Raw genomic sequence first — 70,520 nt, 5'->3', positions numbered from 1 at the left:
AACTGAAATGTGTAGCCAGTCGCTCACTTCCCACATGAATTGCATGCCAGCAAAAATCAAGAGAGCTCAGGAAACGTGAGCTCCACCTAGCACTCAAAGTATGATGGCAGCAAGCCATCAGGAAAGAATAGGTTGGGGAGAACTCTCAGAACCTCAAGCAGCTCTTTTAAGGAAATTCAATGACGTTGAAGAAACACAAAAATTTCAGGAGTCTATCAGAGAAACTTGACTAACACATAGAAACAATTTTAAAAATAAAAGAGAAATCGTTTTGCTGAAAAATACACTGGGCAACATTAAAAACACAATAGAAGGTGTCAATAGCAAAATAAACCAAACAAAAGGGAAAATTTGTGAGCTTGAAGACAGGCTATTTAAAAATACACAATTTGAGAAGGAGAATGAAGAGAGCTCACAGGAATTCTGGTTCAGGTCATTGAGGTTCACAAGGAACTTGAGCATGCCAACAGGGTACAAAGCTTATGCCAAGAAATAATTACAGGAAACTTCCCTGATCTAGAGCAGGATGTAAGTATCCCAGAAAGTTAATGGTCACCAGTGAGACACAACTTATGCAAGGCTACCCGAAAACCGTTACAATCAGGTTCTCAAGGGCAAGAGATAAATAGATTCTAGAAGCTACAAGGGAAGAGAAGTAATACGCAGGGGCATCTCAGTTTGCCTGATGGCAGACTTCTCCACAAGGTCATACACTGAGAAAGAAGAAAGGCCTCCAGGATCTGAGATGATATCAAAAGAAAGTAGGATCAAGGAAATAACAGAGATCTAAACTTAATGACATAAATATATAAGCATATAATAAAGAGAATAAACAAAACCAGAGGTTGGTTCCTTGAAAATTTACAAACTTCTAGCAAGATTGAGCAAGATATAAAAACAAAGATACAGATAAGCAATATAAAAATGAAAAAGGGGACATAAATATAATATCCTGCAAAAATAAGACGATATATGTATTAAACGTAGTAAGTTTGGAAAATTGGGGTCATATAGTTCAATTTCTGGTAAATACAACTTACTCATGAAAAAACAAGAAGTTAGACGTGGTAACACACGCCTGTAATCCCAACACTTGGGAGGCTGAGGCAGGAGGACTATCATGTGTTGGAGGCCACCCTGGGCTACATAGTGAGTTCAAACCCCGCCTGAACTGCATAGTGAAACCTTGTCTCAAAAACTTTAAAAGGAGGAAGAGGATTGAAAACCACAATACTTACCATATTTGTGGACTTCAGTTGGTATTCAAAAAGCTTACCATATGGCTACACTAAATATTCTACCAAATTTTCAATAGAGAACATGAATCTCACAAATATTCTTCCCCAGTATGAAAAAATTTGTACATTATTAAATGCCCAAAATGATAGCGTGACCTCAACAATAAAACCCAATAAAGACAAATTAGAAAGGGGAATAATGGGCCTATTTTACTCCTCTTTGGTGGTACCTGGGTTCGAGCTCAGGACCTTGGACTTTCCAGGCAGGCAGCTCACGGCACTGAGCCACCTCCCTGGCCCAGGCCTATTTGATTCATGAATATTGTGTTACTTAGCTTATGATCACTGTAACAAAATACCCAAGTGAATCAACTTGTGAGAAAAGGAGCAAAATGTATTAGTGTGGTTTGGAATATTCTCCCAAGGCCCCTGTGTTAAAGACCTGGGAGGTGCTGCTGGGAGGTGGTAGAAAATGTTAAGAAATTGAAGAACTGTTGCCCTGGCAGGCAGGACTGAGACCTGCCCCTTCCTCTCCTTTCTCTCCTGGTTCTCATGAAATGAAGAGCCTCCCTCCACCACAGGCCCAAAAGCAGCAAGACCAACTAACCCTGGACCAAAACCAGCCAAAGAAACTGGCAAAACGCCAAAATAAACCTTTTCTCGTTAATTTGATGATCTCAGGTATTTATTACAGCAACAGAAAACTAAGGAAAACAGGTCCCAAACGAAGTATTAGCGATACTGACTTCAGTTGGATCCAGCCTGGGAATTCAAGGTTGGCTTACACATTGGAAATTTCATGTAACTCATCACATTAACAGAATACAAGATTATATAGCAAATAAATGCTGAGAAAGCATTTCATAAAACTCAACATGAGAGACTGGGCGTGATGGTGCGCGCCTGTAATCCCAGCACTTGGGAGGCTGTAAACAGGAGGATCACTAGGAGTCCAATGTACACAGTGAGACCCTGTACACCCTGTCCTATTAAAAAAAATTCAACATGTGTTCTTAATGAAAAAAATTAGCAAATTTGATTGTAGTTGTTATGTACTACAAACATGCACTAGTAAAAGTAAAAAATTTACAAACCATCAAACTAAGGCTAGAAGAAAAATTACTTAATCTGATAAAGCAAGTAGCAAATTTATAGAAATATGAATTCTATTTTATGGTGAAACACAGAAGGATTTTCTCTGAGACTGCGCTTACCTCCACAGTGTGAAGCTGACAAGGTACCTTAAATGTCAAACTCTATTGCCTCTTTCTTCCCCTCCTACCGCCCTCCCACCAACGTTTGGGAGAGCAGCTCCGTCACATCGCGACCACCAATGGCTATGGGTAGAGTCCTCACTATGTATTCTTCTGCAATGGCAAATCCATTCACTGGGCATCAGCTGGTGGTGCCCGAGTACCTCCACCTCCAAATGACATAACGTAGGTGCTAGGTGTGCCCCTGGCCAGAATGTTCAACTGCACTGAGACTTGGAAAGTGAGAGTATTTCAGACATATGGCCTAGCTAGAGCAAAGGCCTCCACAGCAGCTGTGCTCCTCATGGTAGATGTCACATCCAGGTGCCCTGGCCACCTAACTACCCGCCAGTGCTTGGGCTCAGCTCAGTGGAAGCAACTAGAAGTAATGGAGGTGCCTGTGCTTCGAGGTGGGTACTCTGACAAGTGCCAAGGAGAGAAAGCACTGTGTTGGGAGAGCTTCTAGAAGTGAGTGACGGACAGAGTAGAAGGACAAACTTGAGTCTGGTGGGGCAGTATAAAAACTAAGTTTGGGCCAGGGAGATGGCTCAGTAGAGTAAGCACTTCCCTGGCAAGTGCAAGGGCCTGAGTTCAATCCCTGGTTCCACCTCCCACCAAAAAAAATAAATAAATAAAACTAAGTTTGCTCCTGTCAGACACTAAGAAATGCTGTCTTTCCTGTTTCAGGTTTTTCAGGGAAATCAAGACTCCTTCACGCCTGTGGTGAACTCTCTAGACACACCAGTAGTGACTCGCTACCTTAGAATTCACCCCCAGAGCTGGGCACGCCAGATCGCCCTAAGGCTGGAAGTTCTGGGCTGTGAGGCCCAGCAGCTCTACTGAGGGGCTGCCACACTTTCCTGTTCAACTTCGGACGTTCCTTGACCTGAGGCCCTCCCTCCGAGGCCTTCCCTCTGAGGCCTTCCCTCCGAGGCCATCCCTCTGAGGCCTTCCCTCTGAGGCCTTCCCTCTGAGGCCTTCCCTCTGAGGCCATCCCTCTGAGGCCTTCCCTCTGAGGCCATCCCGCTGAGGCCTTCCCTCTGAGGCCTTCCCTCTGAGGCCTTCCCTCTGAGGCCTTCCCTCTGAGGCCATCCCTCTGAGGCCTTCCCTCTGAGGCCTTCCCTCTGAGGCCTCTGGGTTGCATACTGCCCCACACTACCTAGAGCACTGTCCTTTTTTATGAATTTAAGCTGTATACTGCCTTGAAACCTCGCAAATCATTAATCATGCATTTCCTGAAAAGTTAGGACTCACACAGCCACCACTTCCTCTACTGTGAAAAAATGGTCTGTCGAAAGCTGCCAGAAGATATTCATGATGTAAGCACTTCTGATTAAGCGTCATATGCCTGAAGTAAGATTCTGACTTGGTTGCTCTCCTGGTCAAGCACGGAACCAAACGGGTTTGTGATCCCAGCCACACACCCTTAAAATCAAAAGACAAGTTATTTTCACAGTCTGCAAAATGGGGATAAGAGTTACTACATTAAAGTCTATTTGATTAAATTTAGTATCAGAACAATGTATAAATAAAGCCATTCTGTCTTAATTCTTCTTTTAATTTTTAAAAACAATTTGTGTTCGATATCACTTTGGGTTCTTGTCTGAATTCTAATCAACAAAAACAGGGTAAGAATATAGAACTATTGGGAACCCTGGAGTAAATGAATATCTCTTTTAAGTTTGTGATGACCAAGAAAATTAAAGGAAATAATGGGGTTCTAAAAACATATTTTAAGATTTCTGTGGAAAAAATGAGGGAAAACCATTGTTCAAATAACACAATAACAAAATGGAAAATTGTTGCTAAAATAATGGAACAACAGTATAATAGAAAATTTTATTTCATGACTGAAAACTACTTATAGAATTAAAATTTAAACCACTCTTCTATAGAACTTCGTGATCTCATTTTGACATTTTTCCCATTGACTATACATCTCTATTTTGCAAATGCCCTCAAAATCAGTTCTTTTTGTTTCTTGCTAGTTTCTTTAGTAACAAGTTAAATAAAACACTGACATGTACATGTAATGTACTGACATGTAATGCTTTTGAGAATTGTATTTTTACTTGAGAAGTAAAAATATGAATGATGAATTTTTTCGAGACAGGATGTTGCTGTGCAGTTCAGACTGAACTTGAACCCACTTTGTAGCCCAGGATAGCCTCCGACTTGCAGAAATCCTCCTGCCTCAGCCTCCCCAGTGCTGGGATTATAGGTGTACACCACCATGTCTAGAGTACAATGATAACTTTAAAACAAATAGAGGCACTATATAGCAAGATGGATACTTTAGAAAAGCAAATTAATGATTGCAATGAACTGAGCATAAAATGTGCTATAATTTGTGAGTGGTGAAATAAAATAAGAAATAGAGCTTCCATGTGAGAGCAGAGCTCATAGTAAGACTAAGAGAAATGGCAGTTGCTATGCAGTGGACATAAAGTTTCAGTATAATGCCGCATTTTAGCAAGACCAAGACAAGCCATACCCTGGGGGCTGGTGTGAAATTTCAGGGTTAACAGAGATATAAAGCTCTACAGGTCTGACATGCAGCACTGGGGCTTATGATTTCATCCATATTGCTAACCAAGATGAGACTTTCAGTCTTATGAATTTTTATTTCCCCAAGTAAAGAACAAATCTTCAAATATCTTATCAGAAGCAAACATTACATATGAGAAAGAGAGCTAAGGTGATGTGGTCAATTGGGTGAAAGTATTAACTTGTCATTCTTCTGAAACTATCAATTGAGAAAATCCAGAAGCAATTCCACTTCTCCTACAGCACCCTAAAATAAAGACCAGGAGTTGGTGAGTTTGAATAATTGTGGAAGTTGAGGTGAAAGGTAAACCAAGGAGAACTATTTAAGAAAATATCTAACTAGGCAGTCTGAGATGTGGCTTAATCTAACAGACCTATCAGCTCTGCCAGAACATAGGGCTTGATTTTCCTGAGTGGGGCGGATGAGGGACTTGTGACCTGGGAAACACCAGGCACGACTCAGGCATCTCTGAGGGTTACCTGGGCCTGCCCATCCCCACCAATCCCTAGTGGGCAAGAGTAGAAATCCTAAATCCTTTGTCTCAAGGAAAGTCAGGCCCTGAGATACACATTTTCCGCACCCTATAAGATCAAGCTAAAGCAGCATTTATAGAAACTGCAATTTTGTGCAGTCCCTTCCCTTCCCCTTCCCTCCCTTGCTATTTTTTTCTGAGTGCATTCCTTAAATAAATTACATGTACTTGAATTCCCATCTCAGAATCAGCTTCTAAGTGACCCAACACCCATGTTGGTATCTATGTTGGAATGTTATTAAATTAACTAATTATTAAATGGAGTGTTGAAATGTCAATGATATGGAGTCGTTCTATTAAAGACAGACAGCTTCCAAGGTAGTCTCAACTATCCAGTGACTTCTGGAGTTTATGTTCTGCCATTGCCTCCAGGGCAACTGGACCTCTAACCAATAGAATGTGGCAAAACTGGTGGAACCTTCTTCCTGAGCTAAAGTAACATAAGAGCCTCTTTGCTCTTTCTCATGCAGCTTCAGCTCTTGAACAAGCCAGTGTTATGTTCTGACCTAGCCTGAGGAGTTATTTCCAGCCAACAGCTGCTTAGAACATGACTGTAGCCTCTTGGGCCTGCTTGGAAAGATGTCCTCCACAGTAGCGGTCATGTGAACAGCCGTCAGCATAAATTGTATAGTTTCCATGGTTCTGCATATGAGTTAGCTGCTCTTACATTTGCATTTAAAACTAGTATTGCACAATATAAAAATGAGCAGTAAAATTTGTGCTGGTTAATTCAAATTATTAATTTTTTCCTAAAAAAAAAGAATAACCAATTGAGCAAAAAAAAAAAAAAATTCCTAGTACCTTTGGCTTAGTGATGAATAAGGGAGAACTACAAAGAATAAGTGGTAACCTTTTTCTTTTCTTCAATGTCACCAATTTGAGGGTAAGTTCTCAGTTCACATAGAAAGTAACTTAGGATCACAGATGCTAATATCATATTTTACACCCCTTTGAACTTCACAAAACTCCTATGTTCACTGGCATTGTAAACGCTATGCAAAATAAAGTGTCAAAAAATGGAAAGGAACCTGAACACAGCATTTATTTACTGTGCTCATGTGCATGCAACATTGTCCCATTGAACCACTGAGAAACAACATCAAAGATAAAATGATTAACCAGGCATGGTGGCACACGCCATAATCCTAGTACTGGGGATTTTTAATAAAATTAATGGAAAAAAAAGCATGAGTCAAGTTAAACCTACCCTCCTTTAGGTTGTGGGTGTCAGGTATTGTGTCTAGCAATAAGAAAGTTGAGTAATACAGAAAATTGTTCCAGAAAGGTGGTGTTCTTGCTGTGATTGTGCGTGACTGCAACAGCAAGCAGAAATCCTGAAGAGCAACACTCAGGATTTGGTGACAGATTTATTTTATGTTTGAGGTCAACTGAGTAGGATTCAGTTGTTCCTGAACACATCAGGCCCTAACCTCGGGTGGTCTCAGGCTTGCTTGGGATCTAAGCAGGAAATACAGGCGCAGAGTACTTGGCTGTCTTTGATTGGTTCGTACAATATGCATCACAATGACCAACTGTTGCTAGGAGACAGGAGCAGCTGGAACTGGAACAGGAACTAACTGGGCAACTAAAAAGCTTCTGGGTGCACTTTCTGCTACATGATCACGTAAAAGAAGTCAAATGGGTAGTCAGTCATCCCATGATCATATTAAATAATTTTCCTCCACCAATTTGAAATGTTATCTTTATCGTCTGTTAAATTCCATGTATACACTATTGCAAAGATTAGCAAATAAAATCCCATGGAATTCTTCAAGCCTAAGAGGTTACAACTAATGAGAGAATAAGTGTCGGTATCAACACCGATGTGGATGTCTGTGTCAGCTGTCAGGGAGAGGGAGGCTGGGGGAGGACCAAGTGCACTTGACAGTGTCACCTCCTGCCTTGGCCTCCCGAGTGACCAGATCACAGGTGTGCACCAGCACACTGGGCTCGCTCTGGCCTCACTGCTAGGAAGACAGAAAAAGAGGGCAAATAATCACAAATTAGTAGACCAAGGCTGTGGTAGGAGACAGTGTTCCTGTGGGGGAAACTATGAAAGTGATCAATAAAGAAAGGTATTAGAAGAGATAAGGTCAAATTATAAAAAGAAAAAAGAAGAGATAAGGTCAAAAAATAATTGGCCAGTTTGCAAGAAGAAATGGAAGGAAATAGAGTGTAGAAGTGTGGGGTTTTTCAGATTCTCTGATTGTAAGTCAATCAATATTTTTAGGTAAGTTTACTGACATAGAGACCTATTGGCTGTAAGCAGTACTCAGATCTTGCCCCTTCTGTGAGGATACCAGTATCAAAGGCCAGAGAGACAGCTCAGTAGAAGGGCACTCTGGCCAGTGCTCACTGCAGGAGCAAGTAGAGAACAGTGGGCTGGGACAGCCTTGTGGGCCGCTGCCAGTGGTTGGAAACTCCTCCTGGTAGCAGGATCAGGGCTTCAGCCAGGTGTGCATGGCAAGCTTCTAGGGGACTCTGGGGTCACTGCAGAGCAGTGACTTCTGAAGGCTTCCCATTCCACCTCTGCACATGGGAATGTCTGCAGTGGTTCTCCTCTTCCTGTGCCATCAGCAGTGATCAGGAGCAGACAACTTGCAGTTCATGAGTCACTTAGGTGGAGCCATACCCAGACTTGAGGGAACTGAGTGTCACCCAGATACTCTGGACTTTGAAGTGGAGATGGTGATGACTGAAGGAAAGGGTGTGTCGCGGGTCAGCAATGGGACTTTGATGCCAGGGTCTCATTCAGGTTCAATGGTAGGGGAAAAAAGGGGAAGGTTGGACTGCCTGGCAAGTGCCACAAGGCCTCAGCGGACCCATCAGAGCTGTCCCACGTTTGCCTGAAGTGATTTCCACCCCATAAACCTACTTTGGTCAGCTATGGGATTAAGCAGCTCTCTTCAGCAAGTACCACTGAAGGCTCTGCCAACTGGCCAGAGAGACAGGTCCAGGGGATGCTGGTGCTCAGAAAGATAAGTCTGTGACAGAGGCTGGTTGTACGATTCCTGGTCCTATTCCTTCATCACAAGAAAAGTGGAAACAACAAAAAAGCCATCACAGAAATGAAGAGCCACAGAAGAGGAGAGACATTAATTAAAATGTAAAGAAGAGATGAAAAACAGTATATAAAATGCACACAGTATTAAACAGAGATAGACTTCAGTGAAAGTAGTATCAGAGGGGCCAGGGACATGGCTCAGTAGAACAAGTGCTTGCCTGGCAAGCCCAAGGACCTGAGTTCAATCCCCGGTTCTGAAGAAAAAAAAGAAAGTAGTATCAGAGAAAAAAATGATAGATGCAGAACACACACAATTGCTTTCTTTGATGAAGAGATCCAAAATGATCACATAGAAAATCACACCTAAAATTAAAAGTTTTGAATGTTACAGCAAGAAAGGAGCACTTAGGTCTATAGTCATAAAAGGCATTTGACACAGGGCACATAGTAGACCCTCAATCTTGGATTTGTAGTTCATGCATTTTGCAGCAAGGGTCGCAAACCACTTCTGCACCTGTTCCTCCCTCCCGCACACTCAGCTGTGCTTCACAGCCAGCAGCTCCCTACCTGAGGCAATGTCCCTACACTTGGAAGGAGGTGAGCATCAGGCTTTACTGGTGCTGACGAATCTAAGAGATGCAAGTACAAGGAGTTTTTTGCTTTTATTTATTTTTTTTTCTGTATTTTAGAGAAAGGTCTACAGGGTGTTCAAGGTCTCACTATGTAGATCAGACTTGTAGTGATCCTCCTGTTTTCAGCCTCCCGGGCGCTGCGATTACAGGCGCGCGTCACCACACCCAGTCTCAATTGCCCTCTCAGCACTCCGCATGGGCAGGGCCGGCACAGCACACTGGAGATCGAACCCTGGTCCCTTCACTTGCCTAAGTAGGCGTTTTAGTCTGCTGAGCTATCAGGCCAGCCCTTGCTTTTATTATTTTTTTTAATTTTTTGCAGTAGTGAAGATTAAACCCAGGGATAGCAACCACTGAGCCACACTCCAAGTCTTTTCTGTTTTCTTTTTTTGAGAGAGGTTCTTGCTAAATTGTGCAAACAAGTCTCCAACTTGCAGTCCTGCCACAGCCTTTAGAGTAGCTGGAATTACAGGTCTATACCACTGTACAAGGGATTTTTAGTACAGTTTATAATATTGAAAAACTAGAGCCAACTTAAATGCACATCAGTTGACACAGGCTGCAGCACTATGCCTTCATCCTATGAGTATTACAGTGTCACAAAATGTTCATGTACTAGCATTAGCCTGTGGAGATATTTATGAAATCTTGTTGTATGGAAAAAACAGATTAAAATAGAAGATATGCAGCTTCATAAACTGGTTACTTAAAACAGAAGCAAAGCATATCAGGTTTTAAACCAAGTATTACACATTGACTATCTCCTTGTAATAGCGAATAGGTTGTTTTATTACTGTTATTGCTCTGTCTGCACTTCCCAATATTTTTTTCACCAAACTGTACTGTTTGGTTAGCGCACTGTAAATAGATCCTTTGAAAATGAATGAAGAAAAATGACCTGAGCACAGCTCTACCACTACTTCCAATCCCAAGTGTACTAGAAAATGCCCTTCCTGTATTCCCAAGTCATCAAGCATTTTTTCAATATGGAATATTTTAATTCATATCAAGAGAAGAAACTCTAAAGAGCCAGTGTGCCCTGGACTTCAGTAGCTTCCTGCAGGGAGACTATAGAAATGTAGCAGTTCAGATTTGCAATTTTTCTGTCTTCCTTTCCCAGAATTCCATGGGTGAACTGGTCCACTGAAGATGTAGTAGGACAAGTGTAGTATCTGGGTTATTGGATTTCAAGACAGAGGAAAAGAATATGCTGTTACTTAAAGCAAGATTAAAATTAACTTGTCTTCTACCTTAAATTATCTTTGTCTTCATTTGTTCCTTCAAAAATGCAATTTCAAAATGTAAATAGCCTTATTACTGATTTTATTATAGAATCAATACTTACTGCAAATTCTTTTCAGAAAATACTAAAGAAAGAAAAATCTTCACACCCAGAAACAAATGCTGTTATTATCTTGTTGTATTTCCTTTCAAACTTTTTATCTATCCAGAAGATTATTCTCTTAAACAACGTTTCTGCTTTAATAAATGTTAGGAAACAATAGGGCTGTGCTCCAGGATTCTAATATGAATCTTCAGGAGAGGATAAAATGGGCAGCATTTAGCAAACTAATGTTAAGATAAGATTTTTTTTAAATGTAGCACACATGTCATTTAATTACTTCCCATATAAAAAGTAAAGGGGCTTCTATGTATTCATTATTGCAAATGTAATGAAAATAATGATTTTTGTTTTGTTTTGTTTTTTGAGGAAAGGCCTCACTCTAGATTTTGTAGGCTGGCCTCAAAATCGCTGTGTAGTTCAGGTTGGGTTCAGATCTGTAATCCACCTGCCTCAGCCTCCCAGATAACAAAAGAGACAACAGACACAAACACACAAGGAAGATAGAGTTGCTCAACAGATTAGCATGATGAAAAAGAAGCCAAGTACTTTGTAGGAGAGCCTAGGAAAGATGGATTTAGGGTGTCTCAGGATTTGGCCAGAACCCCTTTGTGGCTCAAGAGTGTAAGCTATAAATTCATTTGAAAGATTTCACTTTGCTTTGAGAAGCAAGTGCTGCGACCACCTGCTCACACAACACTACCTAGGAAACATTTCCCCAGGATTCATTTCACAACGCTCGATCATCTAGGCAATCAGAGGCTGCTACAGCCGTGATCCAAGCCGGTTAGACTACCGCACTAGCCATGGGCAGGTCTAGGCAGCATCCACATGGTGCTGGTTTTCCAGGCAGGCAAATGCAAGAACTAAGGTGTCTTCCACCTGTATCTCAAAGGAAGGCCTGAGAGGCCAGGCAAAACTGTCTGTCGAGGCCGAAGCTCCTCCCCGGAGCCACCAAGAGAGCAGTGCACGCAGCTGTGGAAATGCGCAGTGGAGATCCCAGGAAGTTAGAGATACCAGGAATATGCAACATCTGCTGAGGAAAAGTACTGGCTGTGAGTGAAGCGAGCTCAAGATGGAGGCCCTCTGTGCTCCATCCAAAAAGTCATGGGGCCCAAGCCCTCTGGAACTCGCATTGCACCACCATGTACTCTGGATGTGAGATATGGAGCTACCAGATTTAATGTCTGCTCTGCTGGGTTTCAGTCTTGTTTTGATCCGTCTCTTTCTACTCTTCCTTTTGAAATAGGAATGCTCTCCGTGTCATATGTCTTGGAAGTATGCAGCTTTCTTTTTGATTTGTACAGGGGCTCATAGTTAAAAGTTGCTCTGAGTCTCAAAGGAGACAGAACTTGGATGTTTGGACAGTGCTGGAAATTTGAGACTTTGACGACTCCTGAAGATGGACTTCTGGGTGTGGTAGCCCACGCCTGTGATCCCAACTCTCGGGAGGCTGAGGAAGGAGGATCCCTGTGAGTTTGAGGCCAGCCTGGGCTACAAACTTAGTTCAAGGCCAGTACTTGGGAGGCTGATGGGGAAGGATTGTGAGGTTGAGGCCAGAATGAGCTACACAGGAAGTTCAAGGCTAGCCTGGACCACATAGCAAGGGGCTCCCAAAAAACAACAAAACAAAAACAACCTAACAAAACTAAGCCATACCTATGCATTCTTCTTTGTTTACTTGCATTATGTTTTAAGATTTGCTTATATTAATGCCTGGGGTTATAGTTAGCCCATGTCCCACTCGTTCTATACAATGTCTATCATAAGAAAGAAACTACTCTTTTGCCTATCAACTGCAGAAGGACACTTCTATTGCTTCTGGTGCTTTATCTTCTCTAAATAAAGCATCTGTGGATATCACTGCACATAACTCATAGTGCACGTATACAAATTTATCTAAGGAACATATCTTATTACAGGGCTGGTCAAAGAGTAAGTGAGCATTCCACTTTACGATACAGCACCAGCATCCCCAAGGCATTGCGCTGATGTATGCTCCTCCCAGCAGTGTACTACTATTCCCACTCTCCTACGTGCTTCAGCACGTGCACTACATCAGCCTTTTTAATATTTGGCCGAACCAAATTACATGCTATTGTTTTCTTCAACTGTATTTCTCTAATAATAAATAAGAGTAAAGATCTTTTTCTACGTTTATACGTCATTTTTCCTTTTCTCTGATGGAATTCCTATTAGTGAATTTTGCCTATTTTTCGAATTAGCAGTTTTGTTTATTCCTTATTGATCAGTAGGAATTCTTTATATTTTCTGTACACTATTTTTTATGAGCTATAAATGTGAAAATGCTTTCAATTTGAGGATTGTATTTTCACTCTTGATGTGATTTATTTTGACGAGTGGAAGAACTTATTTTAATGCAGTGAAATTTGACAATTATCTTTCTCCATGTTAGTGTTTTGTTATCTAAGAACTCCTTTACTACCCCAAAGCCATAAAAGAATTCAACTATACCGTCTCCCAAAAGATTCATAGTTTCTTACCTTTCACATTTAAATCCTTGGGGTTGATTCTTGTGTGCTGTAAAGGAAAGTCCATTTGATGTTTTCACATTGTGAAGAGCTACAATTTTCCACTCATGAACTTTGAACTGAACTTCTGTACCTAAAGGCAGTTCTAGGAATTGAAGTGAGTGCGTGGTAGCCATAAATTCCAAGAAGCAATAAATCCAAGGAGCAAGACAAGCTTCTAGACAATGACCACGTGAGATAGCCAGTGATAAAAGGGAAAAGAAGACATGGGCTGTGCAGAAGAGCGCTCCATCTGAGTCAGCTGCCTTGCCCTCGGGTTCTTTCCACTCTGACTTCAGCCTCGATAAACACTAAGTCTCACTCAGGAGCCTCTCTCTACACTTCTGACTGTAGGAGCTTCAAGAAGGCCTCCCTTCACCTCTCACTAGCCTATCTCTGTTACAAATACCACAGCTTAGTGACAGTCTGTCCTTTCCCTGCTGCTTTGCAATGCCACCTCAGTCACCTCATCCAGTACCTACGTGTACGTAAGTCTCCCCCTCACCTCCTCTGCCCACCCATTTTCTATCCCCCTCAATCACCACAGCTGTTACAGGTCTTGTGATCTGAAGAGCAGATAACTCCATTTTGTCCTTCTAGAACACTTTGGCTTTGTTTTGCTTGTTATAAGTCCACACATATTTTAAAATTAAATGGGTAAGTTTCACAAATCAAAGATACCTGCTTGGGTTTTGGTCAAAATTGCAGTAAATCTCTAGGACTACACATTACTGAATGGCCAATGGGCTGTGGAAGAGCTGGCACCTTGAAGAAACAGTCTTAAAAATTACAAACATGATTAAGCTCTGTATTTTTAGTTCTTCTTTAGTAGATACCAATAGTTTCATAATTCTCTCTTTATAGTACACGTGTACAGCTCATCATTCGTGGATATTTTCTAGTTTTGGATGTCATAAAGAAATGAAATCTTTAACATTTTTTTCTATTGTGGAAGTATATGCAATTGATTTTAGCAATCAGCCTTGATAATAATGTTTACTAATTTTAATAATTTATCTGTAGATTTTTGTGTGCGTGAGAAATTTGACTTCACATTTTTAATGAAAAGAAAAAAATAGTATAAAATATCAAAACAAGATTGTAGGAGAATAATGATGGTTAGTACATTGGGTATCATTATCTTCAAAGTAGTTGCTCATATTACAAGATTTAGGCATGAAAAATTGCTCAAACAATATAGGTATAAACCTTTTCTTTCAATGAGCTAATAACAATTTAGTATAACTACCTTAACTATCTTATGTGTGTGTATGTATATATTCATTTACCTATTTTTCCTTTCCCCTTTTTTCTTTTCTCCCTTCCCCCATTCCAATTTCTCTTTCTTTTTTACCATTTTCTTCCCATTTTACAATATCTATTATATATTTTGGGTCTTATTTACTCTTTCAGTTTCTTGTACTATGGAGACAATATTATGTTTATACAAGTGAGACTGATTTATTTCACTTATGAGTGTAGTCTCAACTTGTATCCATCTGGCTCTAAATTTCTTGAGTTTATTCTTCCTTATAGCTGGGTAGTACTCTATTGTATAAAAATACCACATCTTTTTAATCCATTCCTCAGTTGATGAGCATTTGGGTTGTTTCCAAGATCTTGCTATGACAAATCGTGCTGCTATAAACATGGATGAATGTATATCGTTGTGGTATGATGTTTATAAATTCTTCTGGAAAAAAATATGCAAAAGGGGAACAGCTGGGTTAAATGAGAACTATAATCCTAGTTTCTTGAGAAACCTTCAGATGGATTTCCATGAGTCTACACTCCCACCAACAGTGGAGAAGGTTCCTTTTTCCCACAGCTTCTCTAGCATTTGTTGTTGATTCATTTTTTTGATGATAGTCATTCTTACTGGGTGAGATGGAAACTCAGTGTTGTTTTAATTTGCATCTCTCAAATGACCAATGATGTTGAATATCTTTTCAAGTATTTATTTTCCATTTGCATTTCTTCATCTGAGAAGCGTGCATTCATGTCAGATGCTCTTTATTTTTTTAATTTATGTATTTGGTACAGGATCTCACTACACAGCTCAGACTCATAGTGATCCTCCTGCTTTCAGCCTCCCCAGCGCTGGGATAAAGGCATGTGCCACCATGCCCAGACTCGGTGGTCAGCTCAGCGTGCCCAGGGAGGCCAAGGCTGACACAGCATGTGGTGCCAGGGATTGAGCCCCAGTCCCTGCACTTGCCTGAGCAGGTGCTTAGTCCATTGAGCTATCTTGCCGGCCCTGGATGCCCGTTTTTATATCGGGTCTTTGAATTTGAGGGGAATCTGATTTTTTTTAACTTTTTATATGTTCTCCATAGTAATTCTTTGTCTGAGGGACAGTTAGTTACAATTTTTCCCCACTCTGTGAGTTGTCTATTCACTCTATTGGTGATTTCTTTTGATGTACAAAAGCTTTTTAATGGGATGAAGTCCCAGTTTTGATTCTTGAAGTACTGCCCATGCAGTCTGCCTTTCATTTGTTGCCCAGCATTGCCTTTGCTATTCTAGTTTGTCCCGACCCGCGGGTTAGTCAACGAGGACCCTAGAGGGGGAGTGGGGATAAGAAGGGACAGGAGACACAAAGAATGGAGACAAGACAGGATTCTGATCAAGTCTCGTTTATTCAGGGGAGGTGCTGGGTATATATAGTGGAGGCATAGGGAAGTGACGTAGGCATGAGTAACTAGGCAACCAGGCTATGACAGGAAGTCCCACCTCCGGGGCATAGCAGGAGACTTATGGGAAATAGGCGGGGTAAGAAGAATTAGGAGCTTAGCTCAGCAGAGGTAGGGGAAGAGGAAGTTAGCGTCACTAATGACGCCGATGCACCAAGAGAATTTTATAGGTCAGAGGCACTCAAGTGACCATTAAGGGATACGTGGCACAGAGTCATGATGTGGCAGATTCACAGGATTTAGGAAAAGACTCACTTGCAATAGTATTGGAGGCCTGGAGTTATTGTGCCTCCCACACTAGTTGCCTTCTAGTTCCAAATGAATTTTAGGAATGTTTTCTCTAGTTCTGTGAGGTATGTTAATGATACTTTGACTGGGATTGCATTAAATCTGTGTAACAGTTTTGGGAGTATGGTCATTTTCACTATTTTGGTTCTCCCTAAGCATGAGCAAGGGGTATTTTTCCATTTTCTGATATCCTCTTTGATCTCCATATTCAGAGCACTGTAATTTTCAATATATAGATCTTTTACTTACTTTGTCAGATTGATATCTAAGTATTTTGTCTTTTGAGGTGTTATTGTGCAGGATGTGGTTTCCCTCATTCCTCTCATTGAGTTTGCTGTTTTTGTACAGGAACACCATTGATTTTGGAGTATCAACTTTGTCTCTGTCCATGCAACTGAATTTCATTATTAACTCTAGGAGTCTTTTGGTGGGGTTTTGGGGTCTTCTATGTAGAATATCATGTCATATGTGAATAATGATCATTAAACTTCTTCCTTTCCTATAGTTATTCCTTCTATTTCTTTCCCTTGTCCAACTGCTCTGGCTAATGTTTCCAGAACTATGTTGAAAAGTACTAGTGATAGTGAACATCCTTGTTCTGATTTTAGAGTAAAAGCTCTCCATTATGCTCCATGTAGTATGACATTGGCTGTTGGTTTGTCATAGATGACTTTTATCAGGTTGCGATATAGTCCATCTATTCCAATTTAATGTGGCGTTTTTATCATAAATGAGTGTTGGACTTTGTCAAAAGCTTTTCTGTACCTATTGAGATGATATGTTTTTTGGCACTGTCGATGTGGTGTATTACATTTGTTGATTTGTGTACCTTGAATTATCCCCGCATCCCTGAAGTGACTCTGACTTGGTCATGGTGTATAATCTTCTTGACGATTTGCTGCATTCTGTTTGGCAGTATCTCATTGAGGATTTTTGCATCTGTGTTCGTTAGGGAGATTGGCCTGTAGTTCACTTTTTTGGTTGGGTCTTTCTCTGGGTTTTGTATCAGGGTAATGGTTGTTTCTCAGAATAAATTCGGGAGTATTGCTTCCCTTCCAATTTCATTAAAGAGTTTGAAGAATACTGGTACTAAATCTTCTCTCAATTTCTTATAAAATTCAGCAGTAAATCCATCAGGAACTGGGCTTTTCTTAGTTGGTAATTTTTAAATTACATTCACAATCTCACTAATTAATATTGTATTAAGAATTTTTATATCTTTTTGATTCAGCTTTGGTAATTCATATGTATCTAGACATCTGTCCATTTCTCCTGCATTTTCCATCATGTGAGAGTAAAGATTTTTGAAGTAGGTATTTATGGTCTTCTGAATTTTCACCATTATCATTCTTTAAGGCATGAATTTGAGTCTTTCCCTTTTCTTTGATGAAATCAGCTAAAGATTTATCAATTTAATTTATTCTTTCAAAGAATCAATTCCTCAATTCATTATTTCTTTGTATTTTTTCTTGGTCTCCACTCTGTCAATTTCTGCTCTCTCTTTATAATTTGCTCCTTGTATGAGCTTTAGATTTGTCTTTCTCTTCTTTTCCTAGCAGTATGAGGTGTAACATTAGATTATTTAGTTGTGCTTGTTCTGTTTTCCTGATGTGAAAATTCATTGCTATAAATTTTCCTCTTAGGACTGCTTTCATTATCTCCCATAAGTTTTGGTATGTTGTATCTGTATTCTTATTTATTTATTGTATTTTAGAGAAAAGTCTACAGGGTGTTCAGGGTCTCACTACTAGATCGGACTCATAGTGATCCACCTGTTTACAGCATCCCAAGAGCTGGGATTACAGGTGTGTGCCACCATGCCCAGTTTCAGTTGCCATCTCAGCACACCCCAGGGGTGGGGCAGGCATGGCAGGCCTGGGAATCGAACCCCCAGCCCCTGCACCTGCTTGCAGGTGCTTTAATCCACTGAGCTATTTGGCCAGCCCTTTTATTTGTTGATATTGTTTAATTCCTTCCTTTGTTTCATCTGTAACCCATTGGTTATTTAAGAGGGTATTATTTCATTTCCATGTGTTTATGGAGTTTTGTGGTTTCTCTTGTGAACAATTTCTAATTTCATTGTACTATGGTCAGATAATATGCATGGGATAATTTCAATTCCTTTGCATTAGTTAAGCATGTTCTTTGGGCTCATATACGGTCTATTTTAGAGAACATTCTGTGTGCAGTTGAGAAGAATGTGTATTCTGATCATGTGGGTTTGGACATTCTGAAAACATCTACTAAGTCTATTTGTTCAGAGGTTTGGTTCAGTTCTGTAATTTCTTTGCTGATTTTTTGTCTAGTTGAGCTATCTCTTTGAAACAATGGGGTACTGAGCTCCCACTGCAATTGTGTGGCTGCTTATTTGATTTTTCACATCCATTAATAATTGTCTTATATAGTTGTATGATCCTATATGCAGTGCATATATATTTATGATTGCTATCTCTTCCTCTTGAAGTTTTCCCTTAAGCATGTAGTAACCTTCTTTATCCCTTTTGATCATCCTTGGTTTGAAGACCCATTGGTTCTTTAGGAGAGTATTATTTAACTTCCATGTATTTATGGAGTTCTTGTGGTTTCTTTTGCCATTAATTTCTAATTTCATTACACTATGGCCAGAGAATATGCATGGTATAATTTTAATTTCTTCAGCATGTTCTGAGGGCTATTGTATCATCTATTTTAGAGAATGTTCCATGTGCAGCTGAGAAGAATGTGCATTCTGATGATGTGTGGAACTGTAAACATCTACTAAGTCTGTTTGCTCGCAGATTTGTTTCAGTTCTGTTTACAGTGTGGTATTGAGATCTTCTGTTATAATTATGTTGTTGCTTATTTGATTTTTTTCATGTCTATTAACCATTGTCTTAGAAAGCTGGGTGCTCCTGTATTTGGTGCATATATATTTAGGTTTTGTATTTCTTTATCTTCAAGTTTTCCACTAATAAGTATGTAGTGACTTTCATCTCTTCTGATCATTCTTGGTTTGAAGTCGACATTGTAAACAGAATAGCTACCCCTGCTTTTTTCTGAGTTCCTGTCTCATGGAAGATTGTTCTCCATCCTTTGATTTTTAGTCTATGTATTTTTTGTGTTGAATGTGTTTCTGGTATACAACATATTGTTGCATCTTGTTTCTTGATCCACTTTGCCAGTCTGTTTCTTTTGATTGGTCAATTAGGCCACTTACATCGAGGGCTATAACTAATATGTGTTGGCTTATCTTGCTCATGGTATTTTCTGCTGTTGGGTCCCTGCTTTGCCCCTCTGTTTAATTGCTTGTTCTGCCTGGTGGTTTCTTTCTGGTTTTTTGGAATTGTGGTCATTTGTATTTCTGGAATATCCTTCAGTACTCTTTGTAGCGTTGGTTTTGTGTTCATAAATCTGTTCAGTTGTTCTTTGTTATGGAAGTATTTTATTTTTATATTAATTTTGAAAGATAATTTTGCAGGGCATATCAATCTTAGTTGGAAGTTATTTTCTTTCAAGACTTGAAATACTTCACTCCAAGCTCTTCTTGACTTGAGAGTTTGTGTGGAAGAGTCTGGGATGATTCTGATGGGCTTTCCTTTATAGGTGATCTGTTTCTGCTCTCTAACAGATTTTAATATTCTGTTCTTGTGCTGAATTTCTGGGATCTTTTTTATTTATATACCTTGGTGTAGTTTTATTTTGGTCATGATTGTTTGGTGTTTTATATGCTTCATTTATTTATATGTGAAATTCATTACCCATGTTTGGGAAGTTTCCTGACATTTTTTTTAATTCTTTTTTTTTTTCTTTTTACCGGGGATCAAACTCAGGACCTTGTGTTTGTTAGGCAGATGTGTATGCTGCTGAGCTACCTCCCTGGTCTTCCTGCCACTACTTCTGTGAAGAGTTTTTCTTTTTTATGGCCTTTTTGCTGTCTCTATCTTACTCATTGATCCCAATCAATCTTTTACTTTTTATCAATCTTTTAAATTTTTGTTATTTATTTAGTTAGTTAGTACAGGGTCTACAGGGTCTCACTAACCAGATCAGACTCGTAGTGATCTTCCTGTTTTTAGCCTCCCAAGTGCTGGAATCACAGGTACATGCCACCGTGCCTAGTTTCAATCAGCCTCTCAGCAAGCCCCGGGGTGGGGACCACATGGGCACCCTGGGGATTGATCCCTGATCCTTGCATCTGCCTGAGTAGGCACTTTAGTCCACTGAGCTGTCTGACTGACCCTGACCCCAATCAATCTTATGTTATTTTTCTTTGCTTCATCTTGTAGTTGTTGAATTGATGTTTTTCATGGTTTCTTGCTATTGTTAAGATACCTTTCTTTTCATGATCACTAGCTACAAGGCTGTTTTCAAGATCTGAAGTCCTATCTTCTCCTTCATTCAACCTGTTGCATATACATTCAGTGGAGGTTTTATTTTTTTATTTTATTTTTTAATTTATTTTTTGTGGAACCGGGGGTTGAACTCAGGCCCTCGCACTTGCCAGGGAAGCATTTATTCTACTGAGCCATCTCCCCGGCCCCTACAATGGAGGTTTTAAATCTCTTGAATTTCAGTTTGGACTTTCTCACGGATTCCTTTTTTTTCCTATGCTGGGTAATTTTTGTTTCCATCATTTTTCTAAGCTCACTCATTCTTTTATCTGTGTCTTCTCTAAAGGCTTTGATTTTAAGCATCATTTGCTTCTTTACCCAAGAGATTTTCTCCATAGCCTTTTACACTTGTTTTTCACTTCTGTTGCTATCATTTCACTAAGTTCCAGTGTTTGACTTCCAATTTCATATCTGTCCTTGAGTTCCAGGCTTGGTCTGGGTAGGCTGAGGGCCTGGGGTTTCATTTTGCTTCTATGTCTTACCATTTTCTATTTCATTTTTAAATTTTGTTTTCTATATTGATATTTGTTGGTTTCCTATGATATATAGCTTTATCACTAGTATTGAGGTTTCCCTAGAGCATGTCTGTTCTTCAGGATTATCTTCTAGATTTTGGTGGTTTCCTATAGCTATCCCAAGATCCTACCTTCCCAATCTGTAAAGGATTTAAGATTACTGGGCCAGGGAGATAGCTCGGTGGTCTAAGCACCTGCCTGGCAAGTGCAAGGACCTGGGTTTGATCCCTGGTACCTCATGCCATGCTGGCCTCATGCTGAGCTGGCCACCGAAACTGGGCATGGTAGTGCACTCCTGTAATTCCAGTACTGGGGAGGCTGAAGCAAGAGGATCACTATGAGTCTGAGCCATGTAGCAAGACCCTGTACCCAAAAAAAGATTATTACTATTTGCCATAGCTCCTAATTCTCTGGCTGTGGTGACAATTATGACCTCATACAGTCACAGTGTTGTCATACAGAGGAGAAAAACTTTATAATATCTATGACTTCCTGGGTAAAGTAGCACAGCTATTAATGAGAATAATTTCAAGTGCAGTTTAACTATTGATAAACTATGATAACCATTAACCTGTTACTTCTGACCACAGGACTAAACTCTAAAATTATATAACAAAACCAAACATATACTGTGCACTTGTATGCAGTGATTTTCCCCTCAGTGGATAAATCCGCTTAGTGATTTTACCCTTCTGGGGGGGCAGGGGTTTAAGATGGGTAGAGCCACGAGAGCTTGTTTGGAGGTTCTAGCAGGGGAACACAGCTACTCAAACACCCTTGGCCTCCTCTATCAAGGGTGGTCATCCTCTTTGACTGAGTGTGCAGCTTCAGGCAGGACACACATGGAGCACTGAGGGAGGGAGGGGACACCTGCCTAGCCAGCCAGATCAGTCAAATCAACCCTGGATATGAATGGGGTGACAGATGTCGCAGCCAGATCGCCCTCACATCCTAAGATGGGTAGGGGATAGGATAACCTGATGAGTGACATCAAATATAGTAAAGTCAAGGCTGCAGGTTAAACGATGATCACCCCAATTTTGGGAAACTGGAGGACACAGAAGGGAAAGAACAAAGCAGAATATGAAGGAGTAGTCGGAAAGGCAGAGGCAATGTTTATTCACATTGGGCCTCATGTTCAGGCTGTTGTCCTGGGTCTCAGGTCTTAGGGTTCCGGTCTGTCGGCCTAGTTGGTGGAGACGTGTCCTTACCCTCCTCTCACAGGCCTTGTTATCCCAGTAAGAGTGGAGGAAGTGCAGAGCTCAGACACTCATACTCTTTTCTCAGTCCTTGCTGTCCCAGAGATAATCTGTCTAGAGATTTTAAAATACAGACAATACTATATCTGATAATGATCATTTTGTGTCTTTCTTCCCAGTCTTTATATCTTTTTTTCTTCTTTTTTTTCCAGTCTTTATATCTTTATGCATCAATTTTTGCATATTTATATCTTTGTACATCTTTTTTGCCCTACAGTGTTTGAAAGAGCATATAATAGGATGTGAAAAAAGTCATAGAAGCATCTTTGTCTTTGTCTTGTTCAAAATCGTGAAAGATGCATTCAGTTTCTCATCTCTAGGTTCTTCGTCATGGATTTTTTTTTTTTTTTTCGTATTTTAGTACAGCGTCTCCAGTGTCTCACTACATAGATCATACTCCTACTGATCCTCCTGTTTTCAGCCTCCCCAGCGCTGCCATTACAGGAGCACCACCACGCCCAGCCTCCGTCGCCATCTCAGCGTGGGGGGGGGGGCTGGCATGGCACGCTGGGGATGGACCCGCTGCACTCTGCCTAAGCAGGTGCTTTAGTCGGCTGAACTATCTGGATAGCCCTTCATCATGGATTGTTAACAAATAACGTTAAAATCAAGTTAAAGATGATTCCTCCTATACCTAATTGATTAGAAGTTTTTTAAAAAATCATGAGATGTTGCATTATATTAAACATTTTTCACTCATTAAGATGAGTGTTCTGCCTACCATTCTAAACTGAATTAACATTTTTCTAGTTTTAAGATAATCTTCAATTTTTAGTCCAATTTGGGTATCTGTGGTTTCTGCTGGCTTTTATTCATTGGACCCTGTTTTCTTGTTTATTCATTCAGTTATTCATTTTGTTTTTACAGCTAGCTGCACATTGCCTTAGCAAATATGTGTGGAATTTAAGAGCTGGAACCAATGGAGACTCTTCTGGAAAAAGACTTGTTTCGCTCTGCATTATCAGTCAAGAAATCACTAAAAATATCCATTTAGGGTTTGTCAAGTAACTCCAGCAGTGTAATGGCTGCCTGCCACTCAGCACAGGGCCCAGCCTTGTCCTTACGCATTTCCAGAACAGAATCGTCACTTTGGTTCGGTTTGGTTTTGCTGAGCCTTTCTGATTGGGATTCAGTTGTAATCCTATAGAAAACAGACTGCTGGTTGCCAAAGTTTGGGAATGGGAAGCAAGTGTGAATGGGTGAAGAGGTTCCCCTTGGGGATGGGAAAACGATGTTCTCAAATTAGTCTACAGTCTGGATGCTTATCCTCCTCCAAAATTCATACGCTGGACTGGGCATGATGATACATGCCTGTAATCACAGCATTTAGGAGGCTGAGGCAGGGGAATCGCTGCAAGTTCGAGACCAGCTTTGACATCATAGTGAGCTCAAGGCTAGCCTGGACTACATAGTGAGACTCTGTCTCAAAAACAAAACAAAACAAAAGAAAACACTCATGTGCTGAAACTGAGTCCCTGGTGTAATGACATTAGGAAGTGAGGGCTTTCGTGCTGGCCCCGACCCCGGGCCAAGGTGAGACAGCAATTGAGACTGGGCATGGTGGTGCACCTGTAATCCAAGAGCTTGGGAGGCTGAAAAACAGGAAAGATCACTGCAAGACCAATCTGTGTAGTGAAACCCTGTAGTCCCTGTACTAAATACAAAAAAAAGGGCTTCAGAGGGACCATATGAGGACTCGCAGAGCAGGCTGCATCTGGAACGAAACTGAATCTGCCAGCACCTCGGTCTTAGACTTTCCACACTTCAGAGCTATGAGAGAGAAATTCCTGTTGTTTATAAGGTACTCAACTTAAGAGTATTTTGTTACAATAGCCCAAGTGGACAAAGGAAAATTAAATAGGACTGAAAGAACCATGACTTTGTGAATACACTAAAAAGAACCGAGATGTTCACTTCAAAGGGTGAACTTTATGTTATGTAATAATTATTTCAATTTTTAGAATAAGTATTTGTTACATCAGAATAATGCAATTTATTTATTAAATTGCACTCCAAATTGTTACTGTGTACCTTTCCATAATGCTATTGTATTTCTACGTTTTATTTATTTATTTATTTTTATATTGCCTGCTCATACTCCTTATCCTGTTAGTGCCTCTCCTTAGTTCAATGGTTACACATATTAATCCTTTATCCATCACTGTATTCTTCAAATAAACTCCCTACTTCATCTTATGGCCTATAGTTTTATTTATGAGAAATGTTCACAGTACTTGGTATTGAACCCTGGATCTTCACATTGAGTTACATCACCAGCCTTTTAAAAAAGAATTTTAGACAGGATCTTGCTAAATTGTGTAAGCTAGGCTTCAACTGGTGATCCTCCTGTCTCAGCCTCCCAGAGTGCTGAGATTATAGGCATGTGCGGCCATGCCCGGCTGCACAGATGTCTCCATACAGATTATAAGGAAACCACTACAGTTTGAAATAGCCCTTTAAGGGAATGAGTTGCAAGTCCATTCCTTCAGTATGGCAGCAGTATTCTTAAAAAGACTTCCAGAGGTTGGCAAAACTAGCTACAGTCTCACGAGTAATGCCATTCACCACCTTCCTTTGCTGTCTCCTCCTCCTCATCCAGTACTCTAGTGGACTTTGCTGCCTGTCCACTGGGCAAATTTCAGTTGCTGATTTCTCTACTTGATTGTTTTCATCATCAATTTGTATTCGTTTATATTGTTATAACAGGAAACCTTTGCCATCTGTACACACTGAAAATGTTTTCTCCTAATGTACATTTGGGATTTGCTTTGCTCATTATCATGTCTTTAAAAGAAAAAAGTTCTTAATTTATGTTAGCAAAGTCAAACCATTCTATTCTCTAGTCCATAGTTTGTTTTTATTGTTTCTATTAGTATATTCTGTAATATTTATGAAATCTTTACTCCAAAGTCCAGAAATTCTTCACCTATATTTTCTGTAATGGTCTTTGAGGGTATATTTTTGGCATTAAAGTACTTAATTCATTTGGAATAGACTTTTCAGTCTGTATATCATATAAATGAGCATTTAAATCTCTTTCAATATCAATACCCATTTTCTGGCTTCAGTTGGTGAGCCTTTCATTCCTTAGTGTGCTGCTTCTGGGACGTGCTCCAGCCCTGTCCACAGTGGTGTACCTCTATGCTGTGTAGTCTGGCGGTGCTCCCAGCGTAGGCGTGCCCCAGCATCACGGTCCCTGGGCCCTGATCTCAGCGAGGGAAGTCATCCTGTGACGTCAGCTTCTTAGAGAAAACTGGGCTGTGCAGCCCCTGAATTTTGTTCTTGGTTTTTCTCCCTGTGGCTATGAGCTGTTCAGAGAGCTCTGAGAAGGACTGCAGGGGAAGGAACTGCATCCAATAGTGTGATGCTATTATGCTGGGGTAAGCGGCCCAAGAGTCCTGGGAGCACAGTAAAAATCTACTTTGTTCAGAAAGCCTTCCAGTGATCTCTCTCTCTCTCTCTCTCTCTCTCTCTCTCTCTCTCTCTCTCTCTCTCCCCCCCCTCCCCCCACCTGAGGGTGACCTTGAATTTGCATAGATCCTTCTGGCTCAGCCTCCCAATACAGGGATTACAGGGATGCACCACCATGCCCAGCTGTTTTTAAGTCTCAATGGCACTAGGATCCTCTCTTAAGATTCCTAGGCAATCAGTTTGTTTTCACCACTACCTAAAAATTCTGTGCCACCAACAGCAGAAAAACCGGCCTGCGAGAAGCACCCTTAATTTGCTCCTGAGATCTGGGTAGCAGCAACACGGGACGTGCGAGGCATTTTCGCAGAGCCAGACCTGGGAGGGGGCGATGGCCTGGCTGCGACTGCATCCCTTTCCCAGCCCCGGGAGTAGGGTGTGCCAACCTCCCACATCCTTCACGCGTGGTCAAAGCCGCCGATTCTGACGTCCTGCGGTTTCCTGATTGTCCGGGCCGCCAGAGGGTCGCCTTGACTAGGGGCTGAAGAACCGTCCTGGGGACCCACGGCCTGCAATCCCTCGGCCCTCCGGGGCAACCTCCCGCCCTCCACGGCGGTTCCTAGCCGGCCCGGCAGGGCAGGGCTCGGGGCGGGTCGTAGGCGGCCTGGGGGCGGGGCATAGAAGGAGCTCCGCCCCGCCCTCCCGGCGCACAGCCCGCGGGCTGGTGACGGTGCAGCCGCGCTGCGTCCCCGCCGCCTCCGCCGCCCCGCAGGCCCCCGCGCCCAGCGGTTCCAACCCCTCGCCCCACGTCCCGGCGTCCCCGCTGCTACGACATGACGCTCAAGTCCAGCGAGGGCGAGGGAGGGGGCAGCATGCGCACCGCGCTCTCCGACCTCTACCTGGAGCACTTGCTGCAGAAGCGCAGCCGGCCCGAGGTGAGCGGCTCCGTGGCTTCCCAGGGTGCGGGGCTCCCGCGCAACAACAGGCCTACCCATGCGCCACGGGGTTCCCCGCCCGTAGACTGACCCCGAGAGGTCGGTCCCCGGGAGGCCGCGTTCGGGGGTCCTGGCCCCCAGGCGGAGCGGAGGCCTCACCCGGTGGAGACTCGCCCAGCGCCCTGCTGGGCACTGCTGGGCCCTGGGCTGTGCGCTTTGGCCACACCGTCTCTTCCCTGTGGGAACCAGAGAGGCCGCGACCGGGACACGGTGCCGATCGAGGTCAGGGCAAACTTCCCCGCGGACGGAAGTCAGCAGCAGAAAGATTTGCACGCACACGTCCGAGAGGAGGTCGGCCTTGTTGTTGTGGTGCTTGTGTTTTAGGTCACCAGACGTGGCTCTGAAGCGTTGTCCCACCAGTCCCCTAGACTGGGGGCGGCTGGGGTGGCTTATGGGGGTCTGGGGAGCGGACAAGGAGGCCACGCGTTTCGGAGGCAGTTCTGACCTCCAGCCTCCAGGGATGCCCGCAAACAGCTATTAAGCTCTGTCCTCGGGCCCTGAGGAGAGACTTCGTGTTGCTCACAGCACAGAGCCACCTGCAGCCCCAGACTGTAACGCCCTCCTTCACCTCTGGGATGCCCCCACCCCCACCCCCAGCTGTCCCTGCCTCTGGGACTTGCGGAAGTGCTAGGACTAAAGCGAAACTGGCATCAGAGCAGACAGACAGCTACTGAACAGTACCTGTTGGTTAGACAGAACATTCAGAGAGGAAGGTGAAGCAGAGAAGGCTTCACTGGGAAGGGGACTCAAGTGAAGCCCTGTTAGGATTTTCTCCTGTATCGCTCTTTATGTGAAATGATGAGGGAAAAAGGGCCATAATCAGAAAGAAGCCCCATGTGAAGAAAGTTGCATCCCAGTTTCCTAATCCGAGGCCTTGACGCCCCCCCCACTTCCCCTCCTCCAGTACATTATTTTTGGTGTACTCATGCTGTATAAGCTCCTTTTATTTTATTTTTTGGTACCTGGAATATTTTGGTACCAGGACCTTGGGCTTGCCAGGCAGGCGCTGTGCCACCGAGCCACATAGGAGGCCCCCAACCTCTCCATCTGCCACAGTCATCATCCTTTTTTAGTAACACGGAAGGACTAGGGCAATCCTCTGCTTAGGGAGAAAAAAATCTCCACATCACTGAAATGTCAGCTGACTTCAGTCTTCCCTGCTGGCATCCTCTTAAGACAGTTTTGAGTGTCACAACTTGGGGGAAGGTGTAGTTTTCACAATAAAGAATTATGTGACTCAAAATATCAGTATCACTGAGGGAAATATCTGTTCCTGACTTCAGCGTCTTCTCTAGGAAGAACAAATAAAGTAGGGAAAAAAAATGGTAAATCACATGACAAATGTGAACCTGGGCATATGCCATCGTCCTGTAATCCCAGCTACTTAGGAAACTGAGGCAGAAGGATCATATATTCTAGGCCAGCCTAGGAAATTTAGAGAGATCCTGCCTCAAAGTAAAAAAGGACTGGGGGTATGGGTTGGCAGTACAGCGTCTCTGGGTTCATTTTATCTGCAGGGGATACTAATACTTTAGCCTGGGAAAATCGGGAAGGTCTTGGATGTGAAGGAAAGAAAGAGAAGACAGACTTGAAAGCACATACTGGGAAAATTGGGAAAAATAAGTTTGAAATTACACCCGATTTTCTAGGACACATTGTGTGAAAAGAGAAACCTCGAATGGAAGTAGTTCCTCCTGAAATGATACAACCAGACTGGGCACGGTGGTGTGTGACGATAGATCCCAGTACTCTGGGAGGCTGAGGCAGGAGGATCACAAGTTTAAACCCAGCCTGTACAACTCACTGAGACCCTGTCTCAAAATAAATAATTAAAAAATGACTGAATATGTAGCTCAGTGTGAAGGCCTCAATCAAAAAAATAATAATAATAAAAGTTCTTTCTCATGCAGAGTACTGAGTAATGAGGAGCAGACTCCCTGGCCACATGCCCCCTCTGCAAACAGTGCTTGTGTTAGGCATTGGCTACTGGGCCTTTGCACAGACTGCCACTGTAGTCCCAGCCGGGCCCCTCACTGCTTCACAGCGCTCTGCCACTCCTTGGGAGGAAACATCTGCGTGGGGTTCAAAGGGCAGAGACAGTTGCTCAAAGGAAGTTGGAATCAAAGAGACAAGGAAAACAGACTTGGCCTGGGGTGCTGCGTGTGGGGCTGGGAGTGGGAGGGTGTTGTGGGGAGCAGAATGGACAGCTGAGGTTGGATTTCTCATCCAGTTGCTGGGTTTATGAGCAAGCGACAGTGAACCAGTGAACAGAGGAGAGAGCAAACATTGTTCAGCCTACCGCCTTGCTCTCTGAACTGCTTCCTTAGAGAAACTTAGGACCAGGCCGAGCAGGCAAGCAGAGCCCGGAACGGGACGGCACATCCTGAGGGTGGCCTGCAGCACCTGGCAGGCAGTGCCTGGGTCCGGGTGCACACAGGTTCCCACTCCTTGCGTGGGCCACTTTGGGACAAACATGAGAACTATGAGAAGCCCAAGAGTGCTCCAAGGAATTAGAAAGAAATTAACTCTGTTTGTTCTCAGCCGATGAGAACTGGGGTGGGAGGAAGGCCAGAGATGCAGGACTTCCTGGCAGGCACTGTTTTAAAATCACACATTAACAAGGCACTTTGTTTCCCAGGCACTAAATCCATCTGAGCGCACATCCATCAGTCCAAAGGCCAAGTGACTGAACATCCTTTCCGGTGTGCTTTATCTACCAGTGTGCTCTGTAAGCCTGCAAAGGTCTGCTTCTGTGGAAGCAAAACAGGAAACCCAAGTAGCAGCATTCCCCAGAGAACTCGGGCCTGCTCTGCCATCGAAACAGTGTTGCTCATTAAATGCAGTTCACTTTTAGAGGTGGGGCTTGACCCCAGGGTCTTTGCACCGAGCTGCATCCCCAGCCCTTTTTTAAAATTTTGAGACAGAGTCTTTCTAAATTGCCTAGGCTGGGCTGAAACTTATCCTGGCATTACATGCAGTGCCACCACACCGAGCCAAAATCAAATTCTTATCTCTGCTGTTTGGTTGCTATTTCGAGGGGTTAAAAAGACCAGTAAGCAAAAGTACAGTCTTCAGAGTTTGGGACGGTTCAAAGAGAACATGATACAGCAGATATAAATAAAACAGATTTGTGGGCCATGGGTTTTGCGTTGCTGCTGCTCTTGGAATGGTGTATGTTTATTCCTTGATTTCCCATCCAGCCCATGCTAGTGCTGCTAGAACTTCTCTCATGTCCCCAAGTTTGGTGGCCCCTTCTCTTTTTTTTCTTGTTCCTTTCCATCTCTATCATGTGTGTATCTTAATATCTTCATGATGCTGACATGTGCAGTCTGTTCTTTACCTATAACCGTTTCCATGTTTGTCTGTGAGAGGATGCAAAAAAGTGAAAATTGTCTGGGCATGGTTATGCATCCCTGTTATCTTGTCAGTACTTAAGAGGCTGAGACAGAGGACCGCTGAAACTTTGAGGCCAGCCTGGTTACATAGTAAGTTCAAGGCCAGCCTGTACTACATAACAAGACGTCTCAAAACAAAACAAAACATGGGCTGGCCAAATAGCTCAGGGGATTAAAGCGCTAGCTTAGGCACATGCAGCTGCTGGGGTTAGATCCCCAGAGTGCTGTACCAGCCCCGCCCCCAGGGTGCGCTGAGAGGGCGATTGAGATTGGGTGTGGTGGTGCGCGCCTTTAATCCCAACTTTTGGGAGGTTGTACACAGGTGGATCACTCAAGTTCGATCTAGTAGTGAGACCCTGAACAGCCTGTACAAAATACAAAAAACAGAAAGAAAAAGTCAAAATCAGTAAATGGTTTGTACACTCTTAGAATTGATTGCCACTCCACATCCTATTTCTCACCTGCAGAGCCCTGCTTCTGCTTGCACTTGCCCCGTGGGCCTAGCTTGGGGTAGCTGTACCCCACAGTGCTGGCCAGCACTGCAGGAAGAGGTGGCCATGAGGAGTGTGGGGTGGGGCCATGGGCAAGCCTCTGTTCCTGCCTGGAAAGCAGAGCTGACCCAAGCTTGCGTTCCGCACAGCAGCACAGATCTCTGCCCATCGCAGCACATATCCCAGCTTGATCTGTTGGTTCTTCTGGACCGATGCCCATTCCCACATCACTTTCTGCTTTCACTCCCATAAGTTCTGTGTTTTCTTTCGGTGTGTGGGTTTCTGTCCTCACCCTTTGCTCTCACTTTAAAAGAGTTGTGGATGAGGGAGGACCAGGCACACGCAAGGACTGAGGCTGCTACCTTGGACACGAAGCCCAGGCACTTAGGAAAATTCCATTTGTCAGAGTAGAAAGCATTGTGTTTTGTCAGGCTGTTGGGACTAAGAAGCTTTCATTTGCCTGATTAGAAATGAATAATTGTGACCTAAAGGTGAAGACACGCATGAGATTTTGAATATTGGGTATTTTCTTTAGCAGCATCTTTCAGGATCAGCGGATCTGTGCAGCATCTCACTGGCTGTGGCCCACAGTGGCCAAGTGCTTCTAGGCATTACGCTAAGCCCGTGTTCATCGCAGCCCCACACGGCCATTCTGCCTCTGGCCTCATCTCAGTTGAGGAGATGGAAGCACAGGAAGGTCAAAACTCTCGCCCCAAAGTTATCGGCTGTTAGCGAAGAGCCAGTAGCTAACACAGTGTGTATATTTCTGTGGAAGAGATACACCCTGAGTTTCTAACCTCGCTTTTGTTCTTTTATGCTTTCTTTCACTAAAGCAGTGTGTGCTTCTAGTACATGATTGGAAAGGTATGGTGACACTGCACAAGCGACCTCCTTCTCACCTTGTCGTGCACCTATCCAGCTTACATCCCTAGAAGCACCCTCTACTTCTTCCGTTTCCTTCTAGCCACAGTTGCAGACATGAATACGTTCATTTTCTCCCTGTTTATACTGCTGCTAGTGTACTTGTGCCCATGTGTTTTGTTTTCACATAGCAATGTGGCTTCCACATGACCTCAGAAACTCCTTGTCATGGTGCCATGGTGTGTCCCCATTCAGAGTTAACTGAATCATTGCTCCTCTACTAGAGAGTACCTAGGGATTATGTGGATTTCTGTACTTCCAGGTATCTTTAACTCAGTTTTCAAATGACAGCCTTATTTTAGACAGTTCTGTTAAAGTGCAGTGTCATTTGACTTGGTGTCATGTGAGTTTTGGGAAGTTCTAGCTGCTGGACGAGGCAGTTTCTGTTTCCCAGTACTTCCCACATGTGAGATCACTCAGTAACACTGCTTCAAACCTCACTGCCTCCGCTCAGCTCCTGCTGACCTCCTAGGGAAGATGCACTGAATTCGGATCCCGATTTTATAAAAGATGCATGTCTGAGTTCTAGACCTCCTCACCTCCCACTTTCCTGTCCGCTTCTCTCTGGGCTCATAGCTGGGCCTTTGTGTGCTTCTTGGAAATAGATACTCCCATCCAGCGCTTCTCTGACAAGCGGGTGACCAGGCACAGTCCTCACAGATCTTCCTCCTGGGAAGACCACCCTCCCCACTGTGTTGCAGCTCACCCCTGGGCATGGCCGGGATGCAGTGGCCATCAATGTTTGGCTTGTGCCCAAATGCCAAACCAGCCCTTCTATACGCTGGGTCAGGCCTGTTCCTCCTCCCCTTGGCAGCCATATTGCTTTTTAATAGTTTACTGGGATGGGTAGGGAACATCTTCAGAGGATTCCGTGTGGTCTTTGTTACTGTGACAGCTCTTTCATCAAGCCCAGAGTTACATTACCATTAGTAGATCCGGTAAGATGAGTGAGAACCAACGAAGACTGAAGCTTTCCAAGGAAAAGAGTGGCTGCCTGGGGCTTTCATGCGTGTGGTGCTTTGGGCGTGTAAGAAGAATATCGCTATATGGGATTCCTGCCTAAAATGCAGAACCCCAATCTAACTGTGGCAAAACAGCCTTCAAATCCAGTTTGAGAAACATGTACAAAACAGTTAAGTCCATCCTTCAAAATGTCAAGTCTGTGAAAGTCAAAGAAAGACTGAGGGGCTTTGCTAAATTAAGAAAAAGTGAAGAGATAAGAAAATTGCATGACCCTTGGTTGGTTCCTGCCTTGGGGGGTAAGGTAGATCTACCGAGGCCATTATTGGGACCCTGGATGATGATATTATATAAATGTTCACAGCATTGTATCTATGTTGTCCTCTGTTTTGAGAATGCCTTTGTTCTTAGAAAATATAGAGAGGCATTTACGGGTTACTAGGCAAACAGTTCAAAATGCTAATTTCATAACATTATGAAGAGTGCTGTAGTGACATTGCTGTCCACCTCTTTTGGTGCATGTGGGAGTGGAGTGGCATCTCTTCGGTAGAGATATGCAGTTAACATGTTGCTACATTTGTCCTATCCACCCATCCATCCCACGTTTTGTGGTACAGGGACTTGAACCCAGGGCCTCATTCAGGCTACAGCCTCATCACCAGCTGTTTCTGTTTTTAAATTTTGAGACAGTGTCTTGCTAATTGTTCAGATTGGCCTCCAACTTGATGTGATCCTCTTGCCTCCATATCCCACGTTGCTGGGATTACAGGTGTGTGCTACCACACCTGGTCACTCTGCTATTTTTTTTCAAGGGGGTGGCATTTCAAAATAAGGCACAGGGGGTCAGCCAGATAGCTCAGTAAATTAAAGCACCTGTTTAGGCAGATACAGGAGCCGGGGTTTTATCCCCTGCCTGCCATGCTGGCCTTACCCCCAGGGCACCCTGAGCCAGCGAATGAGACTGGGCTTGGTGGCGCATGCCTGTAATCCTAGTGCTTGGGAGGCTGAAAACAGGAGGCTCACTATGAGTCAGTGACCGTGTGGTGCTGACTATGTGGTGCGACCCTGTAGACCCTGTACTAAATACATTTAAATCAATCAATGAAAATAATGCGAAGACATTATAGCAATGGATGTTTAAGAGCTTCAGCATGCATATCTTTGGTTAGAGTCTAATGTTTGTTTAGGAGTTAATTTGAGGTAAAATTTACGTGCCACGAAATGCACAGATCTCAAGTGCACAATTGGCTGAATGCTAGCAAATGCATAAGTCTATCATGATACAGAATATTATCAGCACCCCAGAAAGTCCTCCTGTGCCCCTTCCTGGCCAGCCCTTGCCACAGTCCAACAGAGGCAACCACTGTTCTTTAAGTTTCTATACTAGTTTCGCTTGTTGGAAAAACCCTATATAAATCATGGCATATGGTACTCCTTTTTATAAGTCTTCTTTCACCACACATAACTTTTCTGAGATTTATCCATACTGCATGTATTGATAGTTCAATCCTTTCCATTGCCGGAGAGTAACCTTTCATATGTTCCTGTGCTGAAATGCTTGTTTCCAGTTTTTGGCTATTATGAACATGAAGCTGTTATGTATATTCATTTATAAATTTCTGTGTGCACCAATGTTTAGTGTTATACCGAACAAATCCGTAGGAGTGGGTTTTCTGGATTGTTGCTTGTGTTTAACTTTACAGGAGAAATTGCCAAGCTGCCTTGCACAGTGGCCATGACGTTTAACGCTTCCTTCAGCAGCGAATGAGAGTTCCAGTACTTGGTATCATCTGTCTTTTTTATTTGAGCCATTGTAGCTGGTGTATAATGAGAGGCTGTTGTGGTTTTAATTTCATTTCTCCTCCCAGTTACAGCGATGCTGGACCTTTCTGAGCTGCAGTTGGCGGGCTGAGCCTGAGCCTTTGCTGCTTGTTTCATCCTCTCCTTTCTTATTTGAACTCGGCAGGCTGTGGCCAGCCAGCTGAATGCTGTAACTGAAGACATGTATGCCAACGGATCTGCTGCCCCAGGGAGCCCTGCCCAGGCCAAGGGGCAGGAGGTGCGGAAAGTGCGGCTCATACAGTTTGAGAAGGTCACAGAGGAGCCCATGGTAATCCCTTGCGTTGTGCCGTCTCCCTTCTGTGAGTCTCTGGGCCACAAGCGTTGACTCTGCCATGTGTCTCTTAGTCCCCACGAGCAGCTGCTCAGAGCAAGCTTCCTGCCTGCTCTGCTTGAGGCCCTCCCAGGTATAAATGGGAAGTGTTTGTCCTGAGAAGCTGCCTTCAGCTCTTTGAAAGATAACCTCAAAGAGAGCTTTAAATCTAGCCTCTGTGCCATTACCTTTATTGCAGGGAATCACTCTGAAACTGAATGAAAAACAGTCATGTACTGTGGCCCGGATCCTTCACGGTGGCATGATCCACAGACAAGGTACATTGTGGGGGTCCTAGGTCAGGCTTTATTCTGGAATTAATCATTTATTCCCTGTTCGGTGGTGTGGGACATGATAGTTATAATCCTCAAAACTAGTAGCATTTCTATGACTGTGCCAGGAGGTTTTTTGCTATCTGTCTTCATAAGTGGCTCTTTAGAAATCTATGCAGGTCCGGGGAGATAGCCCAGTTGAATAAGCGCTTGCCTGGCAAGTGCAAGGGCCTGAGTTCAATCCCTGGCTCCCCCACCCAAAAAAAAAAGAAAGAAAGAAATCTCAGCGGTGTAAAGCACCACATGCTGTATGAGCCCCACCCTCAGGGTGGGCTGAGTGGGCCAAAAAAAAAGATTTGATACAAATTGCCCAGCTCCAGCACCCCTCCCTCGGAGCCTTCCTGTGCACTGTTTTCTGCTGCTGCTTTTCTAGTTAATTAATATTTGAAGTGCTGCTCCATGCCACCCAGTGCATTAGACTTTGAGTCTACAGCAGAGAAGAAAACAGACCACCTTTACCGTGCTGGAGCTAGCCATTTATAACAGAGAAACCCGACATTGATCTTGTGTTGCCTCAGTGCTAAAGCACCCTCAAGTCTCAAGTGCATCCTTTAGGGCAATCTATTTTAGAGGGTGATGACAGAACAGAACAGTATGTTAAAATAGGACATGCTTTCTCAGTAGCTAATGCCAGCCTGTGCTTAGCCCTTCTTTGAGCCCCGCCTGGAACTTTTCCGAATGTTGGGGTTATGGCTACGCAAGTGAGTTTTTCCTGCTGTATTAACTCTTACCCTTTTATGTTTAGGGTTTTTCTGATGTCCGACATAAGGCAAATATTGGTAACTTGGTAACCACTCTTCATTCTTTTTTTTTTTTTTTTTTGTATTTTAGGGAAGGGTCTACAGGGTATTCAGAGTCTCACTACTAGATTGGACTCATAGTGATCCACCTGTTTACAGCCTCCCAAGAGCTGGGATTACAGGCGTGCGCCACCAGGCCTAGTCTCAATTGCTGTCTCAGCTCGCCCCGGGGGCGGGGCTGGCACGGCAGGCCTGAGGATTGAACCCCAGCCCCTGTGCCTGCTTGCAGTCGCTTTAATCCACTGAGCTGTTTGGCCGGCCCTAGTAACCACTCTGCACAGACTCGAAACAGTGATTAACCCCACCATTTGGGAGCAGTTTGGAGCTTTAGCTAAACAATAACAAAGGAACGCTGGACTGGTAACTGGGTGAACCGACACCTCGCCTTACCTTGCTTGGTGTGTCGGAGTCTCCCGGAGTCAGGAGTCATGCTAGGTGCACTAAGTTGAGGATGAGGTATTTGCCTGGACACAGCCTTTGAGGAATTCAAAAAGACATTTATTTCTGTCTCTTGTGCTCACATGCTTTCCATCTGAGTATCTCTCACAATCAGGCTTATACCATGCTCTAGATCTCGGTTCCTCTCCTGTGCGATCTTGCATTGCATGGACAGCTTGCTTGAACTTTTACTCTTTTATGCGCTAAGGTTTGTTTCCTGGCAGGCTCCCTTCATGTGGGGGATGAGATCCTGGAGATCAACGGCACGAACGTGACCAACCACTCGGTGGATCAGCTGCAGAAGGCCATGGTAGGTTTTCCTTCTGCTAGATGAACGTCTCCACAAGGATCGAGGCGTTTGACATCAGTGGATCTCATTTCTCTACCGAAGTGTTTATACTTTCCTGAGGGTTCTGGGATTATTTCTGATATTTATTCTATATAATGGATGACATGTTTCCACTTTCATGAAATGAAACTGTAAAGCAGGGCAGATAACCAAGAGCGTCAGTGTTGGGTATTAGAACAGTGTGCTGGGGGTCTGAAGACCTTGGTCTTTTGTGGCAACTCTGAACTTCGGTTTTTCTGGCTGTTTGACTTTGAGCGGGTGAATTACTATCTCAGTTTTTGTCTTCTCATCTTCAAAGTGAAGACAGCAATCTTTTTTTTTTTTTTTGCATTTTAGGGAAGGGTCTACAGGGTGCTCAGGGTCTCACTACTAGGTCGTACTCATAGTGATCCACCTGTTTACAGCCTCCCAAGAGCTGGGATTCCAGGCGCGCGCCACCACACCCAGTCTCAGTTGCTGTCTCAGCATGCTCTGGGGACAGGCCCCAGGATCGAACCCCTAGCCCCTGCACCTGATCCACTGAGCTATTTGGCCGGTCCTGAAGACAGCAGTCCTTAATCATACCTCCTGAAGCTGTTCTGATGAGAGAAGAAGAGGCCGTAAACGCACAGCTGAGGGTGCTGCTGGCCCGTGCCTGGCACCTGTCTGCAGCATGGTGCTCAGGTCTCTGCTCAGTGCCCTCCTGGCCCTTCCTGCCTCTTGCCCACTCCCCTCTTTGGCCGTGCACCGACTCCAGTCCTGTGTCAGCTGGGCTCAGTGGGTTCAGCACCAAGTTAGCGCCCGAGAGATGAGATCAGGCTCATATTCCGTGCGCCTTCCTACTAGGCTGGTTTGTCGCAGGCTAGACCTCACCCGGAGGCACAGTTTTCATACCCTCTCACTCCATTGCCCACAAATATGTGAACATTCCTCCATTAGCTCTTCAGCTCCCCTTCCTGCAATCCTGAGAACTGAACCCAGGCTCGCTCTTAACAGAGAGCTACATTCCTGGCACTTAGTCTCCCAGTCCTGATTTTTTTTTTTCAGAACCGGGGATTGAACTCAGGCCCTTGTGCTTGCCAGGCAAGCGCTTATTCTACTAAACTATCTCCCTGGCCCCAGTTTCCCAGTTCTGAACCCTTGGCACTGAGCTACATTCCCAGTGTGCTTTTGATTTTTTACTTTTAGGCAGGGTCTTGCAGAGTCACTAAGCTGCCTGAACTGGGCTTGAACCTGTGATCCTCCTGTCTCAGCCTCTCAGAGTACTGCAATTAAAGGTGTGAGCCGCCACACACAGCTGTTTATTTTTTATTTTGAGACAAGGTCTGGCTAAGCTGCCCAAGCTGGCCTTGAATTTGGGAATCTTCTATGTCAGGCTCCAGAGTACCTGGGAGCTTCAGGCATGTGCCACCTCTTGCTGGGACCCTGAGTAACAGTAGTTGGTACCAGGAGTGACTTCAGTGAACAGACACCCAAAGGGACTTCGAACACTGAGCACATAAAAATAAGCTTGCTGAAGGAGATGGTGCACTAGTAAAAATTAATGATTCCAAAGAGTTTCTAAACTTTATTATACAAATACAAGCAACCGGATAGAAAAGTAGGTGAAAGAAATATGAAGAAGCTTTTGAAAAGATACTCACTCATTCATCCCAGCTCACAGCATTACAGTAACTAGGGACATAGAATCAAAGTGCAAGGAAGAGGAGATGTGTGCGCATAGTGGAATACTCCTCTGACCTCAGAAAGGAGAAAAGTCCTGTGTTTTCCACAAAGCACATGAACCAAGAGGACGTTATAGGCAGTAAACTGAGCACAGAAAGATAAATGCCACAGAACTCATTTGTATGTGCAGTCTAGAAAGTCCAGCTTGTAGAAGTACACAGTAGAATGCTGCTTACTGGAGGCTGGATTTGGAGCAGGGTAGTGGGAAGATGTTGGTCAAAAGATTCCAAATTCCAGGTAGAGAAGAAGAAATCCAAGAGCTCTTTTGGGCAATGTGGTGACCAGATTTAATAGCAATGACTTGTATTCCTGAGACTTGCTGAGAGCAAATTTTATATGTTCTCATCACAAAAAAAAAGATAATATGTGAGGTAATGTACATGTTAATTAGCTCTAAACAGCACATTGCATACTGGTATGACAAATAATACATAATTTTTATTTCTCACATTGAAGGGGCCGGGGAGATGGCTCAGTCGAATAAGTGCTTCCCGGGCAAGCACAAGGGCCTGAGTTCAATCCCCGGTTCCGACAAATAAAAATAAAAATAAAAATAAAAATGTCAGGATCATATTGAAAGAGAAAAGAGGAGAATGTTCAAGTACATTTTAACAAAAGTATAAAAAAGAGCCATGAAGTATATACCAGCTATCAGATGGACATAAATTTGCAAAGAATGTTGCTGGTAGTAGTGACTCATACCTGTAATCCCAGCAGACGGGAGGCTGAGGCAGGACAATTGCTAGTACAAGGTGTTATGAGACTGTTTCAAAAAACTTAAAAAAGGAACATTAATATGTAATTCTGACAAGAATTTAGAGGAAAAGAGTTATCCTCCACTCTTGGTGGAAGTGGAATTGTTACACTCTTTGGGGGACAATAATTGGAGGATAATTCTTAAAACTCACAAGTTCCTACCACTTGATTCTGCATTTCTGCAGTGAGAGTCAATTCTATAAAAATGAAAATATAATATCTAAGATGGGGCCGGGGAGATGGCTCAGTGGAATAAGCACTTCCCTGGCAAGCGCAAGGGCCTGAGTTCACTCCCCGGTTCCGCAAAAAAAAAAAAAAATTCTAAGGTATATTTTCACAGTGCCTGTTGTGGCAGGTGGGACTATGTGTGCTAGGATTATTTTAGGAACTTCTGAATACCTGGGGGAAGGGGTCAAGGGTGGAAGGAGGCAGCCCAGTGCAGTGGTGCAGGCCTGTCATCCCAGCATTCAGGAGACTGAGTCAAGAAGGTCACCTAGGCCAGGCTGGGCCACATAGCCTCTGTCTTAGAAAAACAAAAGAGTGGGAGAAGGAAATAATTAGCTTTTTTCACCATTCTTTGTGTGTTTTCATGTTGTTACTCTGGTTTATGGGACACACATGCTTGGGTTTCAGAAGGAACTTTCCTACAAGAATCTCCAAATGTAGGACAAAGATGGCTGTTGAGGGGGAGAACCTGGGACTCTGGTGGGGGAATGACTCCACAGAACCTGAAGTCATTCTGGTTAATTTTCTTTACAATTTTATTTCTTTTCTTTTTAATAGAAGGAAACCAAAGGAATGATCTCACTAAAAGTAATTCCCAACCAGCAAAGTCGTGTTCCTGCACTACAGGTAGGTGGCGCCATTCTCTCTGTTGTGTTTTAGTTTCCTTGAGATTTGACTGTATGAGTCTACCTTTACCTTCTAAATGTGTCACAAGTGTGCAGCTGCATAGCTCAGGGTCCCATTAGACACACGCTGGTTCTCTCTCAACTAAAGCCCCTTAGGAGTCAGCCAGGCAGTGGGGTGAGGGTGGCCCTAGGGTTGATCAGATGATGAATTGATTTTTGTGTAGTATATTGTAAGGGCTTTTGTAGTCATTCTTCATTAACTTGCTAAGAATTTTAATCTTTAATGAGGTTTGAATTTTACTATTTTCTTTTCTTCAGGGTCGGTCAAATAGCTCAGCAGATTAGAACACCTGCAAGCGGGCGCAGGGGCTGGGGGTTCGGTCCCCAGGCCTGCCTGCTGGCCCCGGCCCCGGGGCGCACTGAGACAGGAATTGAGATAGAGTGTGCTGGCACTTGCCTGTAATCCCAGCTCTTGGGAGGCTGTAAACAGGCAGATCACTATGAGTCCAACCTAGTAGTAAGACCCTGAACACCCTGTAGACCCTTCCCTAAAATTCAAAAAAAAAGTTTTTTTCATCTAGTGAGAACATCCGATTTTCTCCTTTGTGTTGCTGAACTAGATCGTATATTATTGTGATTGTCTTTTTTTTACACTGTTACATTTGATTTCTACTGTTCTGCTTCGATTTTTACATCTCTATTGCTGAGAAAGATTATAAGATTCTTGTCACATTTAAGTATCTTGGTTATGCAAGACTTATAAAATGAGTTAGCAAATGCCATCATTTCAAAATGTCTCATTTTGTATGAGATTACCCTTACTTCTTCAGATAATGTTTGAAAAACTTACCAGCAAAGCCATTTGTTCCCTCTTCAATTCCCTCTCTTTCTCCTCTCTTCTCTCTCTCTCTCTCTCTCTCTCTCTCTCTCTCTCTCTCTCTCAGAAGCAGTAGAATACAATTTCCTTTTTTTTTACGTATTTAGTACAGGGTTTACAGGGTCTCACTACACAGATTGGACTCGTAGTGATCCTTCCTGTTTTCCAGCCTCCCAAGAGCTGGGATTACAGGTGTGCAGCACCATGCCCAGTCTCAGTCACTGTCTCAGCTTGCTTTTTTTTGGCTGGCTCAGCCCACCCTGAGGGCAGGGCTAATGTGGTGCTGGGGATCTGGGGATCCAACTGCGGTATGTCACTGCAGACACTTCCCAGATAAATGCAGTGGGCCCTGTAAACATTTGAAGCCTTGGGCCACATTCACGTTGATTGTCTTCTAGAAAGGGCCCACCAGATTTCTTCAGCGTACTCATCAAGAGAACAACACATTCTAGATAGCAGCTGCTCTGTACTCTGAGACACACAGCTCAGATCCAGTAAGTGCAAACGTGCTGATCAGGAAGGCGGCTCATTGCCTTCCGTTTCCAGGATTTGATCTGACCCTGCGCAGATGGGATACCAGGCCCTTGAGAGCGCTGCACTGTCTCCTGCCTCCCTTCTCTTGGGTGCTCGTGCTCACCACTCTGGCCTACCTGCCAATGCGTGAGCGAGCAGCAACAGAGCTTCTCTGTCCCTGTCACACTTGAGGCAGTGATTCTCCTAAGGCTGCTGCCCGAGGCTTCCTTTCCTTTTTTTTCAGATGTTTATGAGAGCACAGTTTGACTACGATCCCAAAAAGGACAGTCTGATCCCCTGCAAGGAGGCGGGACTGAAGTTTGTCACTGGAGACATTATCCAGATCATCAACAAGGATGACAGCAACTGGTGGCAGGGGCGGGTTGAAGGCTCCTCTAAGGAGTCTGCCGGACTGATCCCTTCCCCTGAGCTGCAGGAATGGTGAGCTATCTCCGTGCACGTGGACTCTGCAGGTGGCCAGAGCACAGAGCTGCCACCAACAGTTGCTTAGCTTGATGACTCTGGCTTCTTCTGTGTTGTCGCTGTCTCTCCTAGGCAGCCTCCTGGCTTCCCTGGCATACCAGGGGAAGCTCTGCTTCCCTTGTTTCCTGAGACGCCTTCCATGCACTGACAAAGCCCTCGCTCGTCTTCTGCCTCCCTTTCCCACGCTGTGCTGTTTCTGGGAATACTCATGAGTCTTGCAGGAAGCGGTCACATTTTGAGCATGTATCTTTTGTGCAGATTCCTGACACAAAAGAAGTAATTCCTGTCCCCACCAGATTGCACTTATTTAGTGCTAGGTTAGTTCAGTGGCCACAGGAGTGGTAGAAAAGTCCGTATTCACCACTGACCCTCCCTGTGCCCCTGCAGCACGCACTTAGCATAGAGATCACAGCCTCAAGGGTGCTGTTTCATATATCAGTCCTGCACTTGGAAGCCAGTGTTCTGCTTGATCTCCTCTCCAGGGATGATGCAGGAGAAGGGAATTGTAAGCATGGCACGGAAACACGGGATGTGCTTTGTAGAAACACACTTGGCATTGGAGCAGCAGAAGAAATACAGTGCAAACCCGGGGTGATGTTGCTCAAAGCCTTGTGCTGATTGGCTGTGACCTAGGTCATCTTCTGAGCCAATACCTTGCAAAGAACCCTGCAAGCTCAGGAGCAGCAGATGGCTGGAAAAGACCTGGGAAAATAGGAAAGGAAACTGTTGGCCACAGCTCCTTAATGAGGCCAGAAATCAATTTGGTGGACTGCAACAACTGTTTGTTTTTTTAAAAAATGACATCGAATAGAGACATTAATATACATTGCTCCTAGTAATGGAAGGTGTTTCACGAAGCTGTCGTCCTGGTTGTAAGTGTGTGTGTCTGTATTTAGATATGTGTGTCATAATACCGGATTGCAGTGGACAACACATTTCCCATTGTGGTTTGGATGCCAGACCTGAGGCCCCTTCCTGTGGTAGCCAGACAAAGGCAGGACCCTGCCTGGCCAGTTCACTTCTAAGGCAGACAGAGCCCCGGGAAGGCAGGTTGCACTAAGGGTAGGATGCAGTCAGGGTTCTTGCCTTCTGGAGAAACTTCCACTGGCAGCTGTGTGCATGCTCGAGTGCAATGTCGTAGGTGGGTGCGGGCGCACAGGTAGGTGGGCTGGAGCTAGCGGTGCACGAAGCTGCATGTGGGCCACTGCACAAGGGCACAAGGAAGGGAGTCAGCCAGCCTGGGACGTGAGTGTCGAAAGGCAAGCAGTTCCTTAATGCTCTTCAGACACTGAGAGCCTGCAGCTTTTACACTTTGGTCATCTGTTCCTGCCAGGAGAGTGGCAAGCATGGCTCAGTCTGCTCCGAGTGAAGCCCCGAGCTGCAGTCCATTTGGGAAGAAGAAGAAGTACAAAGACAAGTACCTGGCCAAGCACAGCTCAAGTAAGCCTTCCAAGCTCCCTGCTCTCTGGCTCCAGCCTGGACCCCGGCTTGAAACAGCTAAGGAGAGGTGGCAAGCACAGCACCTGGTCCCCCAGAGCACTAGGTGTTCTGGTGCAATCAAGGCCCGGTGACAGTAGAAAGGAAGGTCACCAGCCAGGCCCATGCTTTCCTCAAGTGACAGTAACTTCACCTGCCCACAAGCCCTGGGCGGCCGAGAGAGGAGCCTACTCTCTTGAGAGCTAATTCTGGCTTTTTTTAACCTTCCATAGCCGGAAATAGCAGTGATCTCTTGGTATCCGTAAGGGCTTGTTCTGGCATCCCTGTGTATAGCCAAACCCTCAGATTGATAAATCCTCATTGAAAATGCTGTGAGTGCTACGTAAGTAGTTGTTGGACTGGATTATGTAGGGAAGAATGACAAGAACAAAATTTTGTATGTGTAAACCCACTTTTTTCAGACATTTTCAATCCATTCTTGGTTGAATCTGGGGATGCAGAACCCTTGGATATGAGGGCTAACTGTATATTAAAATTCTACATAGACTCAAGCAGATTGCTGATAACAAGTGAACAGTAGTCTGCCTTTCAGCTACCCTTCATTGAATGCTTCCACTCTGTTGGGAACATTCTAAACAGAAAGGCTCATGAGGAAACCATAGAACCCAACATGGTCAACCATGTCAGAAACCTGCACAGGAGTAGCTAGGGCTGGGAGCTGGCGGCTGCAGTCAGGTCTTTGGTGTCCCTGAGGTAAGGCAGTGCAGACACTGTGTTGGCATCCCTGAGTCCTGAGTGCTGCACACCAGAGGGAGCTAGTTCCAAGGGGAGCCATCTAGCTTGGAAACGAGTCACCAGATTACTGAAACTAGGAGGAAGGAAGAAGGACACAGACTAGAAAAGTCACTTCAGAGACAGAGGAAGGAGGATGAGCAGGGAGAGGCTAAAAAGTGAGGACAGATCAGAATCCACAGAGCTAGCTGACAGTCATGTCAGGGTTCAAGTGGAGATTGTTGAGGAAAGCACATCAATGCCCAAAGAATGTGCCGGTGTATTGCAGCTTACTGAGACTTCCTTTACTGTGATGTCCTGGTCTTCCTCGTTCTTATCAGTATCCCTCTGGTTGCCCTAGCCAGGCTTAACCCATCTGATTAGATTGGGCATAGCTCTCTTGCTCCCCAGTAAGGTCACATTCAGTTCAGATTCCCCACAGTTTCAATAGGAGTCTTGGGGCTGGGTGCAGTTAGGGTCCTACAGCCTTGAGCCCAGCCCCTGTGCTTGGTCTCCTACCCAGCATCCAAGAGTTAGCCTCTCTGAGCCAGGTCGCACCAGTCCTTGCTCAGATCTCACTTGTCACACTAAGATAAAGATCCAAAGGCTTCCCCCAGCCATCCGCCCTAGCCTCTGCACCCCCACCCCTCTGCGCGGCCTGGTGTGGGCTGCTAGCGCCGGCCAGCCCTTCCCAGCCGGGCTCTGCAAACGAATGCTGCTTCATTTTCTTTGTCTCCAGTTTTTGACCAGTTGGATGTTGTTTCGTATGAGGAAGTTGTGCGGCTCCCTGCTTTCAAGAGGAAGACCTTGGTGCTCATCGGTATCTTCTCACTGCCCTCTGCTGCTTTGCTACTTCCAGAGCGCATTTCCGTCCTGTTTCCCGTCCGAATTCGCACGAAGAGCTTTCCCCCGGGTCTGCCTCACTTGCCCAGCAAACCTACGGGGTTCCGGTTATTTAGCTGGCTTTGGCCCTAAACCTCTTTGTCCTTGTGGGTGACAGGAGGGTGTGCTGCTTACAAGCTTGTGGTTTGCATGAAGTTACAACTTCACCAGCCTAGCAAGGGCCTTCTGAGTCCTCTGAGCTGCGTAGCTATCCATATGCCCCAAATGACTCTGACCTAACGTGCAACGAGTCCTTGCTCCCCACGCATGGGGCCTTGGCCCTGGTGAATGGCTCACCTTCCTGTCCTGAGAGCCAAACTGTGGCTTGGTTAGAGGATCTGTTACACTTTGAGGGAAAGTCCTAGCAAAAATATTGATTTAAATTTTATTCCATTAATTGTTTTTTTTTTTTTTTTTGTGGAACTGGGGATTGAACTCAGGCCCTTGCACTTGCCAGGGAAGTGCTTATTCCACTGAGCCATCTCCCCGGCCCCATATTCCATTAATTTTGGAAACTCATAAAGTGAATATACTTAGAAAATAAACAGAAAACTCCATGTTAGCTGCTTTTATGGAAATGACAGTTATGTGCTGCATCCCGACGCTTAGCCCTTAAAAATGTCTCCTCCCCCCAAATGGATAAAAGAAGACCTGAAGCAACTCGGTGGCCCCCAGTTTCTGGCAGCAGCTGTTCCATCCCACTCATGGGCCCGCTGTCTGGGACCAGTAAGGAAACCTTCTTTTCTCCCCATGTAGGAGCCAGTGGGGTGGGTCGCAGCCACATTAAGAATGCCCTGCTCAACCAAAACCCGGAGAAGTTTGTGTACCCGGCCCCCTGTAAGTAACGCTTGCACCTCGGAGGGCCACAGGGAACCTGGGCAGTAGGCATCCGCATTTCAGGTTGCTATCCACCGTCTGCCTGAGATACCGTGTAGCCTTTCTTCATAGTTTTATGTTTGAACATTTGATTATAATATCTAATGGTTTGCAAAGAAAAGTTTATACCCACCATTGCTTCAACTAATAAGATGACTTGTCTTGTTCTCTTCTTTATTTTAAATGTATTTTAGTCCAGGGTCTACAGGGTCTCAGTATGTAGATTGGACTCAGTGATCCTCCTATTTTCAGCCTTCCAAGCACTAGGATTACAGGCGCGCACCACCACGCCCAGTCTCAATTGCTATCTCAGTGTGCCCCGGGGGCGGGGCCAATATAGCACACTGGGGATCTAAACCCTGGCCCCTGCGTGTGCCTAAGCAGGCACTTTAGTCCACTGAACTATCTGGCCAGCCCCTTTGTCTTGTTCTCTTCTATACACCGGTAACAGAAGTTGTATTAAACATTTTTTACTCTTTTAAAAGTTATTAATTAAAATTCATGAGCTGAGTGTGATGGCACATGCCTGTAAATCCAGCTACTCAGGAGGCTGAGGCAGGAGGGTCACAAGTTTGATGCTAACCTGAGCAACTTAATCCTCCATTCAAAAGGTGTAACTCAATGGTAGAAGCCTTGCCTAGCATGTTGAAGACTGTGTGAAGACTCTGGCTTGAATATATACATGTTCAAACATATATATATATATATATATATATATATATATATATATAGTTATATAAATATATATAAAATATATAAATATATAAAAACTACTACATACTCTATTTCCAAACTTGTTTTATGAACTTTCTCATATTCCTCTGCTGTCTGCCTACATTGCTTAGAGAGCTGTTTTATTTGGATCCTGGATGTGGGGTAATTTCCTTAGCTATCTCACTGTTTGACATTTAAGCTGCTCTGGTTCTCATGAAATACCTTTTAAATCTGAGCAGTGCTTAGGAAGAGCCTGACCAGCAGGGAATCGGTTCAGCAGTGTTGTGAATATTCCTAGAGGTCCTGCTCAGTGCCAGAGGCGGGGAGGTGAAGCTGTTGGTAGAACTTGTGCCTTTTCACACGTGCTTTGCTGAGAGTGGTCCACAGGGAAGAGTGAGCAGGGGAAATGCTGGCTGTCCGGAGGCCCCTCCCCCACCGCCTTTTGCTTTGGTCATCGTCCCTATTGTGTTCAAGTGACATTTCTCCAATCACCAAGCCTGGGAATGCTAAAGGTCAGAAATGAAGGAATGACAGCTAAAATGCAGATTCAGACAGGGTCATGCTGTGAAGCCGGACTGGCCTTGCACTCCCAGCTGTCCTGCCTCAGCCCCCAAGTGCTGAGGTGGCAGGGGTTTGCCACATGGCTGGCTCAGAGGTCACTTGAAAATACTTTTAGCTGTCATTCCTTCATTTCTGACCTTTAGCATTCCCAGGCTTGGTGGTTGGAGAAATGTCACTTGAACACAGTAGGGACGATGACACAAATTTCTTGCATTGGGCTTTGCTTCTTGAAAGTTATATTCCAGGCAGATGGCTTTCTTGGTCTGCACTGCCATCTAACATCACCCTTCAGGAGTCCACAGAAGGACACCCCCGTCACACTTTCTGCCTCATACAGAGATGGTGAGGACCTGAACTCACCCGGAATTGGTGTCCCTGTCCACAGACACAACACGGCCACCGAAGAAGAATGAGGAAGACGGGAAGGAGTACCACTTCATCTCGACGGAGGAGATGACGAAGAGCATATCTGCGAATGAGTTCCTGGAGTACGGCAGCTACCAGGGCAACATGTTTGGGACCAAATTTGAAACTGTGCACCATATTCATAAGCAGGACAAGATCGCTATCCTCGACATCGAGCCCCAGGTGCAGAGGTGTGGGCAGGCAGGAGTGCTGGGCACGCCAGCTCCTGGCAGTCTGGTGGGAGCTCGGGTGCTGCATGTGCTCAGTGGGGAGAGCCCCACACAGAGCAGCGGGGCGGGTAAAGGCCGAGGCTACTTACTGGGACCTAGTTTTGACTCCTGTTTTCCTTTCTTTCCATTTCTTCATTCTCTTGTAGACCCTGAAGATTGTTCGGACAGCAGAGCTCTCACCTTTCATTGTATTCATCGCACCTACTGATCAGGGCACTCAGGTGAGGGCACGGCCAGGCAAGTGGTGGGCTTTCCTCAGGTGGCTTTGCAAAGAGTTGAAGCACAGTGTCTTGTTCATTTGTTCGTTCATTCATTTGGCAGTTATTCCACTGGCTACGCCACCCCTTCTTAGGTAACAAGGCCAAAACAAATGAGACTGTCTCTGTCCTGAGGGGTATGACTGGGTCCCTCAGCAGAGGTGTATGGCAGAGCAGATCCTGCTGTGCATGAGGGTGCTGGCTTGGGTGGGCTGGGCAGAGGGAGCTCCAGGGACAACGATGGCACCAAACCCCTGGGAGGGGGTGGCTGTGGGGACAGAAGGCCTATGAGTACCTGTTTCCTTTTGTCCCATAACGTGGTTATTAGTTTTCATTTTCTGCCAATCTAATAGTGGGGAAAAAGGCATCTCATACTTTGCCTTTCACTCTAAGTAACTAGTTTTTGATGCTGTTAAGAGGCATTTGTGGGCTGGGAATTTAGCTTAGTGGTGCACTGCCTGCCTGGCAAGCATGAGGTTCTGAGTTTGATTCCCCATATTCCCCCCAAAACAAAAGAGCCATTTGTATTGTTTTTTCTGTGAATTATTTCACCATATGCTTAGGTCATTTTCCACTGGGTTACTGGCCTTTTTTTCACCATTTCTAGAAATTCTTCATTAGGGCAATTGGCCCTTTATGTCACAAATAGTGTCCTCCCGCTTTGCATGTCTTTTACTAGCAGGCATTTTTCATTTTTTAGCTGAATGACTGGTTGTTTTGTGGCTGGATGATCTGAGGTGAGGGGCCCAGAGTTACAGCTCTTGTGGCTGTGGAAGGGCTAGTGAAGCCTAGGCCAGCTGGCTGCTGGCCTCCCAGGAGACTCCATTTACCATTGGTCAGCTGGAAATTCTGTGATTTGCAAGTGTTCCTAACTGCCCACCTCTGAAGCAACCAGGGTCTTCAGAGCTTGGGCCTCTAGGCAGGTGGCGAGGAGGACAGGAGTGTAGGTCAGTGTAGAGCACTTGGCTAGGGTGTGCAGTGACCCTGGGTTCAACCTGCAGCCAGCAAGAAAAAAAGTGGTTGATGGGGAGCCAAGTAATGCAGCAGCAATGTCTGTTTCACGCCCAGCCTTGGCCTCTCTGGGCTGGGGTGCTATACCTACTTCACCCATGGTTCTTTTTTATTGTAGATGGAAGCCCTGCAGCAGCTGCAGAAGGACTCCGAAGCTATCCGCAGCCAGTATGCTCACTACTTTGACCTCTCCCTGGTCAATAATGGTGTTGATGAAACCCTTCAGAAACTGCAGCAAGCCTTTGAGCAAGCATGCACCTCTCCACAGTGGGTGCCTGTCTCGTGGGTTTACTAAGCTTGCAGCATGGGGAGCTAGCGTGCCTCTCTCTACATCTGAACTCCATTCCCCTTGCTTTAAGACAAAAGGGCTGCTTTAACTAATTCTGTAAGCTTCCAGCACTCTGCAACTGTCCCGGATAGGCCACTAGGATCATCTTGTCACTCAGGCTCCTGAAGGGCTGGGTTTGCTTTTCCTTCCACTGATCGGACCTCAGAGCGGTGTCTGGGAATCAGAAGTACTGCCCAGGTGCAATTGCTAATCGAAGATGCACCAAAAAAGCAGTGCATCCTGTCCCTCTGAAGCCTGAGCTTCTCTACCTTCCACTGCCCTGGGTTATCTTTTCATTGTTCCTTACTTTGGAGAAAGCATCTTTTTCGACTTTCCAAAATGCCAAATGAAACAGCTGTGCGAGCTACCTGCTCTAGGGAAATGTTCAAAGCAATAAAGATGTGGCTGTGAAAACACCCATGAGTGCGTCACTGGAGTTGTCTGTAGCACACTCCTCTAGAAAGGGAAGTGCTACCTGCGGCATTTAAACTGGGCAGTGGCATCAACACGAGATGCCTTCCTTGGGTCCAGCTGTGGCTGATCGTACATGCAGTGTCTGAAAAAGCCCCTTAGACTCCACTACAGGGCCCACCTGGTGGGAGAGGACCACGCGTGTCCACTAAGAATCCGCTAAGCAGGGGCTGCACCACTGGCAGGGTGGCCTCTGCTGTCGCAGCTGCACGGAGACTGGCACCACCGGGCCTTCCACTTCTCCCATTCACCACCCTCAGGACCCCAGCTGTCCACACTGGCAGGCTCCTGGCAAGTCAGAACCATATGCGCCCAGATGTGTGCACCCCCACCCCTCTGCCCAGGGGACAGGTCCCAAGGGGAGTGTTGAAAGACAGAATCAAAGAAATATAAAACAAGCCAAACAAAAGAAAACCAAACTTCAAATTGGACAGAAAAGTCCCCATATTTTTAATGAAAATAACTTTATATATTTTGCTTTGCCAGTTTGAGATCACTTAAAATTATAAAACCCAACAGGAATACTTAAAAAAAAGTCATGATTCAACTTTAACATGTAAAAATCACGTTCTTCTCCTAATAATGAACAAATTCATTCCTCAAAAGTAAATGAGGGTTAAAATGCAGAACTGCTTGGTTTCCACCACAAACACAGTAGCCACATGGTTTGGGTGAACACTGCTGTACACACAGGCTCTGAAGTGCACACGGGACCAACAGCTGGGCCAGAAACAAAGGGACACCACCCCACCACCAGAACACACCAGTCCTCAGAGGACGTCAGAGACAAGGCTTTCCCAGTGAGCAATGCCGGTCAGCTGCTTTCACTTAGTGGTGGTTCTATTACCAATTCACTGAATAGTCTTTACAAACTTTAAAGGGGGTAAGAAAAAAGCAAACTAGGAGGATCACAATGCTAAAAATGGCCGTCAGTGGGCGCCACAGTCAGCGGGCAGCACTGGGTCTGAAGGTGGAGCATCCCAACCCACACACGTCAGTGGCATAAAAAGTGCCTCCTCTGTCACCCATGTCCTTAAAACAGGACAAGTGGGGACAAGCACGCCAGGTGACACCATTGAGGGGTCTAAAGAGCAGCTCAAGTGCCGGGACTCTTCACCCTGTGCAGGATCTTTTGCTTCACCCCCGCAGCAACCAAAGGAACCATTTTCTCAGTGAGGCTTCCATCTCTCCTGCAGCCTGGACACACTGCTCAAAGTAGCCTTGGCTACTCGGATGCCACTTCCACCATTTTGGCTTTCTTCTTCTTCTTCTTCTTCTTGGCAGTGTCACTGTCCTAGAGAGTAGAGAGAGACCCTACTGGCCTACCTGCACAACAGGGACACTCAGATGATTAAAGTACTCCCTCACAGCAATTCCCACTGTAAGCCACCCCTCCCAAGCACCAGGTATCCTGTGCGTGCAGCCCTCCTGGGCAAGGAGCAAACAAGGCCACCCCAGAACGTGAACAAGCAAGCTTTCCCCAGCTGGGGCCAAGCCCACCTGTGCCCATCGTACCCCGTCTCCAGGCTCAGCCCCGCTCTCCTGTACGTCTTTGGCCTTCTTGTCCTTCTTCTTTTTCTTCTTCTCCTTCTCCTTCTTGGACAATTTGGGGACTGCTACAGGGGTCTCCTCACTTTCACTCTCACTCTCTCGTTTCCGCTGAGGTGAAAAAAGTTGATCAAAAGTTCAGACTTTGGGTAGTAATGGGCACAGAAGTTCCTAAGTCAAAATGTCGAAGTCACTCAATATCCCAAAGGGACCCACAGGTACATGTTCCTGAGAAGTTATTCCTGGACTCCAGAACACAGGAATGTTCCCTGAAGTCCCCACACAGCGCAGCAGAGCTGGAGTTCGTGCCTGAAGCGTGTCCAAGGGCAGCATGCCATCTGGGTTCCAACCTTGGGGAACCAAGTTGCCAGGACGGGCTTCACTCTGCCCCTTTAACCACTCGTGCTGACTAGAAACACTGCTCTCCAGCAACTGTGCCCTGTTTTGTGCACACTCATGGTACTACTCGACCGAGGGGGCGGGCTGGAAGCACATGTGCCACTGTGCTGGACTGCGGTTACTGCCACAGGTGAGGCAGGGGCTGACACGACAGGAACAGCAGAGAAACACAGTCTTGGACCTCGAGTGTATACATGCCAGCCATCAAGTGAGGGCAAGAAGCCCACTGCACTGAGCAGCATCTTGCTAGACACCCCCCGAGATAAGCCTGGTACCGACACCCATTCCCAAAGATCACTCAAGCCACTCACCTTTGTGACCTTTCCTGCCTCAGCAAACACCTGTGGGGCCTTGGCCACATCAGCAACTGCCTGTGGTGTTTTCACTGCTTCAGCAACCACTTCCTTCTTGCTCGACTCACTAGGAGGACAGGCAGCAGCGGGTCAACTTCAGCTATAGCCTTGTCATGCAGCAACCCTCGGCAGGTCTAAAGGCACCGGGGAAACACTAACTCCGGACAGGACAGCCCAGCTCAGCCCCCTGCAGAGCACACGGGCAGCCCACAGTACAGCCAAGCCAGCCCAGGCACTTGAGGCATCAAGGGGCAACTGCTCAGCTCATGCCTTCCCCCAACAGACTGCCCTCACCTATAGTCCACGTACTCTTGCTTCCACGTGGCAGGGGTGCTGTCGGTGGGTTTTCCGTGCTTGTCCAGAAGGCCTTGCTTAATCATCATCTTCTTTTGACTTGCCTAGCGGAACATCAGGGCCTCCACATGAGAATGACGGGAGCAGAAGAGGTGGAAACTGGCTGCACACCGTGGTTAGGCTCCACAAATGTACAAGGCAGCACGAGTTTCTTTCTGTCCTTTGCATATCCTCAGCAGGCATGGATGCAGGCTCCTCTGCAGAACTGCCCTGAATGCTTTCTCCCTTCTCCACCTCAGCACCTCACCCAGCTTCTGCACTCTCTTAACAGCAGACCCTGCCCTAAGCCCTGAGCAGGTCACATCCCTGCTATGGTCTCTCCTCAGAGCCACCACCCTTGCCAAGCCACTACCTCAGTGGTTTAATTAGCACCCAACAACCCCTGCCCTAAGCGAGACTCTAAGCCACAAGGTGGGGTCTGCTTCTGCTCTGCTTATCAGCCATCAGCAACTAGACACCTGTGCTGGTGGGGACACACTGGAACCACAGAGCGTGTGGGAAGTTAATAACAGGGCGCACAGCCACTCCCACTCACCTTGGGCCCTAAGCCCCACTTCCGAGGGTAGGTGTCCCTCTCCATGATCACTCTTTTGATCTTGGCCACTATACCATGGTCGCAGGTAGAGATCACGGCCGTGGTCATTAACGCAATAGCTACAGACATTGGAAAGGAAATGGGAGGGGAACAGTGATAATTGATTATTAAGCCGTAATTCTACCATTTCAAGCCTTTTTAAAGCCCCATGAGAGCCCCCTGTTGTATTTCTTTTTAATGTATTTGGTAAAGGTCTCACTACCCGGCTCAGACTCATAGTGGTCCTATTTCAGCCTCCACAACGCTGGGACTACAGGTGCATGCTGGCACGCCTGGCCTCGGTGGCCAGCTGAGCGCACTGGTGCAGGGGCTGGAGTGGTATGTGGTGCAGGGGATCCCTCTGCTCGATTTTTAATTGTAATCTCCTTTGCTTAGGGTGTGCATATGCAGAAAATCTATTCTGCGAAGGAGCCCTTTTTTTGGTGGCTGAACTGGGGATTGCACTCAGGCCCTTGCACTTGCCAGGGAAGTGCTTATTCTACTAAGCCAAGTCCCCAGCCCAATGAGTATATTCATAGGTAGCTTTTACAAGGTGTGGGTTTTTTTTGTATTTTAGGGAAGGGTCTTCAGGGTCTCACTACTACATCAGACCCGTAGTGATCCGCCTGTTTACAGCCTCCCAAGAGCTGGAATTACAGGCGTGGACCACCATGCCCAGCCTCAACTGCTGTCCCAGTGCGCTCCGGGGGGGTGGGGGTGGGCAGCATGGCAGGCCTGGGGATAAAACCCTGGGCCCCTGCACCTGCCGCCTGCCTGCAGGCACTTTAATCTGCTGAGCTATTTGGCCGGCCCTGGAAGGAGGCTTTTTGAAATGATGCTAAACTTACAAGGAATCCTGTTTACATGCTTCACTTCTGCTGTTAATTAGGGTTGCTACATAAGTAGCTCTGCCTTATTCAGCATGATGGCCACACAGTATTAAAGCGTTGTGAGGGATGATCCAGCAGTAGCTAAACTTTCACAAATGAGTAAAATGCTCGTACTGATCCCAAGCTACATGGAAGTAGACAACAACCCATGACTGCCCCTGACCCAAGCTCTTGTGTGCTCCCCAAAGATCTATGGGCCTGTGTGGATACAAAGGTGAACCCGCTCGCCTCCCCTTCCCTGTGATCACCAGAACACACCACACCATGAGACGCCAACTCCACCAGATCAATACAAGGAACCACCTCTGGAAACCAGGGCTACATCCCTCACCCATGCAAATCGCTTCCCCCTTGGTGGTGATGACCACGATCTCTTGGTTGACCTCAATGCCGTCTTCATAGCGGAGAACACCTGGAAGCATGATCTTGGCCCCGTAGCATATAGCATTGACCTGTGGGGACAAGGGCATCATTAGCAAAGCCACCAGCTGCTGCCCTGTCACACTCCCACACCAGTGCAGGACTGGACAGGAAGTGGCCCAATGGGAAATGGGGCTAACGCTACCAACAGCTCAGTGAGACGCAGGACCACAGCACACGGTGTGTGCTAGCCACTGCCCAAAGGAGCTTATACACAGCACTCAAAATGTCAAAGACAAGCACAATGGCTACTTCTCTTATTTCATGATACTTTAGCTAAGGCCATCTGACGGTCTGGTGACACCCAGCGCTTTCATGTGTCTCATGCATTCTCGTCTTCTTTGCTGACTATATTCCTCAAATTTACCAAGAAGCCACCAGCCTGATCCTAGTACAAGGAGGGCACGTGAGTGTAGTTTACTCTTCATGTGATTAAGTTTTTCCAGTCCTCTTAGTGCTGGGTTTTGGTATGCCACTCCAATTCATTATGACTAGAACATATACAATGCACCAAATATCTACACAGAACTTAAAATATGAATTATCAGCCTGTAATCCCACTATACGGGAGGCTGAGGCAGGACAATCACCTTGAGTTTGAGGCCAGCCTGTGATACATAGTGAGACCCTGCCTCAAAAAAACCCCAAAACTACTACTATTATTCGCAGTACTATGGGCAGAATCCAAGGCTCACACACTAGGCAAGCACTACACTACCTACTGCACGGCACCCCCATCCCCAACCGCAAATTAGAAAACATGTAGTGACACAGTATAGCAGTCACTCACTATTTCACAGTTTGACTTTCACAGACTCACTAAATTATTCATCGTGGATTTTTCACTGATTTTGGGATTTTGTAGTACCATACAGTATACATGCTTTTCTTTTTTTAGTACAGAGTCTACAGGATCCTCACTACACAGATCAACTCATAGTGACCCTCCTCTTTTCAGCCTCCCAAGAGCTGGGATTGCGGGCGTGTGCCACCATGCCCAGTCTTGGTCGCCATCTCAGCACACCCCAGGAGCGGGGCCGGCACGGCAAGCTGAGGCTCAAACCCCGGCTGCTGCGCTCTGCCAAGGTAGGCATTTTAGCCCACTGAGCTATCGGGTCGGCCCCATATGTTGTTTAAATTAAATAGCTTTATTTCAGATGGTTAAGGACATTAAAAGTGTTTTTAAAAGTGTGGGAAAGGTTTATAAGAGTGTAGGAAAGGATTATAAAGCCTTAAAATATAAATACTAAAATATAACATCGCTACTTTGCTGATTTTCAGTCATCATGGGTGTGCCCTGAACATAACCTCTGCAATAAGTGAGGGACTGCTGTACTTATTCGAGACAGGGGCTCACCATGCAGTTCAGCCTGGTCTTGAACTTGCAGCCCAGGCTGGCCTCAAATTTGAGGTGATCCTCCCTTAGCCTCTCAAATGCTGGAATTACAGACGTGTACCACCATGCCCGGCTACCTGAATTTTTAACAGCACTGTTCTTGATTATAAAACTATGGAATATAAGTGCTACAAAAGGGCTTAATAAGCTCAGTTTTAAACTCAGACCGCAGGGCCAGCCAGATAACTGTGCAGACTCAAGTGCCTGCTTAGGCTTGCCCCTCCAGCTCCGCCCCAAGGCACACTGCGCAGGTGCAGTGGTGTGTAGTGGTGTGTGCCTCTAATCCCAGCGCTTGGGAGGCTGAAAACAGGAGGCTCACTATGGGTCTGATCTGTGTGGTGACTCTGTAGACCCTGCATTAAAATACATACATAAATAAATAAACAAACAAACTCAGATCAGATTGCCTCAAGCTACAAATTACTTAGAGAACATAACTTTTAACTTTTTCATAATGTGTTATCTCTGAAACACTTCTCCTAAAAGGGAGAATTTTTTTCTTTCTTTTATATTTTAGGGAAGGGTCTGCAGGGTGTTCAGGGTCTCACTACCAGATCGGACTCATAGTGATCTGCCTGTTCACAGCCTCCCAAGGGCTGGGATTATAGGTGCACGCCACCATGCCCAGTCTCAATCACTATCTCAGTGTCTCTGGGATAGAAACCCCTGCCCCTGTGCCTGCTTGCAGGTGATTTAATCTGCTGAGCTATTTGGCTGGCCCTCTAAAAGGGAGAATTTTATGTACCACTAAAAGTCTTATTACTTGAACCAAGTTACTTATGGAAAACTAAAGTTAGCCTTTAATTTGCCTTATTTAAAAATGAAATTAGGCCTGGCATTCAGTTTTTACTTTAGAGTAGTATAACAGGCTTTGACATCAAGAAATTTTAGTCATATCTCCATTAACAAAGAGAATCAATCATTTACCATATGCAACTAGGGGTCAAAACTGTTTATGGGGCCAGCCAAATAGCTCAACAGCTTGCAGGCTCAGGGGTCAGGGGTTCGATCTCTGGGCCTGCTGTGCCGGCCCTGCCCCTGGGGCACTCTGAAACTGAGACTGTGATTGGGTGTGGTGGCTCAGGCCTGTAATCCCAGCTCCTGGGAGTCTGTAAACAGGCGGATCACTAGGAGTCCGATCTGGTAGTGAGACCCTGAACACCCTGTAGACCCTTCCTTAAAAATAAAAAAAAAAACCTGTTTATGGTATCCCTGAAGATGATACATAGAAGTTTTGTACTGCCAAAGTCTCATTTCTAAGAGGAATCCAATTTTCCGAACAAAGGCCGTGTCTTAGTTTTAGAGTTGCATCCTATGTGAACAGGGACTCCTGACCTAGACTTACCGCACTGTCCTTCATAACCAGCCGCTTATGAGATGTCAACAGCTTTTCCAAAGGGTAAACAACTCGCCGTAAGTAACTCTCATCCTTGTGGTTGTCATACAGCCACTGAGCATCGAGCACATCATGCATTGTCACCATGTGATCCTGAAAAACAGCCATGTACACAAAGAATTCAGCATCTGCACAGCTCAAATGTCTGTCAGACCTGTTAACTCATCTGCTCATGAGTCACTGGTCTCCCTGACTGCCTCTCTCCTGGCTATCTTTAACTGTCCCTATATCAAACCTAGTCCAGGCAACTCTCTGGGCCTGGAGAACACAGAATATTTTTTACCCAATTATCACTTGCGTCGTATTTCAGTGTTCCAAAGTTTAACAGAACAGAGAAGCTGCCCTGTGCTGAACTCGACACTTTGGAAACTGCCTCCCACAGGACATGAAGCAGGCAGAATCCCACCAAGGGTTGGTAGACCTGGAACCCTCCAGCCCCATAATGGCGTACCTTCTCACTCATGACTCCAGAACGAACCCTCCGAAGTTCCTGCATCTGTCCACCAACACCCAGCAACAAACCCAGATGCACACACAGCGTCCGAATGTAGGTGCCGGCCTCACAACTCACCCAGAAGATTCCTGAGACACACAGATGACATGAGCAGCACCTGGTTGGGCGAGTACACACCTCCCTGGTGGGGGAACTGTTATTCTCCATCTAGGCCATCAAGGCTGAGATGACGGACACAGGCCGTGACTACAGTGTGCTAAAGGCATCTATTTTAACCACAGAACAGAATGCTCAGGAGCGTCCTCCATTTGTGCTCTATGGCACGCAGCTCCTCATTGGCCCAATCACTCACCTAACCTTCTCTCAGGGTCGTATTCAATCATTTTGCTCTCATAGATTGTCCTCACCCGGAGCTGCCTCTTCACCGCAGCGATAAGTGGGGGTCGCTGGAATAGGGCGCCCGTCAGAGTTTCTAGAGCCTGAGAACAAAGCAGAGCGCACACTAGCCTCATGTGCGCTCTGGGAGGCTATGACACAGTGAGACTTAAGACCAAAAATGCCCCTTTGTGTCTGCTTCTCTCTTCACTGCTCAGGTGGCTCAGTGCTGACTAGAATCTCCTCCTCGGAACAGACCTGGGAAACCGTGTCCAGGCCGGAGAAGCAGCCCAATGAAAGGACACCGGAGGCTCGCCAGGAAAGCAGGCCTGCTCACAGGTGCTAAGGGGCCGAAGGGACTCTCGCTACATTTGCACACTTACCCTAGAAAGCTGGGTCCCCCCTTCGATAGCATTGTGCAGCCGGACAATTCCCACATACTCTTTGCCTGAAAAATGACAAGAGTAGTCAGGTGTAGCCACTGAGTTTCCTTAAATTTTTATATGCACAATCATGCCACGTTGGACAAGGAAGCAGGCAATGTGACTTTCCCATTTCTGTTAAGTTTTTATTAAGCCAGATTCACAGTGTGAATGAGGGAACATCGTAGACATTTTCTCACCTGGAGCTCAAGGTTTGGAGTGCCCACAGAGTCAGAGTCAGGGACAGGGACAGGGACAGGGACAGGGATAGTACCCATTGTACAGCCAGACGGAAAATGCCTTGCAAGGATACTTTAGGTGAAGCACGGAATGTAGAGCCTGGAGCAAGAAGTCCAGCATCGTGGACAGAATTCTGCCCCTAGCCAGGGATGGAGCAGGGGCACCGTGTGAACATGCCTAGCACTGGACCTCAGAGCAAGATGGAGGCAAATGCCAAACACTTCCCAACTCCAGGATGTCAGCCCTTCTAGCCCCTCCACATACCTGCACTCTGCTGTGATTTCACCAAGCGAGTGGCTCGTTCTATGCACACAATTAAGCAGCCAGTCACCTTGGGGTCCAGTGTGCCACTGTGCCCCGTCTTCTCCACACGGAGGATTCGTCGGATCCAGGCTACCACCTCATGAGAAGAGGGGTTAGAAGGCTTGTCAAGGTTAATGAAGCCTGTCCTAGAATGGAAAAGACGTTCATGTACTACCTGCTCTTGTGCTCTTAAACACATTAAAAAAAAACAATTGAAAAAGTCAAAGAGAAGTTCACCACAGATACCAGTTGCATGTTCAGGGCAAAGCCATTATACAATGACACAACCTATTTGAATAACTGATGTGACGTGAAAGCATGGTTTTCAAAAGAATGTCAAGCGTGAACAGTGCTTACTTGGGATACTTACCTGATATAGTCCCCAATCTCCCTCTTTAGAGGGTTGGAACCACATGGAAGAGGTGTATAGTGGGTTGTCCTTACGTTCAGTTTATCAAAGTTCTGGAAAGCAATTATGTGATACAATTAAAACTGAACACTATAGCACCTTTTCAAATCCATTAATCTGGATTACCTGTTAAACCTCCTGAGGTATTAGGGAAATCACCAATATTAGTAAAAACAAGACAAACTTGAGCACTTGTTTGTTTAACACACTGCCCTAAAAGAGACTTGCTGGAGTACTATAGAACAGATTAGGCTGACCATGCAGGATTACAAGTTAACAAGAAAAAGCAATCGCTCTGATTTCCTCAGGGACAAGGCAGCCAAACTGAGAATGACTGGCAACATTTCCCAGCACAGCTAGCTAGTTTCTGCTCTAGATGCCCCTGTGTTGTTTCCACAGTGGTTCCTTGAATCCCTTCTCTATGGCCTGGCCACCAGTTGGAAAGCAGCCACATTTACCACTACACCACCAATGCACACTTGGGCCACCAGTGTAGCTTCATTACGGTACTTATTACATACAAGCAGCACTGTTCTGTCCATTTCCCATGCCTAGCATTATTTTCCTCATAGTAGAGACCTTGCCTACCCTGTTTACTACCATATTTCAGGATCAACCACATAAAAGCAGGAGATACATGTATGAGTGGTACCTAGCCAAGGAGAAACTTACATGTTAAATGATACAAGCCAACTTCATAGTTTCCCCAACCCATACGCAATGGCTCTTTGTCAAGGGGTGCCTCTAACTTTCTCCAACTCTCATTGCCAGTATCCATTTTAATTATAAAAATTACAGAAACAATATAATTCAACTCGTCACTCAAATACCTCATTTAAGATCCCCAATAAAAACCAATAATTTAAGACATACTACCCATCAGGAACTGTGGCTAGCCATGTTTTGTAACCCTCTGCACATCTGAGATTTGCGCAAACAGCCACAGAAAAGTAAATGGATGATCCAAGGTCACTCACAATCTGACCCAAATTGGGCTGGTTTCAAGGTTCTTAAACCACCACAGCATTCCACCTTCAAGTGTGGCCCCCAAACTGGTGCAAGTTGACAAGATGTATTTCATCTTCAGACCAGACACGACACCATTCACACATTTTGACAGCAACTTATGACTGTCGTAACATTTATGCTGTGTTCTATAAGAGTGTTAGGAATGCTAAATTACATGAGCTTTCACTCCAGACACCTTTAGACTGCATTATGTGGTATTCACTAAAGTCAAAGATGTTAACCGTAAGTATTCTTAGGTAACTGGTCAGCAGTTATGTTCCGAAAGCCCTCCACTGGATGCATACCGCACATACCTTGAGCAGCAGAGGCCACTGGGATGTGTCCAACTGAGCCACTTTGGATTCTGGTTTGATAAGAAATTCTTCAGCATGTTGTATTTCCTTCCACAGGACAGAAACATAACCTATTAGACTTTCTCACTTGACTTTGATCAGTTCCATTACAGCTACCCAGGTTTTCATGCCTTTTCAACTGAAAATAAGGTTTTCCATGCGTCTTCACAAGGGCCTCCAAGGAAAAGAAACCAATGGGGACCTCATTGGGGAAAGTGATATGCTACTAAGATAGGAGCAAATGTTTTAAAAAGCGTGAATGTATGGCTGTGGGTGGAACAAACTAAGAAATTCTGGGAGAACTGCTGGTAGCACCAACACCTGCTAGGCAACTATACACAGCATAACCAGCAGCTTTCTCGTTGTCTGAGGTTGCATCATTTCAGGGCTGCCTTGGTTCTAGGGGATGTCGCCCAACATCAGCCCATATATTAGGCCCATCAAAACCACCTATTTCCTTCAATCGTTATTTAAGTAAACTTTACTTTGTAATAAAAGCAAAGTAAAACATCCTACTCACAGCAACATCTTCTTCTTGTAATGACTTCCGATCCTTTTTCTTCTTATGCTTCTTTGGCAGAGCGATTACTAAAAGAAACAAATAGGGGATGTGGGAGAACGAGAAAAGTTTAAAATTAGGATGAAAGTCAGGTGCAGGCAGAAAGGGTTTCGGCCCAGCGCTAGGAGGGAAAATGTAAGCGATCCGAGCTAGAGTCCCGGGGGCCGGTCCGGGCCGCGCTGCACATGTCGCTTCTCGTCCGCGCCACCACGTGGCCCGCCCGCAGGTAGGGAAGCTCGGCCGCCACCGTGCCGCGGTCGCGCAGGCTCAGGGACTCCGGGGTTTTCTCGCAATCTGGCCCCTGGCCCCGCTGGCTGCACGCCTCACCCGCACCCGTGCTCTTCCCCTCTCCTGGAGCTCCCACGGCGGCGGATCCATCTCGTGTGGACTCTTGTCGCTGGGAACCCGCCCGGGCGAAGCCAGATCGCCGCCCAGGGCTCACTCCGCACACTACGGTGGGCTCCAGGCAAAGGCACTGTTGGCTTAAGGCCGTGCGGCGATGCAGCCGCCACACCGGTGGGAAGGGACGGCGAGCCTAGGCCCCGGGGCTGTCGCCTCCACCCTGGCTCCCGGGACCTCACAAGGCCACTGGGCCGTGTGGCGCGCGCGACCAACCCTCACCTTCTGCGTCGGCCATGTTGCACCGCACTGCACTGCACCGCAAAGCACCGCGCGCGTGCAGGCCAGGCCACCACCCGGACTGATACCGCAGACTCCCGCCGCTCCAGCCCGGTCAGGCCACGCCACTAAGCCCCACCCACCCGCGTCTCACTCCGTGCGTGCCGCGCCGCGGGGCGGGAAGAGGAGGAACCGTCTGGGGGCGGGACCTGAGGCGAGCGCGGGTCGTCGGCCCAATTCCCATTGGCTGGCTTGGCCCCTGTGGTGGCAGCAAGTGCTCATGCGCCACAGGACTCAGGCGCCCCCTGGCGGCCGTCTGGGCTGGAAATGTGAGCTAGGACTTCCACCACCTGAGGCGCGAGGCTTGACTTCGTCTGCAGCTCGCTGGCCAATTCCTAGTTTAATGCTGGCCCTACTAGCTACCCACCGTCAGGAATGCTAGCTAATTGTTTTTACACGCCGATCCCGTCAGGCTAGTGTAAGATCAGTCCATCGAAGGAGTAAGACACAGAGGGATTGCAAGCCTTTTGCCGCTTGGAATTTGTCTTCAGTTCAGGTGGCACTGGCCAATAGGAATTCAGGGTGAGCCACAAGAAAAAACAGTAAAAAGAAAAAGGTGAATTTAATTTTTTGAAAGAATTGTAGGGGGGGCCTGGGGAGATGGCTCAGTGGAATAAGCGCTTCCCTGGCAAGCACAAGGGCCTGAGTTCAATCCCCGGTTCTGAAAGAAAAAAAAAAAAGAATTGTAGGGGGCTTGCTAGATAGCTCAGTTGTTGAAACTGCCACTTGAGCAGATGCAGTCAGGCTCAAGGGATGATGGTTCGATCCCTGGCTCTGCAAGTCGCACCAGACCCGCTCTTTTCTTTTCTTTCTTTCTTTTTTTTTTTTAGGAACAGGGGATTGAACTCAGGCCCTTGCTCTTGCCAGGCAAGCGCTTATTCTACTGAGCCATCTCCCTGGCCCTAGACCCGCTCTTAAGGCTACCAGAACTAACCAAAAAAATCCTTCTCCGATCTATGTAATGAGACCCTATAGACCCTGTATTAAATACGCACACACACACACACACACACACACACACACACACACACAAAGCCTCCCCCACCAAAAAAAAAAACAAAACAAAACAAAACACCTCAAGCCTGCAAGCAGGTGCCGGGGTCTGGGGTTCTATCCCTGTGCCTGCTGTGCCGGCCCTGCCCCCCAGGGGGGGGGCACACTGAGACCACAATTGAGACTGGGTGTGGTGGCACTTGCCTGTAATGCCAGCACTTGGGAGTCTGTAAACAGGAGACTCACTATGAGTCCAATCTAGTAGTGAGACCCTGAACACCCTGTAGACCCTTCCCTAAAATACAGGAAAAAATAAATAAAGAGGATTGTATTTACCCCTGCATATCCAAGATAATGGCATTGCAACATGTGAGTGATATGGAGCATGATGTGATAGTTTACATTTTTTTTTCACACACTAAGTCTTTCCAGTGTGTGTTTTACACTTAACTGAACACCTGGATTTGAGCCCCTTAGCTGGGCTCCAAGTCAAGGGCTCAGCGGCTAAAGGTTCCTAGAGGCTGCAGTTTGGGACTTCCTGCAGGGAAAAGACTGAAAAATATCACATACAGTTCATCCAAATCCCCAGTATCAACCAGTGCCTCAGTACCTTTATCACTTCCCCCTTGCTCTTGACTTAAATGGTGCATATGTGGCTGAGTGAATTTGGGATATTGTATCATTCATGTTTTTCCTATGGTTTCTGTCTTTCTCACACATCCATCCTAAAAAGTGTTAGCAAAACCAGTAAGCTGGGCTTTCAGAAGAAATGCAGGTCCGGCTGCAGCCCCCTTCTCGCCGCTGTCCATGCCACTCCTGTGAGCTCGGGGGGGCCCTGCTTCTCCTGTCCAGAGCCAGAAATCAGTCGCCACCACATCGAGCAAAAAAGCAAAGTCCAGGACCACCAAGAAGCGCCCTCAGCGCGTGACCTCCAATGTGTTCACCACGTTTGACCAGTCGCAAATCCAGGACTTTAAGGAGGCCTTCAACATGATCGAGCAGAACAGAGACAGCTTCATCGACAAGGAGGACCTGCACGACATGCTGGCCTCACTAGGGAAGAAGCCCACAGACACCTACCTGGAGGCAATGATGAACGAGGCACCAGGCCCCGTCAACTTCACCATGTTCCTCACCATGTTTGGGGAGAAGCTCAGTGGCACAGATCCCAAGGAAGTCATCCGGAACGCCTTTGCGTGCTTCAACGAGGAGGCCACTGGTACCATCCAGGAGGACTACCTGCGTGAGCTGCTCACCACCACGGGCGACCGCTTCACAGACGAGGAGGTAGACGAGCTGTACCGAGAGGCCCCCATCGACAGGAAGGGCAACTTTAACTACGAGGAGTTCACGCGCATCCTCGCGGGGCCAAGGTCAAGGACAGCTGAGAGCCGCGCCGGCGGCCCCACCGCCTCCCGCTCCCCAGCGCCCGCCGCTGCATGCTCCCGGGGTCTCGCTTGCCTTTCCATGTATCCAGACCTTCTGCCTTGTAGCGCTTGTGTAATCAGGCCCAGAGGGAGGGGGGAGCTGAGGTTGTAAATTGTACTAAAAAAGAGACTGCAAATAGAATCCACAAATGTGAAAGCCCAGGACCAAGAGAAAAAGAAAAAAAAAAAGAAAGAAAAAAGAAATACAGACACTAGTGGTTATTCTCTCCCCTTGGTGCTGTTCTTGTCATGACTTTCCTAGTTTTTTCCAGAGATCTGCTCTAGGTTTACCTCCTTCTGCTCCCAGTACAACTTCTCCTCAGTACAGCAGCTTGGAAAGGCCACAGAACTAAATCACATTAGACCCCTTTTCTGCTCAAAACCCCTCGGCTTCCTGTCTGGTGGAAACGTAAGAAGGGCCCCCAGCTATACCCACAACTTAACCTCCAGATGCTGTGAATGTGACTTTCTCTGAAAGGGGTCTGTGCAAAATGTAATGAAGGTTGCCCAGCATGGTGGCACATACCTGTAATCCCAGCACTGGGCAGGCTGAGGCTGGAGGATCACTGCGAGTTTAGACCAGCCTGGGCTACAAAGTTAGCACAAGGCCAGCCTGAACTGCACAGGGAGACCCTGTTTCAAAATGACCAAAAAAAATGTAATGCAGGTTAGAATCTTGAGATGAACTCATCCTAGAGTACTGGGACAGGCCCCAAACCAATGACAACTGTCCTTAAAAGAGGAAAGACCATGTGATGATGAAGATGGAGGGTGGAGTACTTTCAGATTTCTAGACCCCAGAACTGTGAAAAGCAACAACCAATTTCTGTGAGTGTCAAGCCACTTGGTTTGTGAGTGATTTGTTCTCGCGGGCCTAGAATACTGCAGCATCATCTAGGTAAGGTAAAGGCTGAAGTTCTTGCAGTGCGCCTCCTGCATTCAGGGGCCCCACTTGTGCTTGCACCCGGGCCATCTGGTCACATGGCCCTCAGCCTCGAAAGTCGCTGCCCATCGCCAGGCCGCTGCACTTGTTCTTCCCTCAGCTTCAAAGAGATTTTGTTTGCTGTGTGCATTTTTACTAGCATGCTGGCCTTATGAAGGCAGGACCCTTTCGTCTGTTTATTTGGTGCTGTGTACCCAGCTCCTAAGAGACACACACAGGCTGAAACCAAATTGGATTCTTCCCAAGGATTTACTTTTTAAGGACAGAGTCTGGATTTGTAGCCCAGGCTGGCCTCTAACTCAAGACAATCCTCCTACCTCAGCCTCCAGAGTGCTGGGATGACAGGTATGTGCTACCATGCTGGGATGCCAAGGATCGTGTGTGTGTGTGTGTGTGTGTGTGTGTGTGTGTGTGTGTATTTTCTTTTTTTGGTACCGGGAATTGAACTCAGGACCTTGCACTTGCTAGGCAGATGTTTATGCTGTTGAGCTATGTCCCTGCATTCAGGGCCCCCACTCATGTCTTTTTGAGATAAGGTGTCACTATGCAGTTCAGGTTGGCCTTGAATTCACTTTGTAACCCAAGCTGCCCTTGAACTCATAGTAATTCTCCTGCCTCAGGCTGCCCAGTGTTGGGATTATAGCCACGCACCACCACCTCTGGCCTCTCCCGAGGCTTTTTAAGTGAGAAAAAATGTTTTAAAATCACATTTGCTACACTGTGTTTCAATGGTAGCCCATTTCAAGAATCGTGGTAGATGAAGGACACATCACTGTTTAGGATGATTTAAATGGCAAACATTCAAATTTCTTGAATTTTTGATTCAGGCTGGGGGTTGAAATTTCTCTACCTATGCTCAGGGAATCACTTAACACGTCACAAGAAAAATATCCAGACTTTGTGTTTTAATCTATTGCCATTCCATTTGCATGCCTATATTTCTAATCTGAGCAATATCTTTGAAGATAACCATATGCAATATAATAAGCATTGTCCTATTATCCAATAACCATTCCCATTATCTTGTTTTGAAATTGTGTATCATTGGTTTTATTGTTCTTTTCTCTTTAAAATAAGAAAATAATAATCTATTACCATTCCAATTTGTGAAATTCCATGAATTCACAGCCTTGTCAGTTCTCTAAGTAAAAGTAAGGACAATGATCAGAAAAGCACAGAACACAGAGGTTTAAAATGAGAATCAATAGGATAATTGGGAGGACAGGGACTTAGCAGAATCCCCAATTCCTACTGAGACTCCATTGTTTAACTTGAAAATGAAATACACCACGTTGTCCTTTGTCTGATCATATGTTACCCCTTTTCCTGAGGTCAACATAAGGGAAGAGGAAAAACAAGTTCATTTTCCTCAGGTTCAGCTCTTTTACTCCAGGGTCTCCAGACCTTTAACCAGACTTACTTTCCAAATTGCCCCCAGCAAACAATTTTGCAAAGACAAATGCAGCAGGAGAAAGTTTTCATAGGAAAACAACAGTAGGAGTTTGCAAACAGGTATGGGTAAACAGGCACTATTTGCATAATTGACCTTTGAACATTTTTGACCCCACAGGGTTGAGAAGACAATGCTAAATCAGGGTGAATTTTTTCTTTTTTTTTCTTTTTCAGAACTGGGACAACTGTGCAGATTCCGGCAGATACAGGTTTATACACACACGAGGGAGGATAAATGTGTATGTCACATGAGTGAACATTAAGGACAGGTGTCACTACGTCACTAAGCTGGAGAATTGCAAGTTCAAGCCCTTGCGCCTGCTAGGCAAGCGCTTACTCTACTGAGCCATCTCCCAGGCTGAATTATTAGTATAAATCCTCAGGGGAGGTTCAAGTGGTGGGGATGCTAATGCCGTAGCCATTTATTATCAAGTATTATGCCCTATGCATATTGTCTGTGCTGTGCTTTTATACAACTGGCCAGCCAGCGGGCTTATTTACACCAACATCAGCACAAACACGTAAGTGATATGTTGCTCTATGACGATGCTGCGCGATAGGAAGTTTTCAGAGGCATTTTAATTTTGGGAACCACCATTTTTATATGTATGATGTACATGGCTGTATCTTGCTTCCAAGCAAAGAAACCTGCCCTTGCTCTCTTAACAATGAAATGGACTGGAAGGGTAGAATGGGCTCAGGGACTCAATAAACAGCAGCCTTAAAGAATGAATGTGATATATACAGTTGATTTTCCTTATTTGTTGATTCCAAATCCAAAGATTCAAACAAACTCAGATCAAAAATATTTTTATTTTTTTAAAAAAGGAACCAAAATATGTCCTGTATAGGTACAGATTCCCTATGAGGAATATGATATATATATGTATTGCCAATAAACTTAATTAAATATATTTTCCATTGTGGGAGGATAAGGCAGGAGAATTGCAAGTTCAAACCCATCCTGGGCAGCTTAGTGACTTAGTGAGAATTTGTTTCAAAATAAAAGTATAAAAGGGCTGGGAATACAGCTCAGTGCAAAGGCTCTGGGTGGTTCGATCCCTAGTACCACAGATACCTCTGTCCCCCAAAAAGAGTCTTTAAAAAGTGTGTCTTTATTGAAAAAGTACAGATGTTGTTCGTGTCATTATTTCTTAAATAATACATACATCACAGCTATTTGCATGGCATTTCCATGGCATTAGGGATTATAGGCCAGCTGGAGAGGATGAAAAGCGTATCAGAAGATATGTGTAGGTTTTATTCAAGTGCTATGCCATTTTGTATAAGGGTCTTGAGCACCCATAGATGTTAGTACCTGAGGAGGTCCTGGAAACAATCCTGTCCGGATTCAGAGGGACAACTGTGCAGATTTCGGCAGACACAGGTTTATACACACACAAGGGAGGATAAATGTGTATGTCACATGAGTGAACATTAAGGACAGGTGTCAAAATTGCTTATATAAGCAAGGTGTGGTGGCGCAAGCCTGTGATCCCAGCACTGGACAGACTGAAGCAGGAAAGGATAGTTGTGAGCACAAGACCAGGCTGTGCTACAAAGTGAGCTCAAGGCCAGCCTGAACTGCACAGCAAGACCCTGCCTCAAAAAGACAAAAAAAATTTGCTTATATCTCATCTGTCATTTCCATAACACTGTGCACACAAAGTTGTACAGTTATATAAGACTTTGGTGAAGGACTGGAGAGATTAAAAACAGAAAATACCACTTAAGAGACAGAGATTTAAAACTATAGATGTAAACATGACTCTTCTTACATTCCAAGAGAAGAACCTGTAGAAACATAAGCTCTTCACAGTGTGCCCCTCATACAACTCTTAACTTCCCAGCCTATCTTCTCATGGTGATTGATTTTAAAATATTTCACTACTGGCAACTGTAGTTAGAACCAGGCACAGTGGCACATGCCTGTAATCCCAGAACTCTGGGAGGCTGAGCCTAGAAGACTGAAAGTTTGAGTCCAGCCTGGGCAACTTAGCAACTTAGTAAGAGCCTACCTCAAAATTAAAAATAAAGAAAAATCTCTGAAAGGGTTTGGGGTGTAGTTTAATAGGAAAGTCCTGGCCTCAATTCTCAAAACAGAAAAAACAAGTTGTCTATGTAATAACCATCCCTTCTTCATCTTCCTTGTAAGACTTCAGTAGCTCTGTGTCCATGTTTGAAGTATGTATCATGTTGGTATAAGCTAGGGAGATTTATTTGTTTATTTGTTCATTTGTTTGTTGAGACAGGATCTCACTATGTATTCTAGGTTGACCTTGAACTCATCTTGTAGCCCAGCCTGGCCTCAGATTAGCTGTGATCCTCCTGCCTCAGCCTCCCACATACTGGGATTACAGCCATATGTCACCACATCGTTTACTGGGCTGTCTCATAGTTGGTGGTCAATGAATTGTGATGGGCAGTCTGCTGGAGAGAGTAAGGGTATGTGATGACAGGAGGAGTCCCAAACTGCCAAGGAGGTCTGTTGGAGCAGTTGAGCAGAACCTTCAGGTCTCCAAGGGGAAATGTACCTTTCCTGGATATTGGAATCAGGCAAGTGCAGAGTCATGAGGCCATGAGGCAGCATTCCAAAGGTATGTCATGCAGAGCACTTGAGATATGCCATCCCCATTATAACTCTGTTTTCCAGATCTCTTACATTCTGACTATGACAAAAACTGTACTGCTTAATGGCTCTGATTCCAACTATGATTACAATTGTTATGGTTTAGATCTAAAATGGGCTCCAAAGTCTTGTGTGTTCAGAGTTGGAGCTTTCAGAAGGTGACTGGGTCACCAGTGCACTAACTGCACCAGGGAATCGATCCATCGAGGAGCCTGCCATCGACGGCATCATTTGGAGGTGATGCCAATCTTCCAGGTGCAGCGTAGGTGAAGGCGCTTGGGCAGAGGGCAGGGCACTGAGGCTGCCTCCTGTGCTCTCACTTGCCTTTGCACTCTGCCTCCTGGCTGCTAAGACTTAAGCAGCTCTCCTTCATTACATCTTTGCCATGGGCCTAACTGCAATAGAACCAGAACACAGTAGACTGAGGCTTCTGAAGCCATGAGCCAAGATGCACCCTTCTTCGTAAAAGTTCATTTCTGTTGGATATTTTGGTAGAGCAATGAAAACCGAGGAGCACACAGATCCTGGAGGACAACACTGTCTCAGTCATTTTCTCATTGCTGGGATAAAACACCCAGCACTCACAACTTTAAAGAAGTTTATTTTGGTTCACAGGTTTTTTGGGGGGTGGATTAACATTTTATCTCATTATCAGTCTGCAGGGTGCAGGTGGACATGATGGATTCGGAGGGGACAGTGACTCACCCCAGCACTTGCTCTAAGCACTCTGATTAGCAAGGGTGGTTACTGAGCAGGGGTGGGATGCTTAGAGGTGTGGCACATGCCCGGCTTAGGCTCAAGGGCTGGGGCGCCGTGCCCTTGCCAACCAAGTGCTCCCTGTTGGCTCCTGGTGCCACCAGCCCCCTGGAGAGGGGAGCCACAGGTCACCTGCAGGCCCAGATGGCAGACGTCCCCTTCGTGCCCTTCCTGGGCTGTTCTCTGCCCCACACGGAGCTGCTACCACATGTGGTACGAGGGGATGGCAAGCTGCAGGCTAGGCAGGAGGGGATCCTTGCTTCCCCCGCAGGGCCAGGGTGACAGGTTTGACTCTCAGGACCTACCCAGACTCAGGCTGCATTCGGCGGCGCCATCCCCAGAGCCAGGCTGGCACACGGCCGCAGCATGCCGGCCCAGCTTCCTGACCACTTGAGAGCTGGAGTGTTAGAGGGAGGGGAGGCCATGTGGGAAGGGACAGGGAGTAACTTTACAGTGTTTTAAAAGTTACAAGTAGGTTAACCTGAAGAAAAAAAAGAAACCTGGACACTGAGCCTGGGCAGAGCATGGGAGCCTGACCCCTCAGAGCAGTGTGCGGACTGCAGAGCGCCACCCTTCCAGTTCTGCCCCTGAGCACTTGGGAGTTTGGGGGACATTC

At 45.6% G+C, this 70,520-nt stretch overlaps 3 protein-coding genes, 1 non-coding gene and 1 pseudogene across 7 annotated transcripts in view; 3 read left to right on the top strand and 2 right to left on the bottom strand.

Annotated features, from left to right (window-relative positions):
• Nucleotides 1–4,352, top strand: part of F8 (coagulation factor VIII) — a 162,631-nt gene extending 158,279 nt beyond the window's left edge. For all 3 annotated transcript variants that reach the window (XM_004648247.2, XM_023708466.1, XM_023708467.1), the window contains 2 exons: nt 3,179–3,382; nt 3,593–4,352. In XM_004648247.2, coding sequence (XP_004648304.1) covers nt 3,179–3,334 — 156 coding nt within the window. In that variant the 3' untranslated portion in view covers nt 3,335–3,382; nt 3,593–4,352. The remainder of the gene's footprint in view (nt 1–3,178; nt 3,383–3,592) is intronic.
• Nucleotides 4,353–26,298: 21,946 nt separating this feature from the next.
• Mpp1 (membrane palmitoylated protein 1) lies at nt 26,299–49,522 on the top strand. Of its 2 annotated transcripts, XM_004648244.2 has the most exons (12): nt 26,299–26,548; nt 34,342–34,485; nt 34,727–34,805; nt 36,322–36,407; nt 39,690–39,758; nt 41,392–41,588; nt 42,964–43,070; nt 44,578–44,658; nt 45,477–45,557; nt 47,257–47,459; nt 47,653–47,727; nt 48,893–49,522. In XM_004648244.2, the coding sequence occupies exons 1-12, from the start codon at nt 26,447–26,449 to the stop codon at nt 49,067–49,069; spliced, it is 1,401 nt and encodes a 466-aa protein (XP_004648301.1). In that variant the 5' UTR covers nt 26,299–26,446; the 3' UTR covers nt 49,070–49,522. The 2 variants fall into 2 exon arrangements, with proteins under 2 accessions (XP_004648301.1, XP_023564236.1); XM_023708468.1 differs by lacking the exon at nt 44,578–44,658 and having other exon boundaries at nt 26,323–26,548.
• Nucleotides 49,523–49,901: 379 nt separating this feature from the next.
• On the bottom strand, nt 49,902–61,757 carry Dkc1 (dyskerin pseudouridine synthase 1). The gene is made up of 15 exons (XM_023708474.1): nt 61,648–61,757; nt 60,988–61,055; nt 60,429–60,515; nt 59,068–59,159; nt 58,659–58,843; nt 58,116–58,180; nt 57,710–57,836; nt 57,355–57,485; nt 56,853–56,996; nt 54,023–54,143; nt 52,763–52,881; nt 52,168–52,271; nt 51,832–51,940; nt 51,089–51,232; nt 49,902–50,867 (listed from the first exon to the last, which is right to left on the bottom strand). Exons 1-15 carry the CDS (start codon nt 61,661–61,663, stop codon nt 50,799–50,801), a joined length of 1,581 nt encoding a protein of 526 aa, XP_023564242.1. The 5' UTR covers nt 61,664–61,757; the 3' UTR covers nt 49,902–50,798.
• Nucleotides 57,152–57,271, bottom strand: LOC111814602. The gene has a single exon (XR_002819546.1). It is a non-coding gene; the product is annotated as a small nucleolar RNA SNORA36 family (small nucleolar RNA).
• Nucleotides 61,758–63,051: 1,294 nt separating the features above from the next.
• On the top strand, nt 63,052–69,389 carry LOC101561005 (annotated as a pseudogene).
• The last annotated feature ends 1,131 nt before the right edge of the window (nt 69,390–70,520 follow it).

The sequence above is a fragment of the Octodon degus genome, unplaced genomic scaffold (assembly GCF_000260255.1).
Source record: "Octodon degus isolate 3935 unplaced genomic scaffold, OctDeg1.0 scaffold00373, whole genome shotgun sequence".
Classification (NCBI taxonomy): domain Eukaryota; kingdom Metazoa; phylum Chordata; class Mammalia; order Rodentia; family Octodontidae; genus Octodon; species Octodon degus.
The sequence above is the reverse complement of the archived record's forward strand: the minus strand, read 5'-3'. Positions and strand labels throughout refer to the sequence as shown.

Bases quoted from the DNA above. Each gene is read 5' to 3' on its own strand.
- Dkc1 (XM_023708474.1), bottom strand. The intron at 58,181-58,658 runs GTATGTGGAGGG...GTCATTTTTCAG, and splicing joins GAAATCACAGCAGAGTGCAG to GCAAAGAGTATGTGGGAATT. The intron at 50,868-51,088 runs GTACGATGGGCA...TCTACTCTCTAG, and splicing joins GGGCTGAGCCTGGAGACGGG to GACAGTGACACTGCCAAGAA.
- Mpp1 (XM_004648244.2), top strand. From the start codon at position 26,447: ATGACGCTCAAGTCCAGCGAGGGCGAGGGAGGGGGCAGCATGCGCACC. The intron at 26,549-34,341 runs GTGAGCGGCTCC...TGAACTCGGCAG, and splicing joins AGAAGCGCAGCCGGCCCGAG to GCTGTGGCCAGCCAGCTGAA. The intron at 39,759-41,391 runs GTAGGTGGCGCC...CTTTTTTTTCAG, and splicing joins GTCGTGTTCCTGCACTACAG to ATGTTTATGAGAGCACAGTT.